Source organism: Carcharodon carcharias, chromosome 19 (assembly GCF_017639515.1).
Source record: "Carcharodon carcharias isolate sCarCar2 chromosome 19, sCarCar2.pri, whole genome shotgun sequence".
Taxonomy (NCBI): domain Eukaryota; kingdom Metazoa; phylum Chordata; class Chondrichthyes; order Lamniformes; family Lamnidae; genus Carcharodon; species Carcharodon carcharias.
Genome location: NC_054485.1, coordinates 104551761 through 104616382, shown reverse-complemented (window position 1 = coordinate 104616382; position 64622 = coordinate 104551761). Strand labels below are relative to the sequence as shown.

General features: G+C 46.1%; 2 protein-coding genes and 1 long non-coding RNA gene across 4 annotated transcripts in view; all 3 read right to left on the bottom strand.

The window, feature by feature from the left end:
- Positions 1 to 24721: 24721 nt before the first annotated feature.
- LOC121291824 (histone H3-like centromeric protein A) lies at positions 24722 to 38655 on the bottom strand. Of its 2 annotated transcripts, none has more exons than XM_041213420.1 (5): positions 38559 to 38655; positions 37138 to 37375; positions 32379 to 32497; positions 27581 to 27658; positions 24722 to 25583 (listed from the first exon to the last, which is right to left on the bottom strand). In XM_041213420.1, the coding sequence occupies exons 2-5, from the start codon at positions 37361 to 37363 to the stop codon at positions 25449 to 25451; spliced, it is 558 nt and encodes a 185-aa protein (XP_041069354.1). In that variant the 5' UTR covers positions 37364 to 37375; positions 38559 to 38655; the 3' UTR covers positions 24722 to 25448. The 2 variants fall into 2 exon arrangements, with proteins under 2 accessions (XP_041069354.1, XP_041069355.1); XM_041213421.1 differs by having other exon boundaries at positions 38521 to 38597.
- Positions 38656 to 44009: 5354 nt separating this feature from the next.
- On the bottom strand, positions 44010 to 45661 carry LOC121291882. Its single transcript, XR_005946102.1, has 2 exons — positions 44649 to 45661; positions 44010 to 44543 (listed from the first exon to the last, which is right to left on the bottom strand). It is a non-coding gene; the product is annotated as an uncharacterized LOC121291882 (long non-coding RNA).
- A 6183-nt stretch (positions 45662 to 51844) lies between these two features.
- Positions 51845 to 64622, bottom strand: part of LOC121291305 — a 96891-nt gene continuing 84113 nt past the window's right edge. The window contains exons 25-31 of the mRNA XM_041212378.1: positions 64254 to 64280; positions 63484 to 63510; positions 62813 to 62839; positions 61517 to 61543; positions 59545 to 59571; positions 56189 to 56215; positions 51845 to 55001 (exon numbers count right to left, since the gene is read on the bottom strand). Of these exons, the coding sequence (XP_041068312.1) occupies positions 54484 to 55001; positions 56189 to 56215; positions 59545 to 59571; positions 61517 to 61543; positions 62813 to 62839; positions 63484 to 63510; positions 64254 to 64280 (680 nt within the window). The 3' untranslated portion in view covers positions 51845 to 54483. The remainder of the gene's footprint in view (positions 55002 to 56188; positions 56216 to 59544; positions 59572 to 61516; positions 61544 to 62812; positions 62840 to 63483; positions 63511 to 64253; positions 64281 to 64622) is intronic.

Sequence of the window (64622 nt, the reverse complement as noted above, 5' to 3'; positions counted from 1 at the left end):
AGCCTGTGGTTAGATTCCCCTCGGCAATCCGATTTCTAAAATGAAATCACTGTTTGCACAAATTAGTGATCAGAGAACCACATACAGGAAGCACATGTACACAGCTCTCTCATCCAGTCCCCTCGTGCTGAGAGGGAAGTAACTGAAATGCTGAACTGACTCATATACTGAGTCAGAAAATCTACAGGAAGAGTAGATGGATTATTAACCAATCGCCCAGTGTGTACTGTACATGTACAGTAGCTGACACTGAGGTGCACGCAGACTGTACAGTACCAGATTAGGGTGGATTATTAACCTATCACCCACTGTGTACTGTACATGTACAGGAGCTGACACTGAGACACACACAGGCTGTAAATACTGGATTAGGGTAGATTATTACTCCATCACCCATTGTGTACTGTACATGTACAAGAGCTGACACTGAGGTATATGCAGACTGTACAGTACTGGATTAAGGAGGATTATTAACCCATTACCTAGTGTGCACTGTACATGTACAGGAGCTGACACTGAGGCACACACAGACTGTAGAGTAGTGGATTAGAGTGGATCATTAACCTGTTACCCACTGTGTACTGTACATGTACAGCAGCTGACACTGAGGTACATGCAGACTGTACAGTACTGGATTAGAGTGGATTATTAACCTATTACCCACTGTGTACTGTACATGTACAGGAGCTGACACTGCAGCGCAAGCAGACTGTACAGTTCCGGATTAGGGTGGATTATTAACCTATCACCCACTGTGTACTGTACATGTACAGGAGCTGACACTGAGGCACACACAAACTGTACAGTACTGGATTAGAGTGGATTAATAACCTATTACACAATGTATATTGTACATGTACAGGAGCTGACACTGAGACACACGCAGACTGTACAATACTGGATTAAGGTGTATTAATAACCTATTACCCAATGTGTACTGTACACGTACAGGAGCTGGCACTGAGGAACACGCAGACTGTACAGTACTGGATTAAATTGATTTATTAACCTATTACCCAATGTGTACTGTACATGTGCAGGAGCTGACACTGAGGCACACACAGACTGTACAGTACCGGATTAGGATGGATTATTAACCTATCACCCACTATGTACTGTACATGTACAGCAGCTGACACTGAGGTATATGCAGACTGTACAGTACTGGATTAAGGTGGATTATTAACCCATTACCTAGTGTGCACTGTTCATGTACAGGAGCTGACACTGAGGCACACGCAGACTGTAGAGTAGTGGATTAGAGTGGATCATTAACCTGTTACCCACTGTGTACTGTACATGTACAGCAGCTGACACTGAGGTACATGCAGACTGTACAGTACTGGATTAGGGTGGATTATTAACCTATTACCCACTGTGTACTGTACATGTACAGGAGCTGACACTGCAGCGCAAGCAGACTGTACAGTTCCGGATTAGGGTGTATTAATAACCTATCACCCACTGTGTACTGTACATGTACAGGAGCTGGCACTGAGGAACACTCAGACTGTACAGTACCGGATTAAATTGATTTATTAACCTATTACCCAGTGTGTACTGTACATGTGCAGGAGCTGACACTGAGACACACGCGGGCCATGCAGAATCAGACGGGAGTGAATTATTAACCTATTACCTGCTGTGCATTTATAAAAAGGTTTGATAGAATAACTCAAGGGAAAATATTTTCATGGACAGGATCGGTAACCTGAGGACATGGAGTTAGGTTATTAGTCAAAGGACAAGGGGTAGGATGAACGGAGTTGTTGTGACTTTCAAAAGGTAGAAACTTTTAAAAGGAGAAATGTACAGAGTGATGGGGAAAGACCGGAAGAATGGGACTAATTTTTAATTATTCTTCCACGAGACGTGGGCTTCGCTGGCTGGGCCAGTATTCATTGTCCATCCCCAGTTGCCCTTGAGAAGGTGGTGGTGAGCTGCCTTCATGAGCCGTTGCAGTCCATGTGGTGTAGGTACACCCACAGTGCTGTTAGGAAGGGAGTTCCAGGACTTTGACCCAGCGACAGTGAAGGAAGGGCGACATATTTCCAAGTCAGGATGGTGAGTGACTTGGAGGGGAACTTCCAGGTGGTGGTATTCCATCTATCTGCTGCCCTTGTCCTTCTAGATAGTAGTGGTCATGGGTTTGGAAGGTGCTGTCTAAGGAGCCTTGGTGAGTTGTTGGAGTGCATCTTGTACACACTGCTGTCACTGTGCATCGGTGGTGGAGGAAGTGAATGTTTAAGGTGGTTGCTGTGGTGCCAGTCAAGGGGGCTGCTTTGCTCTGGACGGTGTCAAGCTTCTTCAGTATTGTGGAGATGCACTCATCCAGGCGAGTGGGGAGTATTCCATCACACTCCTGACTTGTGCCTTGTAGATGGTGGACAGACTTTGGGGAGTCAGGTGTTGTGTTACTCACCGCAAAATTCCCAGCCTTTAACCTGCTTTAATAGGCTCCGTCATTTCCGGTGCCTAGGTCGATGCTGGGCACTCCATGTGGTTTTATTCTTATTCAACTGTTCTGTAGCAGTTTGGTACAACCGAATGGCTTGCTAGACTATTTCAGAGGGCAGTTAAAGTTCAACCACATTACTGTGGGTCGGGAGCCACGTGTAGGCCAGAAGGGGTTTCAGAACTGAGACTGACCTTTTATTCCAGGTTTATTAATTAAATTTAAACCCCACCAGCTGCCATGCCAGGATCTTAACTCTGAAGCATAAGTCCAGGTCTTGAAATTACAAGTCCAATAAAAGGAGGCGCTCACGAGCGCTGCACAAGGGTGTGTGTGTTCACTTCCGAGTTCCCCTCGAAGTTCAGCTCACCGGGCACACTGCCTTTTAAAGACATTCATGAAGGACACCATTCTAAAGTCATATGACTGAGCGGTAAATTTGGCATAGGCGATGACTCTGACGAACAGGACTTGTAATGAGATGCTGAAGTATTGAAATTAGGCTCCCGATGTGCATCAGCGGGAAATGTGGCCTGCCATTGACGGGCACAGCAGACAGTCATAAACTGGTTTCATGATGACGTGAAAGCGATTTATAGCCCTCTCCCAATATTGTCTGCTCCATGATGCCCAACACTAATGGGGCCAGAAAATTCCGGCCCTACTGTTTGTTTTGACAGTCCGAGGTAGGCACTGAGGAGCCTCCAAACCATTGAAGCAGTTTGAGAGGAGCAGACAGTGTAAAGAGCTTCAACACAGTGAGGAATGGGAGGCAATGGAGGTGGAGTGGAGAGGGGTGCAGAGGAAGATGGAGGACAGGCAGGGAGTGTGGAGGGAGAGGCAGGGAAGTGGGAGCAGCGGCAGGGGAGTGGGAGGGGTGGCAGGGGAGTGAAAGTGGAGGCAGGGAGAGGTAGGAAGAGACAGGGGAGTCTGAGGGGAGGCAGGGGAGGGGGAGGGAGAGGCAGGGGAGTGGGAGGAGAGGCAGGGGAGTGAAGGTTAAGGCAGGGAGAGGGACAGGGAGACAGGGGAGAGGAGAAATGGCAGGGGAATTGGCAGGGAAACAGGGGAGATGGAGGAGAGGCAATGAGAGGGATGAGGCAGCAGAGAGGGAACAAGAGAGGAAGCAGGGGAGCTGGAGCCCGAAGGAGGAGACAGGGGAAGGGTGTTTGGAAAGGGGATGAGTTACCTGGGTGAGTGGAGGTTGGGGAAGGGTTGTTGAGGTGGGTTATGTGGGGGAGCAGGGGTGGGGTTATGTGGAGGAACGGGGGATGGGGTGTACAGGTGGTGGAGTGAACGGGGGGGGTGAGGTGAATGGGGGATGAGGTGAATGGAGGTGTGGAGAATGAGGAAATGGTGAATGGGGGATGGGGTGAATGGTGGATGTGAGGAATGGGGAATGGGGGTGAATGGGGGCTGGGTGAATGGGGATGTGAAGAATGGGGGATGTGGAGAGTGGGGGATGCGGAGAGTGGGGGATGGGGTGAATGGTGGATGTGAGGAATGGGGAATGGGGGTGAATGGGGGCTGGGTGAATGGGGATGTGAAGAATGGGGGATGTGGAGAGTGGGGGATGCGGAGAGTGGGGGATGGGGTGAATGGTGGATGTGAAGAATGGGGAATGGGGGTGAATGGGGGCTGGGTGAATGGGGATGTGAAGAATGGGGGATGTGGAGAGTGGGGGATGTGGAGAGTGGGGGATGTGGAGAGTGGGGGATGTGGAGAGTGGGGGATGGGGTGAATGGAGGATGTGGGGAATGAGGAATGTGGGGAATTGGGGATGTGGAGAATGAGGAAATGGTGAATGGGGGATGGGGTGAATGGAGGATGTGGGGAATGAGGGATGCGGGGAATGGAGATGCGATGAATGGGGAATGTGGAGAATGAGGGATGGGGGGAATGGGAGATATGGGGATGGGGAATGGGATGAACAGAGAATAGGGTGAATGGGGGATGGGGAATGAGGAATATGGGGAATGAAGAATGCAAAAGTGGGGATGTTGGGAATGAGGAATATGGGGAATGGAGAATGCGGTAAATGGGGGATGTGGGGAATGAGGAATATGGGGAATGGAGAATGCGGTAAATGGGAGATGTGGGGAATGAGGAATATGGGGAATGGAGAATGCGGTAAATGGGGGATGTGGGGAATGAGGAATATGGGGAATGGAGAATGCGGTAAATGGGGGATGTGGGGAATGAGGAATATGGGGAATGGAGAATGTGGTAAATGGGGGATGTGGGGGATGAGGAATATGGGGAATGGAGAATGCGGTAAATGGGGGATGTGGGGAATGAGGAATATGGGGAATGGAGAATGCGGTAAATGGGGGATGTGGGGAATGAGGAATATGGGGAATGGAGAATGTGGTAAATGGGGGATGTGGGGAATGATGAATATGGGGAATGGAGAATGCGGTAAATGGGGGATGTTGGGAATGAGGAATGGGGTGAATGGTTTCGGGTTTAAGATCTAATCACAATCTAGAAGTGGGAGTCGGAGAGATGGTGAACCCGAATTGACACTGGGTGAGAGGGTGAATCCAACAGCTTGGGTACTTTCTAATGCTAAGGCACAATGAATAATGGTGCCCTCTCCACCTTCCCAAATATCCCCTGTCTGGCATGATAATGGAGTAGGGATTTATGGGCAGAATGGCATCAAACGCCCTGTTAAACACCCAGGCCCTGTTTGATTCTGTTCAAGTCCTTGTACATGAATGAACTGCAGTTCAGGTAATGGCGGTAACAGAGTGCAGGTAACAGGAGTGAGTGTAATGGGAGAGTGGGCAAAGGAGTGAGTGTAATGGGTGTGAGAGTAACTGGAGTGTAGGTATTGGGTATGAAGGTAATGGGTGAGTGGTAATGGGAGAGTGGGTAAAAGGAATGAGGGTAACGGGGATGAGGGTAACGGAAGTGAGAGTAACTGGAGTGAGGGTAATGGGAGTGACAGTAACTTAAGTCAGGGTAATGGAAGTGAGGGTAATGGGAGTGAGGGTAATGGGACAGTGGGTAATGGGAGAGTGGGTAATGGGAGTGGGGGTAACAGGAGTGAGAGTAAAGAGAGTGAGGGTAAAGGAAGTGAGGGTAATGGGAGTAAGGTTAATGGGAGAGTTGGTAAGAGGAGTGAGAGTAAGGAGATTGAGGGTAATGGGACAGTGGGTAATGGGAGAGTGGGTAAGGGGAGTGAGAGCAAAGGGAGTGAGGGTAAGGAGACTGAGGATAATGGGGGTGAGTTTAATTGGACAGTAGGTAACAGGAGAGTGGGTAAGGGGATTGAGGGTAATGGGAGTGAGGGTAATGGGAGTGAGAGTAATGGGTGTAAGAGTAACAGGAGTAAGAGTAATGGGAGTGAGAGTAACGGGAGTGAGAGTAACGGGAGTGAGAGTAACGGGTGTGCAGGCAATTGGAGGCAGCACAGTTCCTGTTACCCTATATCTCAGCCCCATGACAGTGATGATTAAAATATTAAAGTGAAATGGCCAAGTTTGCTGTTGGACTGGGGGTTGATACAGATCTCAGGCTCTGACCTTCAACAGATGGTGTTGAAATCCTCATGAGGGAGGGAGGGAGGTGAATGCAGAGTTTTAATTAGTCCCAGAAAGCCCCTTGTTTTGTGCTTCCTTCAATCCAGCTTTTTCAGCTCAGTAATTATAGCTCACAACATTATACAAAGGGCAGGTACATCCAGAAGCAAGCACCAAGCTGAGCAAATGAGTAAACAAATGGGAAAAGAGAGGTAGAAAGATCGAAAAGAGAGGCAACACACACACATAGAAAAATGAAAGACAGAGAGGGAGATAGAGGGGAACAGAGAGAGACAGAGATGGAGGGAGAAGAGAGAAAGAGAGAGACACGGTAGAGAGACAAAGAGCAAGAAAGCAAGAGACAGACAGAAAGAGAGATAGAGACAGAAAGATAACGAGAGAAACAGAGAGAAAGATATAGAGAGCGAGAGAGCCATAGAGAGACAAAAATAGAGAGGGTTAAACAACAGTAAGCAAAAGATAAAAACAAAAAACTGCGAATGCTGGAAATCCAAAACAAAAACAGAATTACCTGGAAAAACTGAGCAGGTCTGGCAGCATCGGCGGAGAAGAAAAGAGTTGACGTTTCGAGTCCTCATGACCCTGTTGAAGTTTTTCCAGGTAATTCTGTTTTTGTTTAGTAAGCAAAAGAGATGGACAAAGAGATAGGGGGAAAGAAATAGAGAAAGAGAAGGAGAGAGGGCAGCGAGTGAAAGGAGATCGAGAGAGTGCAAGGTGAAGAAATATTTGTGTCTCTGGGGCACCTTTCACATCCTCAGGCCCCACCAAAGTGCTTTACAGTCAAGAAAGCTCTTCTTGAGGAGTACATATGCTGGAACATAGGAAACCCATCAGCCAATTTGTGCACAGCAAGATCCAACAACCAGCAGTGCGATAATGTCGATATCATCTGTTTTTGCAGCTTGTGGGTTAACTTCCAGGCTCTTTTTTAAGATATTAGGCAGAGGTTGTGGGGCTGGGGGTGGGGGTAGGGGGATCTTACACATCGACCTGAGACAGCAGACGGAACCCCAGTTTAATGTCTCATCTGAAAGACAGCACCTCCAGCAATGCACTGCATCAGTATTACCCCTCTGACAGGGCAGTACTCCTCAGTATTACCCCTCTAACAGGGCAGCATTCCCTCAGTATTACCCCTCTAACAGGGCAGCATTCCCTCAGTATTACCCCTCTGACAGGGCAGCATTCCCTCAGTATTACCCCTCTGACAGGGCAGCACTCCTCAGTATTACCCCTCTGACAGGGCAGCACTCCTCAGTATTACCCCTCTGACAGGGCAGCACTCCTCAGTATTACCCCTCTAACAGGGCAGCACTCCTCAGTATTACCCCTCTGACAGGGCAGCACTCCTCAGTATTACCCCTCTGACAGGGCAGCACTCCCTTAGTATTACCCCTCTGACAGGGCAGCACTCCTCAGTATTACCCCTCTGACAGGGCAGCACTCCTCAGTATTACCCCTCTGACAGGGCAGCACTCCCTTAGTATTACCCCTCTGACAGGGCAGCACTCTTCAGTATTACCCCTCTGACAGGGCAGCACTCCTCAGTATTACCCCTCTGACAGGGCAGCACTCCCTTAGTATTACCCCTCTGACAGGGCAGCACTCCTCAGTATTACCCCTCTGACAGGGCAGCACTCCTCAGTATTACCCCTCTGACAGGGCAGCACTCCCTTAGTATTACCCCTCTAATAGGGCAGCACTCCTCAGTATTACCCCTCAGACAGGGCAGTACTCCCTTAGTATTACCCCTCCGACAGGGCAGCACTCTCTCAGTATTACCCCTCTGACAGGGGCAGTATTCCCCCAGTAGTACCCCTCTGACAGTACAGTATTCTCCCAGTATTACCCCTCTGACAGTATAGTACTCCCTCAGTATTACACCTCTGACAGTGCAGCACTCCCTCAGTACTAACCCTCCGACAGTGCAGCACTCCTTCGGTACTGACCCTCCCACAATGCAGCACCCCCTCAGTACTGAGCCTCCAATAGTGCAGCAGCCCCTCAGTACTGACCCTCCAATTGTGCAGCAGCCCCTCAGTCCTGATCCTCCAATGGTGCAGCACCCCCTCAATCCTGATCCTCCAATATGCAGCACCCCCTCAGTCCTGATCCTCCAATATGCAGCAGCCCCTCAGTCCTGACTCTCCAATGGTGCAGCACCCCCTCAGTCCTGATCCTCCAATATGCAGCACCCCCTCAGTCCTGATCCTCCAATATGCAGCACCCCCTCAGTCCTGATCCTCCAATGGTGCAGCACCCCCTCAGTCCTGATCCTCCAATATGCAGCACCCCCTCAGTCCTGATCCTCCAATATGCAGCACCCCCTCAGTCCTGATCCTCCAATAGTGCAGCACCCCCTCAGTACTGAGCCTCCAATAGTGCAGCAGCCCCTCAGTACTGACCCTCCAATTGTGCAGCACCCCCTCAGTCCTGATCCTCCAATAGTGCAGCACTCCTCCAATACTAATTCTCCAACACAAAAACACAGCAGTGGACGATACAGTCCATTGAATCAGCTCTGCCACTCAATACTGATCTCGGACTTCAACTCCACTTTCCCACGCATTTCCCTTATCCTCAGATTCCCCGAGAAAGTCTTAAATTTCTTCAACAATTGGGGCATCCATCCACAATCCTCTGGGAGAGCGAATTCCAAAGGTTGACAACCCTTTCAGTGAAGTAACCGTTCAATCATAAATGATCAGCCCCTAATCTTGAGAATGTGCCCCACTGTGTTCTAGACTCCCCAGCCAGGGGGTAACAACCTCTCAGTGTCCACCCTGTCAAACCCCTTCAGGATCTTGTACGTTTCAATGAGATCACCTCTATTCTTCTCAACTCTAGAGAATATTGGCCCAATTTACTCACCCTCTCATTCACTTTCTCACCCCAGGGACCAATCTATGCTGTACACTCCTCTAATGCAAGTATATCCTTATTTATTCTCCATTATGTGGTCTCAACAAAGCCCTGTACAATGGTGGCAAGGCTTCTTTACCCCAATCTTACGATGGAGGAGGCCAGGGCTCTCTTCACTCAAGAAGGGGAAGTTGAGAGGTAACCTCATGGAGGTCCTTAAGATTAGGGAAGGATAGCATAGACTTAGTAGAGATATTTCCACTTGCAAAACAGCCACAACTAGGGACCATCCTGAGGGGTCTTGACAGGGTGGATGTGGAAATGATGTTTCCTCTTGTGGGAGAATCTAGAACCAGGGGTCACTGTTTATAAATAAGGGATAGCCCATTTGAGACAGAGATGAGGAGGGTGGGCATAAATATGGAGCAAGCTCCAGGGGCTGAGTGGCTTACTCCTGCTCCTAATTCATATGTTCATATGCCCTGCATTTATCGTGACTAACTTACATACAAACATATGAATTAGGAGCAGGAGTAGGCCACTCAGCCCCTCGATCTTGCTCCACCATTCAATGGGATCATGGCTGATCTGATTGTAACCTCAACCCCACATTTCCGCCCACCTTCGATAACCTTTCACCCCCTTGTTGGTCAAGAATCTACCTCCCTCTGCCTTAAACATATTCAAAGGCTCTGCTCCCCACCTTTTGGGGAAGAGAGTTCCGAAGACTCACGACCGCCTGAGAGAAAACATTTCTCCTCATCTCTGTCTCAAATGGGCGATCCCTTATTTTTAAACAGTGACCCCATAGATTCTCCCACAAGAGGAAACATCGTCTCCACATCCACCCTGTCAAGACCCCTCAGGATTTTACATGTTTCAAACAAGTAGACAGTTCGGGAGAAAATACTTTACCCAGCGGCTGGTGAGAATGTGGGAGTTAGATTTTAAAAATGAGGGAAAGGATATTAGGAGGACGTGGTGTTGGATTGAGATGAAGGAGGAATTGGGGGTGGCTCGTGTGTGGAGCTGACGTGAAGCTGCTAAATGGTCTGTTTCTGTGCTGTCAGCACCATCCATGATTTACCCATTCAAAACATAGGCCAAGTTTAATGGGTCCTTAGACTGTATTTGCTAAATCGAAGCCGGTTCAAGAATAAAACGATCAAACCTCCTGTAACATTGTGTTGTCTTTGCAGGGCTCAGTGCCTGCAGTGAACATCAACCCTGCTCCACCTAACTAGATGCACTGACTTTCCCACTTAATTGCAGGCCCTTGGGACCCAGAGAAAGTTAATGTGATTATGCCACACAAGTGCCACAAACAAGAGACCCTCAGACATCACGTGTCACCCAGACTTGGTGCCAGTTGTGGAGAATTCCACTTTGGGGCCTAACTGGAGAACAGTGGGGGAGATGGGGTGGGGGTTGAGTGGGGGAGGGGACGGGGGAGCAGTGGGGGTTGGGAGGTGGCGAGGGCTGATGTGGAATCAACAGGCAACATGTATCAGGACTGTAAGAGAGCCAGAGTTTTATCAAGGCTCGTGAGAAAGCTCTCGCAAACAAGTGCTGGCTCCGAGGGACAGAGTGGCTCCCGTGCACTTGGAACGCAATTTTCTTTTAAAGCTCTTCCAAATGACGGTGCAGCTCAGTGGAAAAGATATAAAAAAAGATTACTGGCTGAGAGAGGGCTGCGCTGTTGGAGGCCTCGGCTTTCTAATGAGACGAGGCCCCCGTCTGCCCTCTCGCTATTTGGAAGAAGAGCAGATGGAGTTCTCACCAGTGCTCTGGGCCGATATTTATCCTTCAACCAACAGATTATCTGGCCATTATTTTAATGTTGTTTGTGGGAGCTTGCTGTGCATAAATTGGCTGTCATGTTTCCTACATTACCACAGAGGCGGCACTTCCAAAGCGCTTCATTGCCTGTGAAGCACTGAGGTTGTGAAAGGAGCTACGTAAATGCAAGTCTTTGCTTCGGAAATTCCGGAGGGCAGGAATCCGTATAGATTTATAAGCTTTATTTTTAAAAAATGAATTTTGCAACGAGGACAGCATTGCATTACTAGGGCATCCTTGACAATAAGAAACGTCGGCAGGAAGGGTCAGGTAGCTCGGGTGAAGAGGTTTTTAATAGGGTGGGTGGTTAGGGAAGGAAAGAAAGACTTGCATTTCGCTGGCGCCTTTCACCACATCCGGCTTTTCTCCGAAGCGCTCCACAGCCAATCAAGTGCTTTTATATGGTGCATAGCCACTGTCACAGCGGAGGCAATGCAGCTGCCAACTGGTGCACAGCAAGATCCCACAAGCCACAATGTGATAAGGATGAATAGATAGGGGTAGGGCTGCAACGCGGGGGACCTGGGTGATGGCGGGGGTGGGGGGGGGTGGAGGAGGGGCGTGGAGGAGTGAGGTGGGATCCATGCGTTTTACAGACCCAGGTGATGTATGATGCAGGTACACCTGGGTGAGGGAGAAGAGCAAAAAAAGAAAACCAAAAAAAATCTTTTTAAATATGAGTAAAGAAATATAGATTTAATAAGGTTTGTTTTCAAGCGATTCCATCTTGAGTAGCACAATGTCAGGATTACAGCATGGGTAGCATTAAGAGGCAGGTACGCTGACCCAACATCATTGCTTGGATCCAGTCACTAAGGCACAACACCTTTTGCCACCATTGAGGTAAATTTTTAACACTCCCATACAAGAGCTATCGTGTAGTGCGTGATCACAGGCCTCTCACAGGCCAGCTCAGAAGTACAAAATCAGGGGTGTCATGCTAAATCTTTACAAACCACTAGCTAGGCCTCAGCTGGAATATTGTTTCCAACTCTGGGGACCATACCTGAGGAAGGATGTCAAGGCCTCGGAGAGGGTGCAGAAGAGATAATAGCAGGAATGAGGGACTTCAGTTGCGTGAAGAGATTGGAGAAGTTGTGTTGGTTGGGGTTAGAGAGGAGAAGGTTATGGGGAGATTTGATCAAAGCGTTCAAAACCTTGAGGGTTTTTGATAGAGTAGGTGGGGAGAAACTGCTTCCACCAGAGGGAGAGCATTAACCAGGGGGCGCAGGCTTAAGATAGTTCTAAAAGAACTAGAGGAGAGGTGAAGACATTGTCTTACTACACGACGAGTTGTTACGATGTGGAATGTGCTGCCTGACAGGGTGCTGGAAGCTGATTCAATAATAACATTCAAGAGGGAATTGGAACAATTTGCAAGGCTAAGGGGAAATAATGACGGGGGGTTTGAGGGTGGGTAGTGGCAGGGAGTTGGGTTAATTAGATTGTTCTTTCAAAGAGGTACAGGCACGATGGGCTGAATGGCCCCCCGCTACACTGTAAGATACTATGATTCTGACATCAGAGCCAGCCTGGTTAGGGTCTGGATAACCTTTGTAAGACATTTTCACAGAGTGATGCTGCGAAGCATCTCACACCAGTGCTTTACAAATTGCCTTGCCACCTATTAAGTATAACATTCAGCACAGAAACAGGCCATTCGGCCCACCTCATCTGTGCTGGTGTCGGTGTGCCACTCGAGTCTCCTCTCATTCTGTCCATCTCACCCTAGCCTTTCTGCAGATCCCTTGACTTTAATTTCTCTCATTTACTGATCTGGTTTCCTGTTGAAAACATCCAAGTGTCACGGACACTTTAAAGGACTTTCCCCAAAGTCACCCTTGAGCAATATGTGTTTGTATGTGTGAGTGTGTAGATTTTACCTTCAGATTGAGTAATTCAATTTAAAATATCCCAGCAGCAAAGCCTTTTATTACTCAAAAAGGAAAAGTTAGTTTATTTCACTCTACTGATCTAAAAGTTACCTAAGAAAAGATAAAGTTACTAACACATACACACACAAAGATTAGGTACAGATGAATGTAAAAATATACTTATAAAGGTAAATCAAGATTGGTCCATGTTTGGAGCAGGCCCAATATGTTTTGAAGTCAAGATGAAGTGAAGGTCTTGAGGTGAAGGTCTTGAGGCTGTAGCATCATCTCTGCAGTCGTGATGGCTTCCACTGTCAAATTGCCAAAGGTTGCTTTGCAGGTGAGCTTCGTAGGTGGAGTCAGGGCTTATAGAGAGAAGAGAAGGTTCCTTTCTCCTGGTTCTACAAGTCTGGCACTTTCAGACAGCCGAGTTACGTTCAGCAAAAGCCACAGCTGTTCCTAGGTGCCTTTCTCTGCTCTCCCTGGGCTACGGGCTCTCCAAATTTTCCTGTCCCACCCACAACGATGTCCGCCGGGGTTGGGGCTGGAAAATCCCACCCCTTGTAGTAGCAAGTTCTCAACACTCTCTTAGTCAAGGAGTTTCTCCTGAAAGCCTTGCTGGATTTATTAGTGACCATCTTATATTCATGGCCCTGAAGTTTGGATTCTCCCACAATTGGGAATAGCTGCCCTATGTTCACCCTATCAAGACCTTTCATAACGTTACTGACATGCATTAGGTCGACCGTCCAGTCTTCCCCATTCAAGGGGAGAAAGTCCCAGCCTGTTCAATCTTTCCTGATAGGGTGTAACCTCTCAGTTCTGGTATCATTTTATTAAACCGTCTTTTCACTTTCTCCAGTGTTTCTATGTCCTTTTTTCCCTATGGAGACCAGTGCTGTACAGAGCAGAATCAAGAGAATAGTTCGCCATTTGTTTCATGAAGTCGTTTTCCCTCATGTCACCTCTGATTCTTTAGTCAATCACCTTAAAACTGTGCTCCCTGATCATTGAAACTTCAACCATTAGAAACTGCCTCATTTTAATGAAAAGGAGTTTGTCTTTCATTTACATAGCACCTTTTAGAACCACAGCGCTTTATAGCCAATGAAGAACTTTTGAAGGGTAGTCACTATAGCAATGTAGGAAGCATGGCAGCTAACTTTGTGCACAGCAAGCTCCCGCAAACTGCAATGTGATAATGACCCAGATTGCCTGTTTCTTAGTGATGTTGATTGATGGATACTGTAATTTTAATCAGGACACGGGGGGGGGGATCCTCCCCTTCTCTTCTTCAAAATAGAACCATGGGATCTTTTATGTCCACCCGAGAGGGCAGAAGGGGCCTCAATTTAACATCTCATCCGAAAGTCCAGGAGTGCAGCGCTGCTGTGCCAGCCTTGATTTTTGTGCTCAAGCCCTGGAGTGGGATTTGAACACACAACCTCCTAACTCAGGATCGAGTGACACAGCCGACACAGCTAATCTACGTTTACTGAAGTTCTTCTCGATCTATCTAATCTCTCCTTAGCCTTCTCTAATTGCTCCAACTACTTTTAAGGCTAAGGATAGTTCCTTTAAACCACACCATCTAGGAGGCAAAGTCAGGGGAAGGGGTTGGGAGAGGGGGGGTAAGCAGAGACAGCACAGCCTCAATTGATTTGCGACATAAAGATGCACCGTGTTAACACGACACAGCCTAATTGCTCCCAAGTTAATCATTGCTTCATGCTTGGTTGTCCTGGGCAACCCCCCCCCCCCCCTTCAATTCCATGGAGACCACGTTACCAGGTGAACACAAGCAATTTATAATTAACTACCGTGTTCAATTAACCGCCATCTTCTCTCAACTAGAACTGAAGTAAAAAGGGATAATAACAAAGACTTTGTTAGGCAGGCACATTCCAAGACTGCAACTGTTTGACGTCAATTAAGGTATGAAGGCCCTGTCTCACTCTCGCCCAATCTGAATAACACCGGCCTCCATTTAATTTAATAGCCCTTCTAATTTGCTTTCACTGTAAGGTGGGTTCACATGGCTCTTGCAAAATATCTCACATACAACCAATTACTTTGAAGGAAAGACTGGCATTCTGTTCTGGCCACCACCTCACAGGAAAAATGTGCTCACACTGGAGAGTACAGAGGACAACGCCAAGAATAGAGAATTTTAGCTATGAGAAAAAATGAACAGGCAGGCTCCAACAACTTATTGTCCTTCTGGGTCCTTCCTCCATTTCCCTTCCCTCAGACCCCAATACTTCTTCTAACCCCAGCCCTTGCCGTGCATTCACTATACCCTCTGACCTTCCCATCTCTGATGCTGAATGATCTGCGCTCAGCGAAGGACCAGGTTTTATCCCCTTATGCCTTCACCACAATGAATTTCAGCTTAGCACAATGTTGATCTTTTCTTCTGTCACCTTTGTCCCTGTGCTCACTTTTTTGAGCAGGAGTCCACTACCCACTCAACGGACCCTTTCACCTGTCTCCAATACTCTCCCTCCATCTGGCCTCTTACCTGCTCTTGATCTCTTCATTGAGAATTGTTGGCGTGACATTGGCCACCTTAATTTCTCTGCTCTTCTCACCCACTCCAACCTGTCTCCTTCTGAAATTGCTGCACTCCGTTCTCTCAGGTCCAACCCTGACATTGTCATCAAACCTGCTGACAAGGGTGGTGCTGTTTTTGTCTGGTGTACTGACCTTTACCTCGCAGATGCTGAGTGCCAACTTGCAGACACTTCTTCCTACCTCCCCCTGGACCATGACCCCACCATCAAACATAAAGTCATTGTTTCCAGGACTGTCACTGACCTCAACCCCCCTGGAGATCTTCCCTCCATAGCTTCCAACCTCATAGTCTCCCAACCTCGCAATTCTGAAGAAGAATTATATTGGACTCAAAAAGTTAACTCCGTTTTTCTGTCAACAGATGCTGCCAGACCTGCTGGCATTTTCTGTTTTAATTATTGGATAGGCAAGGGCTAGTTTCTTTGGAATGATGAGGGGCCAAGAGAGATAGGGGGCAGAGGTTGAAGGTAACTGATGGAAGGATGAGAGGGGAGTTGAGCAGTTATTTTTTTCACCCAAGGGGAATCTGGAACTCATGATCTGAAAGGCTGGTGGAGGCAGGGAACCTCATCAGTTTAAAAATACCTGGTTACATACTTGAAGCGTCATAACCTACAGGGCTACAGACCAACAGCTGGAATGTGGCTTGAGATTGGAAAGCTTTTACTTGGCCAGCATAGGCACAACGGGCTGAATGGCCTTTCTCTGACTCACACATTTTTCTACATTGCATTGCCATAGCACAACCACCAGGTGTCTTTACAGGTTTAAGAGCTTTACAGTTAATTAACTGTTTATTAAGTGCAGTCACTCTAGTAATGCAGAGAAATACCATGCCCAATCTGCACACAGCAAGACCCCACAAAACTGATGGCCAAATAATCTGCTTTTTTTTAAAGTGATGTTGGTTGACGGATAAATATTGGCCCAGGGCACTGGGGAGAACTCTCCTAAATTGTGCTTACGGACAATATAGCTCCTACCCAAAACGGCAGATAACATCTCACCTGAAAGACAGCACCTTCCTCAGTCCCGGCACTGTCGGGCTGAATTATGCACTTTTGTCTCTGAGACCAAAGGTCAGCTGTGATCATGCCAAACGGCAAATTAGACTCGTGAGGCCAAAATGGTCTACTCCTGCACCTATTTCTTATGACAGCATCTCCCTGCCTGAAAAACCTGACACCAAGAAGGACATGTGCAGCAACCTCACGGGAGCATTATCACCACCAAGACTGCACCACCATCACTTGGACAATACAGCGCCGTTCCTTCATCACCAACATCTCGGAACATCACAAGGACAGCGGGCAGCTCCAGAAAGCCTATCACCAACTTCTGAACGAATGGGTCACAGCAACATGATCCATATACCAAAGAACAATGTGTATTGCTGAAAAAGACATTTTGTTGAAGCTTTTCATGTTGCACTCATCAGGACTTGCCAACCAATCAGCACTCTCTTCTCATACAGTATAAAGCTGTTGTTTCCACTGACCTTGGTATTTTCTTGCGATTGTCCTGATGAGTGCAAGGCAAAAAGCTTTGACAAAATGTCTCTTTTCAGCAATACTCAAGTTCTGTGCTACCAAACAACTAAAAGAACAATGTCTTTATTAAGATTTACTGTGTACAGTTATGGTCGCCATAGTGTAAGAAAGATACAGAGGCACTGGAGAGGGTGCAAAAAGAGATTTATGAGGATGATGCCAGAACTGTGAAGTTATACATATCAGCAAAAGACTATCAGGCTGGGTCTCTTCTCTCTTCAGAAGAGAAGGCTGAGGGATAACCTAATCGAGATCTTTAAAATTCTGAAAGGTAACGATAGAGAGGATACAGAAAGAACGTTTCCTCTTGTGGGGGAGGGCAAAACTAGAGCCCATCACCTAAGATAGTCACCAAGAAATCCAATAGGGAATTCAAAACAAAAAGAGTGGTGAGAATGTGGAACTCTGCCACAGGGTGTGGTTGAGGTGAATAAATGCATTTAAGGGGAAGCTAGGCAAACAGATAAGGAAGAAGGGAATCGAGGGCTATGCTGATACAGAGTTAGATGAGGAAGGATGAGGAGGCTCGAGTGGGCTGGTCAGGTCAAATAAGCTGTTTTTCTTCTGTATATTCAATGCAAATTAGAAGTTGCTGTTCTTTTTTGAGCAGTGCCTTAGAATCTTTTAACACCTTCCACAATGGGTAGAGGGCTAACTTACGGTGGTTAATATATAGGCAGAGCCCCTGATCTTCATGCCTTGGCCCATCAAGAAAGAAGGGCCAGTATCTGCAGCCTATGTCCTGATGTCTCTTCTCCCTTCTCTCTCTAAATGCGATAGCCTACCAGTCACAGCCGCCCATACTACCCTTCACTTCACCCCACCTGACTGCTCCTGATGTGTGTGCCAGCAGGATATCCAGATGTGAAAGGCAAGGCAACCAACAATCACCCCTGTCCCTCAATCAGCTTGAGTGATGCTGGGGGGGATGCAGTGGGGGGAACGGAATGGAAATCAAAAACAGGAGCCACCTCCCCCTTCCCGCCTTGTATGTTTTACTGCCTTGTGACACACTCCTTAAATCACTGCTCATTCTCTACAAAAAACAAGGAGACATTGGCCTTGGAGTGGGTGCAGTGTAAATTCAGCAGGATTGACACCGGAGCTAAAGGGCTTAAATTATCATGACAGGTTTGCACAGAGTGGGTCTGCATTCCCTTGAGTGTTGGGTTAAGAGGTGATCTAATTGACATGTTTACGACGATTAAAGGGTTGATAGCTTGGAAGGAGATAAACCATTTCCTCTGGTTGGGTGGTGGGGTCCAGAGCAAGGAGGCATCACCTTAAAATTGGAGCCAGGCCATTTAGGGTCTGGTGAAAGGAGGCACTTCATCACACAAAGTGGGGTGGAAAACCGGAACTGTCTCCCCGCACCCCACCCCCCACCAGAAACAAAACTATGGAAACATGGTGGAGGGGGGCTGGGTTGAGTTTGGTCAGTTCAAACTTCCACAACAGGGATTGATAGATAAAAGCAAAATACTGCGGATGCTGAAAACCTGAAACAAAATACTGCAGAAAGATCTTAGGGTGTTAAGAAATATGGAGCCACTGGCACATCAATGAAGATAGGGATCAGCCATGATCTAATAAGATGACTACATACTATTCCAGGGAGGAGTTGATGCTATGAATTGCTGTACCTGCTTTAGGGACTAATTTAAGCAAACAGCTTTAAAGAGTACATTCAAGTTACTGCACTCCAACAGGTTCAGGGCCATGTTACCATTCGGGGCCTGTGTAAAGAGGGAACTTTGCAACAAGTTCCCCTGAGGCACTTCTGCCTTTCTTGTAGTGTCTGGTTACCATGGAGAGAAGCTATTGCCTATCCAGCTGGCACCTAGTTAGGAGCATCAGCCTGAATTAGCCCACAGGACAGGGAGGCTGTCTTAAGCAGTGGGGTTCCTAGCAACCTAAAGAAATAATGCTCGCCATTTATGGAACGGTAGCATAGCAGTTATGTTACTGGTTTAGCAATCAAAAGACTTGGGCGAGTGATCTGGTGACATGAGTGCGAGTCCCACCATGGCAGCTGGGGCAATTTAAATTCAATTAATTAAATAAATCTGAACTAAAAAAACTAGCCTCAATAATAGCGACCATGCAAATATTGTTGTAAAAATCCACCTGGCTCCTTTAAGGAAGGAAGTCTGCCATCCCCTCAGCTGGTCTCCATGTGACTCCAGACTCACTAACAACGTGGATAACTCTTAACTCTAATGTGATTAAGGGTGATTCAGGATGGATCAGCGATGTTCATATCCTCTGAATGAAGACATAAAAAACACCTTGACTTGCTCACTCCTTTCTCTCCCCCAACCAACCCCCACAACCTCTCCTATTAACTCAATCCAAATGTTAAATTGTGCAAAGCTAGTGCTACATTAATTGTAAACAGGACATGGAATGAATAGACTCGCTGGGTGAAAATCCTGGCACTCCCTCCCCAACAACACTTGTGGGTGTACCTGCACCACATGGACTGCAGCAGTGCAAGAAGGCAGCTCACCACCAACTTCTCAAGGGCAACTACGGATGGGCAATAAATGCTGGCCCAGCCAACGATGCCCACATCCCATAAATTAATTAAAAACCTTATATAGCTCCCAGCAGGATCTCAGAACATCCCAAAGCACTCTATAGCAAATGAGGTGTGGTCAGTATGCGACGTAGAAAAAGCCAATTAACACAGCAAGCTCCCACAAACAGCAATGTGATCATGACCAAATGATGTTTTTTTTCTGGTTAAGGGATAAATATTGGCCAAGACACTGGGGAGAGCTCCCCTGCTCTTCTTTGAAATTTCGAAATAGTGCCCATGGGATATTTTACGTCCACTTGAGAGGACAGACTATTCCAAGAGGGAGCTGGCTCTATGAATCACTAGGCCTGCTTAGGGATTAATTTTAGGCAAACAACTGCAAAGTGTGCACGTGGGATAGTCAACTCACTCTGACAGAAAAGGGCCAAGATGTCAGTCAGGGCTGCACAGACTCAGAGTTAGAAAACTGGGTTTAACATCTCATTCACAGGGTGGCACCTCCAACAGTGCACTGGATTGGCATGTCAGCCTGTAACGGTTTATATGCCCTCAAAAGTCAGGAGGGCAAGATCTACAAAAGGGAGCTGATTGGGTAGATTGTGTAAAATGGACGACATCCAAAAATAAAATTAACCCTCCCTCGACCCAATGTTCCGGATTTCTTGTGTTCAGCTTTCACCAATACATTTATCCATTGTTGATCCCTGGCTCAGGCGACCATTGTAAAGACCCTGTGAAGAGCAGCAAGGAGCTTTCCTGGTGTCCCGGCTGTTCAGAGGTTCACTCAACTGATAGCTGGGATGAAGGGGTTATCTCATGAGGAAAAATTGGGCAGGTTGGGCCTGTATCCATTGGAGTTTAGAAGAATGAGAGGTGACCTTATTGAAACCTACAAGATCATGAGCGGACTTGACAGGGTAGATGCTGAAAGGATGTCTCCATCCCCCTCGAGAACTAGGAGACACATTTTAAAACAAGGAGTCTCCCATTTAAGACAGAGATAGGAAGAAATTTTTCACACTCAGAGGGTCTTTGGAACTCTCTTCCCCGGAGAGCACTGGGGGCAGGGTCAATGAGTATGTTTAAGGCAGTGATAGATAGATTATTGACTAACAGGGGAGTCAAAGGCTATCGGGAGTAGGTAGAAACTGGAGTTGAAGTCACAATCAGATCAGTCATGAACTTATTGAATGGCAGAGCAGGCTTGAAGCACTGAATGGCCGACTCCTGCTCCTAATTTGCATGTTCACATAACACCCACCCCCGACCAACACCATTGAAAACATACCCACAACTCACAGAAATCAAACCCATTGAGTACAACTGGGCTATATTCTCAGGGGGTTAGAAGGACGGGAGGTGACCTCATTGAAACGTATAAAATTCTTGACAAGATGGCTCAAGTATCGAGCTGGGGTCACAATCTCAGGATAAGGGCTGAGTTGAGGAGAAATTTCTTCACACATGACGTTATGAATCTTTGGAGTTGTCTACTCCAGAAATCCGTGGATGTTAGTCAGGGGCTGAGGGAAAGTGGAGTCGGGTTGAAGATCAGCTGTGACCTTTTGAATGACCCAGGCCCAAGGAGTCACATGGCCTACCCCTGCTCCTAGCTCTTTTGAACAGACCCTGTTGAGGGAGAGAGGACACAGTGGAACAAGCTGTACCCACCCAGAATAAACTTCGTAAAATTGGTTTATTAAAGGAAATTCAACAGTTCTCCATTTAATAGCAAGAGATTTGGGTCAAGTGGTCATTTCCATACATCCCTGGCATGACAGAAGCTTTTTAAGAATTGTCCCAAAACATCAAACTTAGCCAAAGACCATTTATTTTAAATTCTTTTATTACATTGTTCATCGCAGTAAGAAAATACAAGAACACTTTTTCTTCCTCGCACCCCATCCCCCCCAATTCACATCCTAACAAAGTTTCACAATTCTTATTTAAACTCTATTTACAAACTTAAGTCCTTGGGACATATTCCAAAGCTGGACTGTACACTGCTTCCCCTCCTATCCATAAAGAAAAGTCCCACTTTCCAGTTTAAGCCTTTTGGTCAGGGTCACCCAGCTGTTACTGATGCAGTCCCTGCTCATCATACAGGTTACGGACTGGTTGCCTTCAAAGTGTCCGAATGGATTTCACACACCCCAACCTGCCTTGCCATTTCCAATATCACCTCTCCCTCACTGCCAATACACTGCTGCCAGCAGAGAGAGAGAGAGATAAGGGAGAGAGCAAGGAGGGAGAGTGAAGGGGATGAGAGAGAGAGAGAGAGAGAGAGAGAGAGAAGGGGGCCAGAGAGAGAGAGAGAAGGGGGCGAGAGAGCGAGAGAGAGAGAGAGAGAGAGAGAGAGAGAGGGAGAGGGGGCGAGAGAGGGAGAGAGAAGAGAGAGGAGCGGGCAAGAGAGAAAAGAAAGAGGAGGGGGCGAGAGAAAAGACAGAGGAGGGGGCGAGAGAGAGAGAGGAGGCAAAAGAGAGATAGAGAGGATGGGGCGAGAGAGAGGAAGGGGCGAGAGAGAGAGAGGAGAGAGCGCAAGAGAGAAAGGAGGGGGCGAGAGAGAGAGGAGGCAAAAGTGAGAGAGAGGGGATGAGAGAGAAATCCATAATTAAAATAAACCACTTGTGTACGAGGTAGTTGCATTAATTGCTATCCGCAGGTGTAATGTTGTAGGAGTATATCAGGATCTGATCAGGATCAAGTTATCGGAAGAGGGAATTCGATATAAATGTGAACAGGAGACATTTTCAGGGTTATGAGGAAAAGAGCGTTGGGACGAGGAGTGGGTGTAATGGGACTAATTGGATAGATCTTTCAGTGAGTTGACACAGGCACAACAGGCTGAAAAGCTTCCTCCTGTCCTGGGTTCGAATCAGTGATCTCTCCACAACTTCAGGAAAGGTTTGGTCTGTGAAGGCGGGGTTAAAGGGGGCAAAGGGGGGGGGGGGGGGGGGGGGGGGGGGGGGGGGCGTGATTCTGAGGGAAGGCAACGTTTTGCTTGTATGGGGTAAAATGGATGGATTTGCAAATCAGCTCAGGGATGTCCCTCGGTCCACTGTCAGAGAGCAGGGAGCAGGTTGCCCGTCAAACAGGGAACAGGGTCAGGGAAAGGCGATTAGAATCACAACCAGTAAAACTAAAATCAATAAAAAGTAGGACTGCGTACACAGCAACAATTAAAAAACAATGTAAGTATTTGTAATTTGGCAATTATCAATTACCCCTCAGCTTGTTGGCAGCTCCCTGGAAAGTTGTTCTGGGGTTGGATACTGGCTGAAGGTTAGTTTGATGAGGTGCGTTGTAAGGATAATGGTGTTATTTCTAAATGATTTACCTGTAGGAGGGGACAAACCCCCTCTCCACTGACCCTCCCAGCTTAGACCAGGCCACAGCAAGGCTCCTCACATCAAAAGTCCTTTAATCGTTTAAAATTTCATGTAATTATAAGATTGCATGTATAATTGAAAAATGGAAATATATCTGAATGGTAAGCCAAGCAAATGCTGCTGCCTGTGCTTATGATCTCCCATTTGACAAGGTATTGACTGCAGAGTAGGGATATCTTGAATAATTATTTTGCTTAAAACCACACATATATATATATTTTTAAAAATCGAACAGCTAATTATCCACGGGTCGCCCGATCCGGAAAAGCTGAACGAGCCGCATCACCTAAACCCCACAGACAAGGCGGGGGTGAGGGGGAATATGCAATTTAAATATGCCCCCGTCCACCATCCCCGGTCCTCTCCCTTCCCCTCCCTCCTCAGCTGTTGGTGATTCTACCTGACTGGCTGATAAGCGATCTCGCTGGGTCATTTGCCAGCCACGAAATCCGCCAAGCCAATCAAAAAAGAAATGCCCGGACAATGCGAGTGGGCCAACGCTTCAGCTTCTGGCTGACTGAAAACAATGGACAAGCCTGCAAGACAGTTTTTCTGCCTATCGGAGGAAGATTTTAAACAAGGCGCTGGGGAAGGGAAGGGTGCAATGGAGGCTTTTTTCAAATTATTTTTAAAAATCTGTCTATGCCTTAAAAAGGATTAAATAATCAACTAAAACCACTAATTGGAAAAATGTAAAAGACAGGAGAGGCAGGTTAAACTAAAATTCAAAAACACTTAATTTGGGATTCATTTTTATTTTAGCAATATTTAGGAGAAAACCTATCTGATCGGGTATATTAATGCAAAAGTGGGAAGAAGGGTAATTTCCCTGTTGGCTACACTCTTTCAAAGCAAAAAGCTACAAAAGAATTAATTTTTCACTGAAACTCCATGTGTTATGGTTTTAATGCAAACACTTTATTTCATAATGGGTGCAGTCCCATGGGTGCCAAGCAAGGGTACAGCCTCGCAGGCGCCAGACAAGGGTGCAGTCCCACGGGTGCCAGAGCAGGATAGAGCCTCACGAGGGCCAGGCAAGATGGGAGCCTCGCCGATCCTTCTCTGGCTGAGTTCAATCCTGTGCTCCAGCTTGGGCCGGTAAACAGTGATCAGAGTGAGGCAGGGAAGGATGCAATTCATTCCCTCGTCCATCTCCCAGGGATACAAGTACCAAGGGCAGCACCAAGGGTTGCTGTCTCAGTTCAGCACAAGAGAGGAGTTGTCGTTTTCCCCACTCACCACCCACCCATCACCCAACCTCCCCCACCCAAAACCAAAGCGGTTTTTTAAAACTGAGCAATGAAACTGCAATTGTTGGAGTAATGGGTGGAGAAAGACATTACAAAGATTTTCCAGTCCTCCATTTAGGGAGTAGGTGGACCAAGGAGCACTCAGGAAATCAGTGGCTCCCGGCCCACTCCACTCCACCCTATCCAATCCAATCACCAGTGCTCGCCATTCAAGTGACATCATTTAAAACCCAACGCTTGGTGCAGGGAGGGAGAGAGAGTGCAAAGGCGGGGGAATGGTGGCTGAAGTTAATAACTCGGATGGGCTTTACCTCTGGGATTTCCCTGAATATTTGCTCCCAATCCAAGGGACCAAGCCAATGCTGCACTGAACTCACCAACAGCAGCTGCTAGGGACAGCTTTCTCTGTCATCATAAAAACTTTTTAAAAATATATAGAAATCTGTTTTATATACAAAGCCCCAGGCAACAGCGGCTGGTACAAAGCATGTAGGAGATGGTGGAGCGCAGCACTGCTCAACGGTCCAGCCCCCTCCATGCTGGCTGTACACATCCTGATCTAGTGACAGAGCAGTCAGTGTTCATCTCATGTTGATCCTAATCTCGGATGCCAATCCCCCATCCTATAACCAGGTAACCATCACCCCCTCCTCTAGTCGCTGAGGAAAGTTCAACGTGGATGGTGACAGAGGTGGGGGTGGGGTAGAATTACCTCAGCTCAGAAGCGCGGTGGGGGTAAAATGGTCTGGTAAACATCACCCCACCCCCCCCCCAACCCCTACCCTTCCCACCCCAACTTCTTTACAGTTAAAAAGATTTTTATACATCATCATTGGGCTGAGCAGAGCTCCAGAACAATAAGCTAGGCTTCCTGATTTATATCGAGATCAGAGGCAGCCACAAGGCTGAACTGGAAGTGGCACCAATACTCAAGAGTTAATTTAATGATTCCTCGCCTGCACTCCCTTCTGTCCAGATGGAGCTCAGGCAGCGGCAAGATCAACACACTATGTTACCTGCTGGTTAAACCTGCAAATGCTGGTGACACCGAGCGCTAGGGCAAGCACTCACCCAGCAAGCAGCACCCTAACATTTGTAGATCAACAACTGACAGCTCCACCCCAGCAGCACAGCTGAAGCCTGTGTCAGCAGGGGGTGCACATGGGGACCAAGGAATCAGAGTGGGGGATCTGTATTACAGATTGTGGAGAGTAGTTGAAACACCAAATGACAAATCAGCTGCTCAGTACTATTTGAATTGCAAAAGCGATATTACAGATTGAAAAGTACAAAAAGCTTAAAATTTACAAGTCATAGAACGGCCAGGCGTCTACTTAAGCGCAGAGCTAAAATAGCTACGTTACAATAATGCAACGGGCTCTGTGTTAAGAGACGTTTGGCAGGGGCCCTAAGCAGGCGGCAGTTCCAGACCACAGCTCCCGTCGCCCTCAGTCTCCACTATACAGTTTTAACTTGGTCTTTTTTTGTTTGTTTGGCAATTAGACAGCACCAATGGACAGGCGAGGGGGAGCAGATCAAAACTGAATGGAAAACTTGCTTTCCTTCCCTTAGCCCAGACCTTCTTGGATGCCCCTTATCTTGCGGGCCAGCTGCACGTCCTTTGGGAACAGAGTAACTCTCTTGGCGTGAAGGGTGCAGAGGTAGGCATCCTCCAGGAGCAGCACCAGAAATGCCTCAGAAGCCTGGAGAAAACAAGAGGAAGGACAAATCCGTGGCATTAGGATGCGGTGTTGTAGTGGAGAAGAGCAATGAAGGGAAAAAAGGAAAGAAAAGATTTTACATTTATATAGTGCCTTTAGTAACCTCGGGACATCCAAAGCACTTTACAGTCAATGGAAGTACTTTTGGAGTACAGGCACTACTGTCGTGTAGGAAATGCAGCAGCCAATTTGCACACAGCAAGATCCCCAAAATAGCAATGTGGCAACAACTAGATAATGTGTCATTTTTTTTCAAACAGTAACTTGTTAGAGGGATAAATATTGGCTCAGAACACCGAGGGAGAACTGTCCTGGCTCTTCTGCACAGTAGTTAGTGTGCACTTATTACAAAATTCAACAGCTTTTAGAGCATTTTCATGTTGATCCCATCACTCAGGATTACAATGGCATGGGTTTGGGGTTGCCAACTCGGATCGGAGGTTTAATCATTACATGACCCCTTCCCTCCAACTACCTCACCCAGGCAAACAGCCTCCCTCCCAAACCAGTGGTCTGTTTATCGATTCTATAGGGATCTGGGATTGCTGATCTCTCAGGGTGGATTACCCCACTCTGGGTTAGACTTGTCGCTGGAGCTTAGTAACACAAAGAGAAAGAGGAGGAAACCATTCACATCCAGCAGTGAATCAGAGGTCCAGCAGTGCCACTTACTGGGCACTGATGGTATTGCAGCCCTGACACCCAAATTGCCGGTGGATTTCATGAATTAAGGATTCACTGAGGAACCTACAGGGTGACAGGACACAAAGTGAGGGCTGTGGGACTAAGCATGACCGGTCTTTCAAAAGAGCCAGTATATGCTCAAGGGGCTGATTGGCCTCCTCCAATGCTGTGCATTTCTATGATTCTCTAACACTGTTGTCTCCCTCAATGCTCCACATCGTGGGTTTGATCATTGGGCTTCACTGTTGCTAGGCAAAACTGGCAGGATCTCTGGTGTGGGGTCATCCTCGATGAGAGATGTCAGCACAGGATGGAGTGCCACTATCTTGTTTGGCGTCCTCCCCTCTTGCTATGCTTAAGAACTTATAAAACAGGAGCCGGGGCTGGCCATTCAGCCCTTCAAGCCTGCTCCGCCAGTCTGTAAGATGGAGGAGGATCTTCTACCTCAACTCCACCTGCACTATCCCCATATCCCTTCATCCCTCTCATTCTCACTCGCTGACTTGCAGCTGATCAACTCTGCATCTTGCACAGCGATTCTGATTTTTTAAGGCTCTCACTCCCATCCCTCGCGAGATTGCTCAGTCCTGCTCATGTCATTTATGACTTGTGATTTCCAACATTACTACAAGCCTTCCTTTTCAACGTTGCTGAAAAAAAAGACATGACACCAAAGCCCTTTGTCTTGTATTCATCAGGACAAACACAAGAATGCAAAATTTCAAACAATCATAAAATTTATACTACTGGAGAAAAGGATGCTGATTGGTTGGGCAAGTTGATTCTGATTGGCCGAGGCATTGCCATGGAGAAAGCAACGGGAAACTATAGGATCCCCAAGCTTCTGGGTATTTCAAAACATGAACAAGGCTTGAACATATTCTTTTTGATTGCAGAGAATGGGTCCTGTGTATGAATGTATGTCGCTTTGAACATGTATAACTGAGCTTGGGGAGCCGAGAGTTCACTGTTGCTTTCTCCATGGCAACACTTCGGTCAGAATCTACTTGCCAACCTGTAGCATAAATTCTCCTGTAGTACAAATTGTTGTGATTGTTTGAAATTTGGTATTCTTGCATTTACCCTGCTGACTGCAAGAGGAAAAACTTAGGCAACATGTCCTTCTTTTCAGCAATATTCAAGCTCTGTACTGGCAAGCGAATATTTCAAATCACTCCTTAGCCTTCTTTGGTTTTTTGATAATTACAAAGACAAAAAAAAAGGTCTTAATAAGGAATTAAGAGCTATTTCAGTAGACAGTTAGACTATATATCAAGAGAAATGTCAGCCACTACCTCCTGCAATGCCAACAAAGCATTGACTTGCCATCTGAACTCAATGCCCCTGGTGAAACGAGAGGCCACTTCACGAACCTGGAAAGAAAGAGTTGAGAAAGGCCATTAGTTCAGAGCGCTGAGTACCCCCTCTGATCCCCATAACCCTTTCTCAAACTGATGGCCTGTTGGTGTCATCAAGAAGTATCCATGCCTACAGAAAATACTTTGGTTGGGGTGGGGTGGGGTGGGGGGGGGGGGGAGGGGTGCGTGCGCGCGAAAAGTGCTCAAAAGGACAAAGAATTACAGGAGAATGAGGCAAGGGGTTTAATTGCACAGCTCCATCAAAGAGCCAGCAGAGGCATGATGAGCCAAATGGGATCCTTCTGTGCCACTATCGCACTGTGAAAAAAATACAGCGAGGGCAAGAAAAGTGAAAATGAGCAATCATCAACCAGCCAAGAGGCGTCGATGAAAATTCCCTTCACTCAGCCTCCAACTATTCGACTGTGGTAGGGCCTCTATCACCATCTTTTGATTCCTGAGTTTACAGAATGGTTGGGCTTTGCAGCATGGCGATAGGACATTGGAGGATTTGAAAAGCTGTATAGGTTCAGCTTCCCCTGATGCTTCTGTCAGACATTCCAAAAAGTCACTCGGAGCCTCTTCCTTCGTTCCTTTACTGATGATTTTAAGTTTCTGCTGTCCAATTATCGACTTGTGGGCCAGTGCCGGAAATAGATTCTCCCCAATTATCTTATCAAAGATAACTTTCCAAAGATATTTGAAAAATCAAGAGGTGAAAGGGAGGGAGTCACTATCACCGGGGAAAAGACACTGGGAAAATGATTAGATTCTAAAGGCTGACAAGTTCCCAGAACCTGATGGCCTGCATCCTAAGGTCTTAAAAGAAGTGGCTGCAGAGATAGTGGACGCATTGGTTATAATTATCCAAAATTTCTTGGATCCTGGAAGGGTCCCAGCAGATTGAAAAATAGCAAATGTAGCAGCAACTTTATTCAAGAAAGGAGGGAGGCAGGAAAAAGGGAACTACAGGCCAGTTAGCCTAACACCCAACATATGGAAATTGACAGAATCCATCGTTAACGAGATTATAGCAGGATACCTAGAAAATCATAATGTGCTCAGGCAGAGTCCACATGGCTAAGTAAAAGGGAAATTGTAGTTGATTAATTTATTAGAGTTCTTTGAGGAAATAATAAGCAATGTGAATAAAGGGGAACCTGTAGATGTGATGTACTTAGATTTCCAAAAGGTTTTGATAAGGTGCCACATCAAAGGTACACAAGATAAGAGATCATGGTGTAGGGGGTAACATATTAGCATGGATAAAGGATTGGTTAGCTAACAGGAAGCAGGGAGTAGAGATAAATGGGTCTTTTTCAGAATTGCAAGCTGTAACTAGTGGACTGCCACAGGGATCAGTGGGGCCTCAACTATTTACAATCAATATCAAAGACTTGGATGAAGGGACCGAGTGTAAGATAGCTAAGTTTGCTGATGATGCCAAGAAAGATAGGAAAGTACGTTGTCAAGAGGAGGTAAAGAGCTACAAAGGGATTTAGATAGGTTAAGGGAGTAGGCAAAAAAGTTGGCAGATTGAGTATAATGTGGAAAAATGTGAACTTGTCCACTTTGGCAGGAAGAATAGAAAAGCAGTTTGGTTTTTAAATGGAGAAAGACTGCATAACACAGCGGTATGGAGGGATCTGAGTGTCCTGGTACATGAATCACAAAAGTTTATTTTTTTTATTATACATTCATAAATGTGGGCTTTGTTGGCTGGGCCAGCATCTATTGCCCATCCTAGTTGCCCTTGAGAAGGTGGTGCTGAGCTGCCTTCTTGAACCACTGCAGTCCATGTGGTGTAGGTGCACTCACAGTGTTGTTAGAAAGAGAGTTCCAGGATTTTGACCCAGTGACAGTGAAGGAAGGGCGATATATTTCCAAGTAAGGATGGTGAGTGACTTGGAGGGGAATTTCCAGATGGTGTTCCCATCTATCTGCTGCCCTTATCCTTCTGGATGGTAGTGGTCATGGGTTTGAAGGTGCTGTCCAAGGGTCCTTAGTGAAATCCTGCAGTGCATCTTGTAGATGGTGCACACTGCTACTACTGTGCATCTGTGGTGGAGGGAGTGAATATTTGTGGATGCAGTGCCCATCAAGCAAGTTCCTTTGTCCTGGGCAATGTCAAGCTTCTTGAGTGTTGTGGGAGCAGCATCCAGGCAAGTGGCGAGTATTCCATCACACTCCTGATTTGTGCCTTGTAGATGGTGGACGGGATTTGGGGAGTGAGGAAGCAGGATTCCTAACCTCTGACCTCTTGTAGCAACAGTATTTATATGGCTAGTCCAGTTCAGCTTCTGGTCAATAGTAACCCCCAGGATGTTGATAGTGGGGGATTCAGTGATGGCAATGCCATTGAATGTCAAGGGGCGATGGTTAGATTCTCTCTTACTGGAAATGGTTATTACCTGACACTTGTGTGGCATGAATGTTTCTTGCCACTTGTCAGTCCAAGCCTGGATATCGTCCAGGTCTTGCTGCATTTGGACATGGAGTGCTTCAGTATCTGAGGAGTCGCGAATGGTGCTGGACATTGTGCAATCATCAGCGAACATCCCCACTTCTGACCTTATGATGGAAGGAAGGTCTTTTATAAAGCAGCTGAAGATGGTTGTGCCAAGAAGTCTACCCTGAGGAACTCCTGCAGTGATGTCCTAGAGCTGAGATGTAATGGGGTCAGGAGCTGAGTGACCCTGGCAAAACCCAAACTGGGCATCAATGAGCAGGTTATTGATAAGTAAGTGCTTCTTGATAGCACTGTTGATGACCCCTTCTATTATTTTACTGATGATGGAGAGTAGACTGATGGGGCAGCGGTTGGATTTGTCCTGCTTTTTTGTACAACACAGACCTAGGAAATTTTCCACATAGGTGGGTAGATGCCAGTGTTGTAGCTGTACTGGAACAGCTTGGCTAGGGGTGCAGCAAGTTCTGAAGCACAAGTCTTCAGAACTATTGCCAGAATATTGTCAGGGCCCATTGTCTTTGCACTATCTAGTGCCTTCAGCCGTTTCTTACTATCATGTGGAGTGAATCGAATTGGCTGAAGACTGGCATCTGTGATGCTGGGGTCCTCCGGAGGAGGCCAAGATGGATCATCCACTCAGCACTTCCGGCTGAAGATTGTCGCAAATGCTTCAGCCTTATCTTTTGCACTGATGTGCTGAGCTCCCACATCATTCAGGATGGGGATATTTGGGGAGCCTCCTCCTCCAGTGAGTTGTTTAATTGTCCACCACCATTGACAACTCGATGGGGCAGAGCTTAGATCTGATCTAATGGTATGCAGACACAGCAAGAGATTAGGAAGGCAAATGGAATATTTATTGCAAGGGGAATGGAATATAAAAGTAGGGAAGTTTTACTGCAGCTATACAGAGCCTTAGTGAGACCACATCTGGATTGCTGTGTACAGGTTTGGTCTCCTTATTTGAAAAACGATACAATTGCATTAGAAGCAGTTCAGAACTCATTCCTGGGATGAAGGGATTGTCTTATGAAGAAAGATTAAAACAGGTTAGGTGTTTATCCAACAACAGAAAATGCTGAAAAAAACTCAGCAGGTCTAACAGCATCTGTGAAGAGAAAACAGGGCTCTGAAGGAAAGTCATACAGACTCGAAACATTAACTTTCTTTTCTCCCCACAGGTGCTATGAGACCTGCTGAATTTTTCCAGCATTTTCTGTTTTTGTTTCAGATTTCCCGCATCCGCAGCATTTTGCTTTTATCTAGGTGTTTATCCATTGTAGTTTAAAAGAATGCAAGGTGATTTTATTGAAACATATAAGATCCTGAGGGAACTTGATCGGGTGGATACCGGGAAGAACTCGTGGGAGAGTCCAGAACGAGGACAGGCAGTTTAAAAATGAGAGGTCTCCTTTTTAAGATGGAGACGAGGAGAATTTTTTTTTTCTCTCAGTAGGTCGTTAATCTGTGGAATTCTCTTCGCCAGAAAGCAGCGGAGGCTGGGTCATTGAATTTATTCAAGGCTGAGTTAAACAGGTGTTTGATTCATGAGGGAGGTGAGGGTTATGGGGCGGCGAGGGTGGGGGCGCAGGCAGGAATGTGGAGTTGAGACCACAACCAGGTCAGTCATGATCTTATCTACTGACAGAGCAGGCTTGAACTGTCTAACCCTGCTCCTAAGTCCTCTGTTCCCACGTTATCAATTTACTCACAATTTTATCTCCTCTACCCAACCACATTCTCCTTGTATCTAAAGCTTCTCATCCCTGGTAGTATCATCCCTATAATCTCCTCTCTTCCCTCTCTACAATCTGTACTTGATGGTGGGACACTCCAAAACTAGACATCGTGTTCCATCTGGCTCAGGTTACATTTCTGCTCAAGTCTCTTGCCCTTAGTTATAAAATTTTGGATTTGAGGAATACTTCTCCTAAAGCCCTGCTACTTCTAAGAGGCTTGTGTATCTGAAACCCCTCCAAGTCTCTCCGCTCCTCGACTTCTTTTGAAGTTTTACCATTCCGTCCATATTCCAGTCACTTTTCTCCGCATAAAAGTGAATCGAACATCCAGCTGCACAATTCACTAATCTGACGAATGCCCCCCCCTTACATCATCAATGAAGAAAATGCTAATCTCCTGCCCCTGATACCCCAAAGTTGGTTCCTATCTGTGTGAACTTACTCAAAACATGTTGCAGCGTATCACACGAGGCTGAAATAAACTTTTAACTCTAGTCTTTTAGCACCAGCTTTTATTGTGACTCACCAGTCTGCCGAATGGTAGCTTGCGGATAAGCAAATCCGTGGATTTCTGATACTTGCGGATCTCCATCAAGGCCCTGGTACCCGGGCGGAACCTTCTCCGTCCGGTAGGTGGCTGATCTCCTGCAGGCAAGACACATTCTTCACTAAACCGCTACCAAGGATCAAAGCCCAAGCTTCAGATCACCCTACACAGGAACGCTTCAACCTCGGGGCAGCACACTTCCCAGTATTAGTTGCCCAAGTGTGCACAGCAGCCCGGTCTTGGGAGAAGTTTAGTTGACGAAGCACTCGGTCGATCAAGTTTCTGAGGAAGGATTCCAGGACTTTGGCCTCATTGATTAAGGTGCCAGCACCTCTATGTGGCCTTGCGATGTTGGTTATTCAAAGATATGCTGATAAAATTGACAGCATCGCACTTCTCATGGTTACATCCTCTGAACGAAAGCAATGCTCATTATTCTGTCGATTAGATCAATATGCCAAACCTACATGGGGCTGAGGAAACAACTGATGCGTCACAAAAGCAGCAAAATGCAAGAAAAGGAGGAAGGATCTTGCATTTTACTCGATCAAAATCCTGGAACTCCCTCTCTAACAGCACTGTAGGTGGACCTGCACCACATGGGACTGCACTGGTTCAAGGAGGCAGCTCACCAGCACCGGGAGTGGACACTGAGAAGTTGGTTTCCCTGGCTGGGGAATCTGGAGCACTGGGGCACAGTCTCTGGATAAGGGGCTGATCCTGAGATGAGGAGAAATTTCTTCACTCAAAGAGGTGTGAATCTTTGAAATTCTCTATCCCAGTGGGTTGCGGATGCTCCATCGTTGAATGTATTTAAGGATGGGTTAGACAGGTGTTTGGTCTCTTAGGGAATCAAGGGATATTGGGAGCTGAGGTGCTGGGCCGGGGGTGGGGGTGGGTGGGTGAAGATGGGCAGAAGATCAGCCATGTTGAACGGTGGAGCAGGCTTGATGGGCCATATGGTCTACCCCTGCTCCTGTATCATATGCTCTTACCTCTAATTTTTTTCTCCTTTGAAACTGTGGTGTTTGCAATGTTCAGGCGCTTCATGAGTGGAATTTTTGGAAATAGTCGTGCCCCAGGGTCAATTGGAGATCGACCATTGCGGAAAGTACCTGTAGGCTGGCGGCTGCTTGTAAATCCCAGTGCGCTACAGCATCCTCAGGTCCCCAGTGCTGAGAAAAACCAGCAGGGTAGAGTGTCTGGAGGATTTGTTGAATATTTAAAACTTTGCAAAGTGGGAGTAGCCGAAACATCACAGGTGTGTCCTAGGTAGACAACTTTTACCTAAAAGAGTCTACCACACTGGATAGGAACAATGATAGATTTATGACAGAGGTAGTCTGTTTGACCTGTCACATCCGTGCTGGCCATAGTAAAAAAATGGAGCTGTCCAGTCTAATCCCACCTTCCACTGTTGGTCCATAGCCCTGTGGGCTAACAGCACCTCAAGTGCAGACCCAAGTGTTTGTTAAACATGGTGAAGTTTCTGTCTCTTCCGCCCTTTCAGGCAGTGAGTTCCAGACCCCCCACCACCCTCTGGAGAAAAAAATATCCACCACACCTGAAATGCTTTCCACCAATCGCTTTAAATCCATGTTCCACATGCTCCCCCACCCCACCCTGCCAAGGGAAATATGTCCTTTCTATCCATTTCATCCAGATTTCTTATTTTATTCACCTCATTTAAATCTCCCCTCAGCCTCCTCTGTTCCAAAGAAAACAACCCCAGCCTATCCAATCTTTCCTCATAGTTACAATGCTCCTCCAGTCCTGGAGTGGACATCTTCCATAGTGTGCTCACACCCTTCATGTTACACGCCATACTTTGGTTAACTAGTGTTCTAACATAGTCTCCTTGCTCTTATGTAACAGAGGGAAAGTGTCCCTTATGCCTTCTTATCCCCTTAACCACCTGTCCCCTTACCTTCAGGGATCTGCAGACATACATTCAAGGTCCCTCTGTCACTTAACGCTTGCGGGATCACACGTAAGGAAATTATTACATATAGCTGCGGATTTAAATATAGCAAACATATCATCCATATATCGGGAATACGCCAGGGGTAGGAGGTTCAGTGTCATTCCATCGAAGGCATGTTTCGCAAGGAACTCAACAAAGATGTTTGCGAGAGCTGGGCTTAGAGGGGCTCCCATGGCAACACCATCTATTTGGACAAACATGATGTCATTAAAACTGAACTCAACAGCTCAAGTTGCCAAGTTCGTGGGTTCAATGAATACTGATTCACACAATTGTGGTGGAAATGGAGCAGTCAGGTGAACTCCCCTTCCTTAACGTACTGGTTGAGAAATCAGCCGGGGGGGTTCTCTACCACAAGGCTACCTTCACTGGTCAACATACACGTTGGAATTCTTACAGTTCCAAACGCTATAAGAATGGTCCTATCGATAAACTTGTAAATAGGGCCCTAGCCATTTGTTTACCATGTAAGCTTGATGCTGAAATAGGGCGTATCAAAGGCATCCTGCGGAATAATATTTCGGCACAGACTAGAAGGGCCGAATGGCCTGTTTTCTGTGCTGTAGTGTTCTATGATAAAACTATCCTGATCAGATCATTTCACGCTGTATATCACGCAAACTCATGAGCCGGCCTAAGGCCATCATTTTTGGCCTCGAAATGTGCCCAGTCTACCTCAGATTACCCTGGAAGGGCAAGATATCTCAAAAGATTTGAGCATCAGGTGAAGCTAGCTGTTTCACGCTGCTACCAAGCAGTAGCAACATGAGTGGTATTCGCCATTAACAGGATGCTACGTTCAAACTAAAGAGATGTTTTGCTTATCACACAAATAAATAATGTGCTACATGAATTTCAGTGCCAGTGTGATGCTGGATATGTAGGCCATACGTGTGAACATGTGAAAGACTGATGGATCGTATCAAACAGCATCTCTCAGCCGCTGTTTGCAATAGGCAAGGTACAGACCGTACCCAACCAGCCCGTGCTTGCAAAACTCAAACAGTGTCCAGCATTAGATGTGATTTCATGATTGAACAACATTTTCTAAATAATCCTCAGCGTGCTTAGAATTAGACTGACAACCAATTTAAGATTGTCAGTCAGGTTTGCAGTGTGGTGATTTGCGTGTACTGGAAGCTACATATGTTAATGCACAGAGCCCTGTTCTTTTCAGACAGAAAGAACATGTAGACACATTGCGCCTGTTCCAGGTAAACAAAATAAGTGACAGCCATTCGCTGACTCATTCCTCAGGGCAATGCCTTGTCTAATCAGGGTCAAGCTGCCTGGTTTAAATTTCAAACAATGCTTGGCAGTTAATTGTTAGTCACCATCACTGGTGCATTCTCCATAGCAACACCTCTACCAATTAGAGTCCACTTGCCAACCAATCAGCACTCTCTTCACAGAGTATAAATTGGTCTTTTTCCGTTATATTGGTAATCTTGCAAAATGTCCTGATGAATGCAAGATGAAAAGCTTCGACATGTCTCTTTTTTCAGCAGTACCATCTATATATCCCTTTGCAGGGAGGCGGTGTCATAGTGGTATTGTCACTGGACTGGTAATCCAGAGACCCACGGCAGATGGTGGAATTTGAATTCAATAAAAATCTGGAATCTGGAATTCAATAAAAATCTGGAATTAAAAGTGTAATGACGACCATGAAACAATTGTCATAAAAACCCATCTGGTTCACTCATGTCCTTTAGGGAAGGAAATCTGTTGTCTTTACCTGGTCTGGCCTACATGTGACTCCAGGTCCAGAATAATGCGGTAGATTCTTAAATGCTCTCTGAACAAGGGCAATTAGGGATGGGCAATAAATGCTGGCCTAGCCAGCGATGCCCACATCCCGTGAACAAATAATAAAAAAACCAATTTGCATTCCAACCCATCATCATCATATCATCAGCAAATTTGACTAAAATACAGTTGGTCCCTTCATCCAAGTCACTAATATGGTTTGTAAAGTAGTTTAAAGTCCATCACTGATCCCTGTGGCACTCCCCTAGTTTATTTGTCATTCTAAAAATGGCCCATTCATCCCAACCCTGTTTCCTGTTGGTTAGCCAATCCTCTATCCATGCTAATATATCACCACCAACATCATTGTGTAGCAACCTATTAAATGACACGTTATCAAATGTCTTTTGAAAATTTAAATACACCACATCCACTGGTTACCCTATATTCATCCTGTTTGTTCCATCCTCAATGAACTCTAATAAATTTGTCAAGCACAGATTTGATTGTTTCTTTAACAAATATCGTGGCCTACTCCATTTTTATCCTTCTCTCTATTTTGTCTGCAAATCCTGTAACCAGGAATGTTGAGCTGCCATAGCTGCTTTTCTTTAAGCCACATTTCAGTAATAGCTGTGATATCATACTTCCAAGTGTCTACCTGTGCCCTCAGCTCATCTGCCTTATTCAATAGGCTGAAGTACATACACCACTCATCAACTGTCTATTTTCTAACTTTTAGTCCCTTGGCCTTCCATACTCACTAATTTTCACCTTTGATTTTCAGTTTTGCATCTCTTCCTCCTGAATCTCTGCTCAGGTTCCCATTCCTACTGCCAAGCTGGTTAGATCATTTTAGGGAATCATTCCATATTAGAATTTTTTGTTTTCATGGCCAAATCCTATTTCGGAAATGTTGTGGTCAGTCATCTCAGTTCATTAGGAGTGGGAGGTTAAAAGAGGGAGGGATAATGCAAGAACTAAAAAACCCTAAAATTGTCTTACTTGGTCTACGCCCTGGGTCAATTGGGGATCTCCTCCGGGGACTCGTTAGTGTCCTCCTCCCTCGTGGTGATCTTGCAGGAGACGCTCTCACTGGTGACCTTTCAGTGGGTGCCCTGGCTGGTGACCTCCTCCTTGGCGGTGAGTGTGCAGGAGAAACTCTCAATGGTGATCTCCTCCTTGGCATTTGCCCCCTCCGTCTGGCAGCTCCTCGAGGTCTCCCGGTCATTATTGTTGCAGTCTGAGATTGAAAGTTTAAGAAGTTAAACTGACGGTTGGGAAAAGGAAGAGACAAGCTACATTAATGTAGGGCCTTGTCTCCAAGTGCTTCACTTTCTGACTTCCTTAGGACCTCTCACAAGCCCAGCACATTCCATTGCGCTTTACAGTTAATGATGTGTCATATCAGTGTTGTAATGTCGTAAACATGGCTGGCAATTTAGACAGCAGCAAGATCACATAAACAGCAATGTAATAACATCCAGATCATCTGTCTTTTAGCCATGTTGACTCAGGGATAAATATTGACCAACGGCACAGGGCAAAACAATTCTGTTCTTCAAAACAGGGCAGTAGGATCTTTTACATCCACCTGAGAGGGCATATGGGGTTGTTCCATCTCTAAGTTTATCTTACTACCCCTGCTAACAACACAATCTCATTCCATCACCACAGCCTCTCCCTTCATTTCTGTTAGCATCTGGATGGAGACCCTTACCATACAATGACCACTTTACCAAACTCAAGCAGCATTCAACAACAACTTGCATTGATATACTGCCTTTTTCCATCCCAAGGCACTTCACGCAAGCGATTCTCAAACAAGAAGTGACACCCAGTCACATAAAGGCGATATTAGGGCAGACGACTAAAAGTTTCTTCGAAGAGCTGGGTTTTAAGGAGCATCTTAAATGGAGCAAAGACCAAGGGTTTAGGGAGGGCGAAGCGAAGGCTGAATTGAAATAAATCAGAGAATCTGACCTGCACCCTATAGCTTTAAAACCTGGGATTGAAGGAACCAAAACTAGACAGGAATACCTATATTATGATGCCACTGCAGTGGAACATTAAAATGCACTTGCTGCAAATGCAAACTTTTATAATGCGGACTTTTATATATAAATATATATTATATACACATACACATGATATATATATGTATAATATACATTTCACCGATGTTTAATTCCCACACCTCTGCCACAATCGCTAAAAACCTGGGCCGCAATCTGACAACCCCCTGACCACTCTGGGGCCTTTTAAACCCTTGAGGCCTGGACATAGCTCACCTGGAGCACCCTCTGCCTCTGCCTCTGCCCTCTGCCCCCCACCCCCACCACAGCCTGAGCTCACCTGCCGCCCCCGCGCCTGCGCCTCACTGCTTACCTACTCCGTTAGCCCCGCGCCTGCGCCCCGCCGCTCACCTGCCTCCTGCCCCGGCTCACCCGCTACCTCTCCACGAGCTGCGGCTCCCTCTGTCAGATTCAAATAATGCGGCTCGCGCCGTCACCAGGGCAACCGAGGGGGCCGACGGTTGGAAGCAGCGTCTGACGTCTGAGAGGAGGGGGCGGGATGGAAGTGGGGGTGGGGCTTATTCCTCTCCTTTCCTCCGATCGGGGCAGGCGAGTAGGGGCGGAACCGCCCCTTTACTCCTGGCCTGCGGGTGATTGACGGGCGCACGAGGCGGAGACCTCTTGCAGAGGCCCAACCCCCAGGATCCTTCCTATTGGACAACAGTCATTATGGACAGCCGGAATAGCCAATCGTATTGCGGGACGTGAGTCTAATTGACAGGTGGGGTTTGATAAATGGCCACATCTTAGCACAGCAGTGAGTTTGGAGTGTACGTGTAGATGACGGAAACATTATTATAACATTTTACCCCTTAGTTTTATTATGACTTGGAATTTATTGTCTGTGCCCTTGAAAAAGGATGCATTTATGGTTGAAATGAGTCCAACGATCGATTTTGAAAAAGATTTGCACTGGTATAGCACCTTTCACACCCTCAATACATACCATTGCACTTCTAAACTGAGGCTTGATTTGGATTTATATGGCGCCTTTTACATCACCTTAGCCTAGCCTGAGCAGGAAGATAGATGAAAGTAGGGCCAGAAACACGTGATGAGAGCTGGATTTAGGGTTGCCACTGTGATTAAATGCATTCCTGGAGGTTTCTTCGCACCACTTGCTCCCACACTCCAGCCATTAGTCGCCAGTGCACCCATTCTTGTGGCGCACTGCCTTCCTACGTCACTTGAAAAGCAAAAAGTCTCATTACCCAGTTGGATGATGCTTGACTGTCAGCCAAAAAGACCCTTTTTTATCCTCATTTTCAATATTTTTAAACCTGGTAAAGAGAAATATTCAAAGAAAGTGACAATAAAAAACAATCTTCTTTAATGCCCCAGTGTTTTTATTCTCCAGGGTGGCACACAGCAGTGTCCTGGAGATTGATCTTCGATTCTTGAAGAATCCGGGCCAATCCTGGAGGGCTGGCAATCCTACCTGGATTGGGTTTTGTCTGTTTTGAGATGGAGGAAGTCATTCTTCCTCTAAGACTTGGCTGTGCCTTTGCCACCTCGCTTTCTCCAAAGTCATCCTAGCTGACCTTCACCCTCCACAGTCTAAAAACGCCACTGTGCGCCTTGCCTATCCCCAGAATCATTGATTTACATTCACTGTATTGCCAGCATATTAATATGAAACTCCTTGTCCTTGTTTTCAAATCCCTCCTTGGCCCCATCCCACACTCTGCAATTAGAAGCCCCTCTCTCTGAAAAACTTCACACGTTTTGTCCCTTGTAGGCAACCCTTCCCCACCCTTTTGCCACCATTGGTGTTTTTTAATTAATTCACGGAATGTGGACTTCACTGGCTGGGCCAGCATTTATTGCCCATCCCCAGTTGCCCTTGAGAAGGTGGTGATGAGCTGCCTTCTTGAACCACTGCAGTCCATGTGGTGTAGGTACACCTACAGTGCTGTTAGGAAGGGAGTTCCGGGATTTGACCCAGTGACATTGAAGGAACGGCGAAATATTTCCAAGTCAGGATGGTAAGTGACTTGGAGAGGAACTTCCAGGTGGTGGTGTTCCTTTGTCCTTCTAGGTGGAAGTGGTCATGGGCATGGAAGGATCCTTGGTGAATTCCTGCAGTGTATCTTGTAGATGGTACAGACTCCTGCTACTGTGTGTCGATGGTGGAGAGAGTGAATTTTGTGGATGTGGTGCCAATCAAGTGGACTGCTTCGTCCTGGACAGTCTCCAGCTTCTTCAGCGTTGCAGGAGCTGCACTCACTCAGGCAAGTGGGGAGTATTCCATCACACTCCTGACTTGTGCCTGACAGGCTTTGGGAAGTCAGGTGGTGAGTTACTTGTCGCACGATTCCTAGCCTTTGACCTGCTCTTGTAGCTACAGTATTTTCATGGCTAGTCCAGTTCAGTTTCTGGTCAATGGTAACCCCCATGATGTTGATAATGGGGGATTCAGTGATGGTAATGCCATTGAACATCAAGGGGCAATGGTTGGATTCTGTCTTGTTGGAGGTGGTCATTGCCTGACACTTATGTGGCATGAATGTTACTTGCCACTTGTCAGCCCAAGCCTGGATATTGTCCAGGTTTTGCTGCATTTGGACATGGACTGCTTCAGTATCTGAGGAGTCGCGAATGGTGCTGAACATTGTGCAATCAACAGTGAACATCACCACTTCTGACCTTATGATGGAAGGAAGGTTATGATGAAACAGCTGAAGAGGACACTACCTTGAAGAACTCCTGCAGTGATGTCCTGGAGCTGAGATGACTGACCTCCAACAACCACAGCCATCTTCCTTTGTGCTAAGTATGGCTCCAACCAGCAGAGAGTTTTCCCCCGATTCCCATTGACTCCAGTTTTGCTAGGGCCCCTTGCCACACTCAATCAAATGTGGCTTTGGTGTCAAGGGCAGTCACTTGGTGTCAGGGCCCTCAGTCACTTGAACCTTCTCCCTGGACATATCTCCCAAAACCCATCTTCCTCTGCATTTGTCTTACCTATAAAATCTTATTAAAAACACCTCCATGACTAAGCTTTCAGTGCCCACACCCCAAGCCACGGCTAGTATGGACATGATGGGCCAAAAGGCCAGCTTCTCTGCTGTAACCATTACATAATTCTATGAAGCCATTGGTGGTCATTCCTTCTTTCATCTATTCCTGATTATCCTTCCTCCTTGGAAAGTTTTCATAGCTGAAGTAATTAAATAAATCCAACATCTTGTCATTGTCAAAGTTGAATGGAAACCACATTCTGGAAGCCATTGGTGGTGTCAGAGAAATGGAATGGGGTGTCAGTAACATACAGGTGAATGCTAACCCCTTGGCAGAGACCAAGATGCAGGATTGTAAATGCTCCCACGGTTGAGATCCTGCAGTGATTCTGTGATGAAGTGCTGCATTGGGAGAGGGATAGAAGGCACTTGGTAGTACAGAATTTGAATATTGCTGAAAAGACAGGCATTTTGCTGAAGCTTTTCATCTTGCACTCATCAGGACAAACACAAGAATTCCAAATTTCCAACTATCACAACAATTTATACCACAGGAGAAAAGGGTGCTGATTGGCAAGTTCACTCTGATTGGCCAAGGCATTGCCATGGAGAAAGCAATGAGGAACTATAGGCTCCGCAAACACCCGGGTATTTCAAAACAGGAGCAAGGCTTGAACATATTCCTTTTGTTTACAGAGAACGGGTCCCTGCAGCTGAAAAATCAAACAGCATGTCCCCTTGGTTGTTAAAAGTAGGCAAAATACAGATCATACTCAACAAGCTGATAATTGCAAACCCTAAAACTAAATGTCTGCCGTTAGATGTGATTCTGCAATTGGGAAGCACTTCCTGAACAATCCTGGGTGTGCCAATAGCTACACTAACAACCAATCTATGATAACCAGTTAAGATTATAATGTGGCTAATTTAGGCTTGCAAGGATACGTGCCCTCTGCAAACAAAAGGAATACTTTCAAGCCTTGCACATTTTTCAAGTCATCTGGGAGCTTGGGAGGTCGGGGGGTGGTGTGTGGAGCCTGTCCCTCTCCATTGCGATCTCCGTGGAACACCTTGGCCAATCAGGGTTGACTAGCGAAGCAATCAGCACCCTTTTCTGTTTGTCCTGATAAGTGCAGGTAGAAAAGTTTTGGCAACATATCCCTCTTTGCAACATTATTCACAAGATAGAAATGGAATTGGAGGGTCGTTCGAGGGAGGAGAGGCAGTAGAGAAGAATTACATGGTCAATAGTAATGATGACTATTTGGAACTCTAGGCAGAGGTGTGAAGGCGAGTGTCAGGTGCCTCAAAGGCAGTTAACTCCAGGCATATGAGCCTCATCAGCCTTGGATGGCAGACGATCTGGGAGAAGGAAAACTCTGGTTTTAAACCCCAACAATAGGCTAAATATTAAAGTCTACATCAATCGAATGTGCGGGTGAATACAGACAGTGTCAATACACCAGATGATGGTGTAGAAGGGGCTGGTGAGGTTGTCCAGCTTATTTAGCAGATCAACTAGGAGAGGAGCAACTCCTGAATTAGAACCCACATCCTCTCAGCTGCTACACTTGCGGCATTAGCTGCCTCAGATGAGGGAACGTGGGCAGCTCTGCAGAGCCCCTGCCCACTTAAAGATACTCAATGCGCAGGTTGTTCAGAGAAAAGCATTCGTCTGTCAAAGCAATGGGAGAAGCCTTCAGCAGGGAAGACATTCATCTTACATGGGGGCTGCCTGGGATTGAAACTCACTCCAGGATGCCACATCTGATAACAGCGGAATTGTATAGAGTTTATGTTCTGTGCTAGAATGGCTCAGCTGGGCAGGTCTGCAACACTCCAGGATGACTGCACTGCCAGTATGGCTCATTGATGGGCCCCGGAGTGACGAATAGGAAGGTGGGAATGCAGTTTTGGGACATTTTTCCTACTTGGCTCCAGACAATCCTGCGATCCTATGGCCTAGCCAGTCGGATGTCTGGAGACAGAGGAGCAGTAGGAAGCAAATCAGTGATAAATTGTACATTTTTAGTTTGTTCAAATTCTGCAAGAGCCTATGTCATCATGGTGGGGTGGGATGGGCCTAAAAGCCTTGGTTCTTGCCACTCTTTACCTGAGACCTCAGGGTATGTGGGTGAGTGAGGCATGTTTCTGTAGCGGTAGAATGCATCCCGTCAGACAATTGGAAAATCAAACCTCCACGGGTGAATCGAAGACTCAGGTTTCAAAGTTATCAAGGGAATACTGATGTCTCTGGAGACATTAAATGCTGAAGTTTAAAAGCAACAGGGAAATGGGATCACCTCGTCTCTGGTGCAGACACGATGAGCCAAATGGCCTCCTTCTGCATCGTAACAATTTTGTGATAGAGCCTACACTTATGTTCATCACGGACATGATAAAATTAATGCTATGACATTGAATCCTGAAGGGGCTTGACAGAGTACATGTTAAGAGGATGTTCCTCCTGTCTGGCAAACCTAGAACATGGGGCACAGGCTCAGAATAAGAGATATAAATAAAGGGAATAATTTCACCCTTTGCGCCCTTGGGAATAAGGGATGGGCCATTTAGGGCTGAGATGAGGAGAAATTTTTTCACTCAAAAGGTTGTGAATCTTTAGAATTCTCTACCCCGAGAGAGCTGAGGATGCTCAGTCTTTGAGAATATTCATGTCAGAAATTCGTACTTAGGGAATCTAAGGGCTAGGGTGGTGGTGCAGGAAGATGGAGCTAAGGTAGAAAATCAGCCATGATGTTGTGTGGAGCTGCTGCGATGGGCCGAGTGGCTTACTCCTGCTTCTCATGTAGACAATTAAATCAGTCAGGATATTGTGCAACTTTGATTTATTGTAAGCTTTTATTCCTCTTTGTAATTCAATAACAATTAGAATTAACACGGCAACGTAGCACGTATGCTTTGTTGCAGTAAACGCTATTTTAAGAAGCATAAAGAAGATTTATACTGGCTGGGGATCTCCTTGCTGGGACAGACGGCTCCTGGATGACATTCCTAACCCTCGACCTCTTCCTTGGAAATGATGAGCTGTTCCTGAAGAAACACCTCATTGGCATTTTCCTTGCTACCTTTGTTGGTGGGCTCCTTCCTGGCAGCCTCTTCTCTACTTTCACATGTGGCAGCCTTCTTTCCACCTTCAGGCGCGAATTCTTCACCGGCAGGCAGCGGGTGGGTGGCAGGGGCTTGCTAGCTAAGCGCCTCATACCAGGCACCCCCCTCATTGGCAGCAGCGGCTTCATAAGCGAACCCCTGAGAGGTAACCGCCACAACGGGAACGTTAGCTTCGCCGGTATTTGCCTCAGTGATAGTTTCCGCCGTACCTCCCGCCTCTGCCTTCTTTGCCTCATTGCTCTAGGCTCTGAAAGTTAAAAATAAAACGGTAAAAGTGTAAATGAATTGCGCAATAATTAACTGCAGTCTGCTTTTAATAACGCCTCGTGATAGATGCCTCGGAGCACCTTACCCTTGCATGGAGTCCTGGGGCTAGAATGGACTCTTTCTGTGCTGCAGCCATCCCGTGATTCTAAAGAGGGGGATAAAGAGAGTAGGCTAAGGAATCAAAGGCTGGTGAGGGGATGGTTTTGAAGAGATTCCCCCAAAAGCAGGGAGCACAAGACAAGGTTGTGGCTGACTGGGTAGCACTCCTGGAGTGAGAAGGTCCTGAGTTCAAGTCCCACTAGAGACCCGAGCTCCACACAATCCAGGCTGATGCTCAACAACCACTTATATCTATATCCAGCCGGTAAGGTAAGGAAACATCCCAGGATGCTTCACAGGAGCATTATAAAACCAAGTATGACAACGAGCCACATTAGGAGATTTTAGTTCAATGAAATAGATTTTAAAGGAGTGTCTTAAAATGGAGGAAAGCAAGGTGGACAGGTGGGGCCTAGGCAACTGAAGGCACAGCCACCTATGGCAGAGAAATTAAAATCAGAAACGCATAAGAGGCTAGATTTAGAGGAACGGAGGTATTTTGGAAGGTTGTGGGGTTGGAGGAGATTACAGAGATAGGGAGGGGGCAAAACCCTTAGGGATTTGAAAACAAGGATGAGAATTTTAAACGAAGCTTGGCAGCTGCCTCCAGAAGCAAAAACAAGGAAGAAACCAGACAGTAATAACAAAACCGGCAAAGAAAGAGGAGATAAAATGGGGGACAGAGTTTACAGTCTAAAACCGTTGAACTCAAATACTGGGTCAAGGAGACTGTCATGTGCCTATTCAAAAGATGAGGCGTGCTGTCACTGGAGCTTAAATTGAGGTTCGTTGGTACACAGCAGGTGGCAGACGACAAGAGAGGGGAGCATGAGTACTAGGTGGGGAATTCAAATATCAAACGACAGGAAGCCCTGGGTCATGCTTGCAGACTGAACAGATGTGTTTGGTAAAACAGTCACCCAGTCTATGTTTGGTCTCCCCTATGTAAAGGAAACCACATTGTGAGCTGTGAATACAGCATACTAAACTGAAAGAAGTACAAATTACTCTTTCACTTGGAAGTAGAAAGTGAACACGACACACCCAAACGGTGATTGGAGAAGGAGACATGGAGATTTTAGATGATTGACATAATTTTTGACCAATCATGTTGCTGGGATCAATGTCAAGCCCATTCATCCAATAGGACAGGAAAATGAAGGCGGGATATTACACAAATTGAACCAATTAGAATGAAGGTTTTGACACCAACAATAATTGATCTACTCTCTTCCCCTTGAACTGGTTGCCCTTGGCTCCTTGTCAAAGTTAGGGAGGGGCTGATTTATAGTCAACTGCAGATAGCTCAAGTTTTTTTCTCCTTTCCAATCTGCCTGATTTATTACACAGCACTTACTTTTCACTGAAGCTAAATCTGGAAAGAAGACATTCAGAAGTTTCACTTGTTTGAAATTTTAAGTAATTCTCCCTCCCCCTCAGCCCCAAATACTGAGAATCAAAAGATTGTAGAGTGCGCAGAGTGCAGCTAAGTGACTTTGAATGTAGATCACTTAATCCAGTGCATAGCTGAAGAGGGAGAGGAATAGAAGCTGTATTATCACATAACATTAAAAACTTAAGAAATAGGAACAGGAGTTAACCTTACAGCCCCATTGAAGCCAGCCCCGCCATTCTCTCAGATATGGCTGACCTTCTGCCTCAACTCCACTTTCCTGTCAACTCCCCTAGTCACTCGACTTGCTGAGAGAGCAAAAATCTGTTTCTCTCAGCCTTAGATATATGCATGGGTGCACATTCACCATCTTTGGTATCACCTCTCCCCTCCCTTAAGACGCTTCCAAAAACCTACCTCTCTGACCAAGCTTTGGGTCACCTGACCTAATATTTCTTTAGGCGGTTTGGTGTCAAATGTTTTGAACGCTGCAGTGAAGGGCATTGGGTCCAGGTTAGATCCACCATTGTACTTCCTGATGCTGGCTTGAACCCAAATGGGCGCAGCCTTCATATCCCTTCCTCAAGTGCAGCGCCCAGAATGGGACACAAGACTCCCAAGGTCATTCTTTTCAGATTTGGGATATTGTCAGAAAGTTGCTATAATCGGGCTTCTAAAAACCAGCAAAACTCGCGGCAAAGGTCAGTGATACTCACTCCATTCAAAAACCAGCCACTCTCGCTTTTGCAATCGGTAAAGTGTTGTGATGACGATATCTACCGAGACCATCCCTGGGCATTCGGTCAGTTACCAGCTGTAATGGCTTCAGGTTCCGTCTCCGTGGTTTCAGTGATTGTTACGTTTCCAGCTGAGATGATGTTAGAAGATTCCATCGCTATGGTTTCAGTAATTTCTACACCACTGTGGTGATGTCTGAACATTCTGTGCTGTGACTGGTCGATGGGGCAGTGACGATACCGATTAGGTCACCACAATTGTCATTCCAGCATTTATTTAACATGGTGTAAACTACAGTGATTCAACAGCAGTCAACATCATTTTCACGTCTCAGTTTAATAGTGATTGAACTCAGATATACAGACCATAGGTGGAAATCTACAGCCCCTTCCTGCCAGCGGGATCTTCCAGTCACTCCGAATGTTAATGGACTTTTGAACAGCTTGTTGCATTATTCCACCCTGTCCCCACTGGGAGAGGACTGTAAAATTTCACCCTCTCATTTCCAGCTTTGCGCGGCCCTATGAATTATGGCAATGAGAATGATAATGTGTGAACGAGAATCTGGATGGGGTGTACGACCAGCGCACAATGAGTTAAAAAAAACTTTTAGAGCATTAATGTAGGAGAGCGGTAAAGGTGGCAAATGGTATGTTGGCCTTCGTAGCCAGAGGATTCAAGTACAGGATCAGGGATGTCTTGCTGCAATTATACAGGGCCTTGGTGAGACCACACCTGGAATATTGTGTGCAGTTTTGGTCTCCTTATCTGAGGAAGGATGTACTTGCTACAGAGTGAGTGCAGCAAAGGTTTACCCGATTGATTCCTGGGATGGCGGGACTGACGTATGAGGAGAGATTGAGCCGATTAGGATTATATTCGCTGGAGTTCAGAAGAATGAGGTTGGGGGGGCAATCTCATAGAAACCTATAAAATTCTAACAGGACTAGACAGGGTACATGCAGGAAGATGTTCCCAATGGTGGGGGTGTCTAGAACCAGGGGTCACAGTCTGAGGATACGGGGTAGACCATTTAGGACTGAGATGAGAAATTTCTTCACCCAGAGAGTGGTGAGTCTGTGGAATTCGTTACCACAGAAAGTAGTTGAGACCAAAACATTGTATGTTTTCAAGAAAGAGTTAGATATTGCTCTTGGGAGTGAAAGGGATCAAAGGGTATGGGGAGAAAGTGGGAGCAGGCTATTGAGTTGGATGATCAGCCATGATCATAATGAATGGCGGAGCAGGCTCGAAGGGCCGAATGGCCTACTCCTGCTCCTAGTTTCTATCAGAGATAGGAGCAGGTGTTGGTCAATCAGCCATGCTCCACTGGATGTTAAGGCCACATTCAGATCAGCCATGATTTAAACTCCACTTTCCTGTCTGTCCCTAATAACCCTGGACTCTACTGTCAATCAAAAATCTGTCTAACTCAGCCCTGAATATATTCAATGACCCAGCCTCCACTGCTCATACGAACATAAGAAATAGGAGCAGGAGTAGGGCCAGCATTTATTACCCATCCCTCGTTGCTCTTGAGAGGGTGGTGGTGAGCTGCCTTCTTGAACCGCTGGAGTCCAGGTTTGTATTTCAAATTCCACATTCCCATCTACCTCTGATAACCTTTGATTCCTTCGCTTAACAAGAATCTATCTACATTTGGCTTAAAAATATTCAATGACCCCGCCTCCACTGCCTTTGGAGCTATAAAGTTCCAAAGCAGTACAATCCTCAGAGGAAAATTGTCTCATCTCTGCCCAAAAGTGTCCCCTAGTTCGGGACTCACCCACCAGGGAAAACATTCTCTCAGCATCTACCCTTTCACTGTTTACCTTGTGACTTTTGTCTGCATGGTTTTCCTAGCTGTAGTAATTGTGCTTTTATTTAGTGTGTAATGTACGATTAAGAATAATGCTCGTAAGGAAAGATCACATGATCTGTAGTAACCAATAGGAGTAGCACGGGCTACTTCAGCAATCAGGGTTTGGAGTTGAAAGCACACGTGTAGTTGCTGCCGAGTACATTGTGAATAAACTAAATGTTTCCACTTAAGAAGTGTCTGCAGTTCAACTTTATTATCAATAGTAGCAACTCGGCTACCCTTATAACAAACTGGCGATGAGGATAAAAACAGGATTGAACAGAAGAATTCAAGTTAAAAAGAAATCGGTACCTTACTCAGTGATTGTAAGTAGCAAGCTCCATGAGAATTAAAGAAGTTATCCTTTCTCAAAATGCCGCAATTCAGGAGAATTCAACCTTTTGAACCAGCCACAGGTGATTGGTCTCAATACATAGAACGCCTCACATTCTCTTTTCAAGCAAACGAGATTACGGGGGAAAGAGGTGAGTGATCCTCTTAAGCACTTGTGGGAGCAAAATCTCCAGCTTGATTCAAAGTTTGATGGTACCCAGTGCCCCAGATTTGAAAAATTTCAATGAACTGCTAGACCTCGTGAAGGGTCATTTTTCAACCAAAGCCCTCAGTCACGATGCAGAGCTTCAGGATTAATTCACGAAATAGAGCCCCAGGTGAGCCAATTGCATGCTACGTGGTAAATTTGAAGCCAACAGAACATTGAGCTTGGTATGTCTCTAAACAACATGCTCAGAGATAGTTTAGTATGTGGTGTGAATGAGGACACTATTCAGACAAGATTATTGCCCGAAGTGAATCTGGATTTCAAGAAGGCACTAGAGGTAGCGCTGGCCATGGATTGTGCAGTAAGAGATTCAAAAGCTATACAGGACGTACAAAATGGCACCGTCCTCCACATTGGGTGGGAAATGCAAGACTCTGCCAAGAAGTAGGAAACAGCCCCCTGCTAGCCGAAAAATAATTTGGCAGCGAAATCAAAGAATAATTTTAATAGTGGTGGAAACAAGCAGTCTTTTAGCGATTGGCGGTTAAAAAAAAAAATCAAATGCTACTATTGTCACAGAAATGGACTTACAATGAGGCAGTGCAACAAAAGATTCAAAAAGAAGCCCAATGAAGTCTACAATGTAGAAGAGCCTGAAACAACAAATTCTGACATTTATGTAAAAACAAAAAAACTGCGGATGCTGGAAATCCAAAACAAAAACAAAAACAGAATTACCTGGAAAAACTCAGCAGGTCTGGCAGCATCGGCGGAGAAGAAAAGAGTTGACGTTTCGAGTCCTCATGACCCTTCGACAGAACTGTCGAAGGGTCATGAGGACTCGAAACGTCAACTCTTTTCTTCTCCGCCGATGCTGCCAGACCTGCTGAGTTTTTCCAGGTAATTCTGTTTTTGGTTTTGTTTTAAATTCTGACATTTACTCATTGTTTAATCTGAAAGTGGGAAAGACAGAACCAATATTTGTCACAGTGAAAGTAAATGGCAAACCTGTTAAAATGGATGTAGACATGGGAGTTCCCACTGCAGTCATTGGGGAACATACCTTCAATTAAGTTTAGAACAAACCGCTGCCAAGCTAAAAACGTATTTATGGGTGAAGACATTCAAAAGGCATAACCAGAGTAACTGTCCATTATGGAAGCCAATCAGCAAAGCTACCAGTGTTGGTTTTGAGAGGCAGAGGACCAAGCCTTTTAGGGTGAAATTGGCTAAGGGAAATCAACCTTGATTGGCCACTGAGATTCCCAAAGGAAGCTGGAAGCATTCCTGTTTTGGAAAAGGAGTGTGTAAGGACTCAACAAACTGAAGAATTACAGGCTGTCATAAACCAAAACCTGGAAGAACAGCAGAAGGAACTCAAAGAGACCCTGCTTGATGACAGAATTCGCGACGAGGTGAGTAATCTTCACAGGGAAAAAGAAAACCTGTTGAAAGACCTTCACACACCACAAGACGCCCTCAAGTCAAAGTTTGTACCTCTGGAAAAGTACGAAGAGAAACAAAGAATTCAACACTTTTCTGAACAAACTGAAGAATGAGTTGGCAGAGAAGACACAACAATGTTCAAGTTCCAGGGGGCAGCAAACAAATACAAAAAAGAGACAGAAGAGCTGAAGAATCAGCTAAATGAAGCCAAAGAGGCTTTGGAAGCAAAAGTCGCAGAATTTCCCGAGAAGCAGACAGATAATGAAATTTTGGGAGACTCAGCCACAGAGCTCAGACAAGTTGAACTGGCATCTGAGAGACGTCTGGCCAATAGTGAAGTCAAGAAGAAGGCCGAGATTAAAATCTGCGCTAGAAAGGAGGCGCGTAAAAAGGTACAGAAATACTAAGAGGGCCTTAACTCTGGCAGCATACAAATACACTTTCGTACGTAGGCCCGGCAATCAAATCGCAAATGCCAATGCCCTTAGTCATTTGTTTTTACAAGAAAATGATGAGCATGTTCCAGTTCCACAGGAAGTTGTTTTACTGTTAAATTTCTTAGATTCCTCACCGCTATGTGCTCGACAGATCAGAAGCTGGACAAATCGGGACCCAATCCCTACTAGTACAAAAATAAGTTCTTCATGGTTGGACACAGGAGCCAGTGTCTGACGAAATGAAACTGTATTTCAACAGAAGACATGAAATAACCAGCCAGGATGGTATCTTATTGTGGGGAGCACAAGTGATAGTTCCTCCAAAGAGGAGCCACTTTTAATTGAACTACGCAATGCCCATCCAGGAATTTCCCGAATGAAGACCATAGCACACAGCTATCTATGGGCCTGGGATGGATGAAGAAAGAGAGTTTAGGGAAGCATTGTGTGCAATGTCAGCAACTGCAAAAGTTGCCAGTGACAGCTCCATTACACCCATGGGAGTGGCCAGGTAGACCTCAGGTACGGTTGCACACTGACTATCTGGGACCTTTCCTGGGAACAATGTTTATGCTCATTGTCGATGCTCAGTCAAAATGGTTGGACATATATGAGGAGAAGTCACCAACGTCAACTGCTACAATTGTAAAACTACATCAAAGTTTTGCCATTCACAGACTACCAGAAGTAGCTGTTTTCGATAATGGCACGGCATTTACAAGTGCTGAGTTTCAATGGTTTATCAGCCTCAACGGTATCATGCATGTAAAAACTGCACCGTACCATCCTTCCTCAAATGGACTGGCTGAAAGGGTGGTTCAAACGTTCAAGGTAGGCATGAAAAAGCTAACTGGCGATTCCTTAGCAACCAAGCTAGCACGCTTTCTTTTTCATTATAGGACTACACAACAACAACAACAGGTGTCACACATGCCGAGTTATTGTTGACACGCCGTATCCGGATGAGATTGAGCTTAATAATGCTGAATTTAGAGGGGAAGGTGGAAAGGAGTCAGAGAAGCCAGAAAACTAGACACGACTGGCAGAGTCATGAAAGGAAATTTACCATGGGAGAGACAATATTCGGAGAAGGATCAAAATGGTTACCAGGTGAAATAAATGCGGGAACTGGATCTGTCTTACCATGTGGAGGTGGAAGGCTGGATCATCTGGAAACATGTGGAACATTTAAGGAAGAGAGAGACAAATCACCAAGATTTGTTTCCACCAGTGATCACGACCAAGTCAGCATTTCCGGTTGAGAATATTCAACCCAGGACTGACATGGCTGAAGTTCCTGTAAGGGTTGAGGATACAGAACTGCAAGTGTCCACCAAAGCATCTGATGTTCAAGCAACTCCGGAAAAGAAGGTTCCTGACAAAGAATCTGAAGTTGAGGAGCTGCAACTTTCCACACATACCAGGAAACCACCTGAAAGACTGAACTTGTAAATTCCTTACCAATATTTTGTTGTCTTAAAAAATACATAAATACAAAATATATAGGCAAGTTAAAGGGGGAGGAATGTAGAATGTAGTAATTGTAGTTGTATTTGAGTGTGTAATGTACCTTCAAAGAATAATTCTTGTTGGGAAAGATCTCATAATCTGCAGTAACCAGTAGGAGAGTAGTGCGAGCTACCTCCGCAGTCAGTATGGAGTTGGCGTTGAAAGCACACGTGTAGTTGCTGCCAAGTATATTGTGAATAAACATAATGTTGCCACTTAAGAAGTGTCTGCAGTTCAACTCTATTATCAATAGTGGCAACTTGGCCACCTTACAACACTTGTGACTTTTGTCTGTACTGTTTACCTTGCGAACCCTTTTCCTACAAGCAAAATCGCAGGTGGCACCATGAGTAGGAATTTATTGCAGGTGCCCTGTATTTATTATTGTGATACAATTTACTTTTCTAACCATTTTACTGACTTTAGACTATAGTTAGCCTGGGCTTCGGCCAATGTAATCTAACTAGGCCTAGGTCTATATGCCATATCCGAAAACTAAAACTATTTGAAATCCGAAATGCAATCAGCCCCGAGGATTTTGGATAATGGATACTCGACCTGTAATAGATTGTAACCAATGTACTGTGATGGGGGTTTAGGGTAAATGTATCTTCGAAGATGAACCGGGCAATATGAACCACACCAACAACTCATATTTCTCTATGGTAACATGCTTGGGAACAGTTTTTGAGGCAATAAAATGATTGGAGATCACTTCATTGGCTGTCAGCAAGGTACTTGGCAGAGTGGTACAATGGGGTTGAGTAACAGAGGGTTTGCGTACACAAATTTTTGAAGGAAGTATGACAAGTTTAGAAGACTGTTTAAAAACACAAATGGAAATCCTCGGGTTTTGTAAATAAAGGCATCGAGGACACAAAGGCAAGGTAGTTATTCTAAACCTTTACAAATTACTGGTCAGGGTTGGGGTCAGGATCAGGGGGTCCAGGGATCAGGGATCAGGGTCAGGGGGTCGGGGGGTCAGGTTGTGGGAGTCCGGGCGGGGGGGGGGGGTGGGGGTTACAGCCAATTCTGGGCACTGCGCTTTAAACAGAATATGCAGATCTTGCAGAGGGGATTTACCAGAATGGCACTAGGCGTTTGGGACTTCAGTTATCTGGAGAGATTTGAGGAAGTAAGATTGTTCTGCATAGAGCAGAGGAGATTGAGGGAATATTTAAAAGAGGCATTCAAAATTATGAGCAGCTTGGATAGAGAAAAATCACAGTTTTGCTGGTTTACAGTCAGCAATTAATCATCCAAATGTATGGAGTGCAGCACAATGGGATTCCCATTAAAATAGGGAACCTGTCCCATTATCTGGAAAGAACTGGATGATAAACACTTGTAGGTTAAAGGGCCAGTGCTCCATGTAACCTCATTACCAGTGAGCTTGGTAACGTTACACAGTTAGGTTTCTCTCTTCTTCACAGTACAAAATATCAAGTTATCAAAAGGCACCATTGTCAATCTGACCTGTGGCGCATTTGTACAAATATTTTCCTGTGGAACTATTTACTTTCCAACAGTTACGCCAGGAGACAAAGCGCTGATGAGATTTTCCTGGCTTGTGTAGGTAACGGAGGTTCTTTTGTCCTGAAATTTTGCTTCAGTTGATCCAAAAAAAAATCCTTGTAGAATGAGCTCTTCTGTGGACGTTTCTGCTTCAAGCTCTCTAATGACAGAACATCAAAGTATCTGACCCGTGAGCCGCTCTTGCTTCCTTATCTTAGCAGCCGTCCACACCGTAGCATCCGAGACAACATGCAGCCTGACTTTGGGTCAATACCGTCCCCAGAAAGCCAAGACCATTTGGAAGATATTTTAAAACAAATACAAATCTCCCCAGAGAATCTGTTAATTAGTCACTGGACAAATTAATGGGTCAGTTGACTAGTTCTTGACCAGGCTAACCTTCAATGAAGCATCAGTTGGCTAGTTCTTTACCGGGCAAATAGTTAAGGGTGCATCGTCCCAGCCAGGCCAAAAGAATGGGTAGATTTTGTCTGAGAAGTTAGCGTTAAAAGTGTAGAGATGGTACATGTTATCAGCATTGTAAAAAGACACCCTTCCCGCCTCAAGTTCCAGGAACACTCCGATCTTTTGAGGCCTGGTCGTCACGGTGATGGTGGAGCGTTTCGCATCGCTTATCCCGTATGGCTCGCCGTCCCGTCCAATAGTCCAGAAGCCCGCGTCGGAGCAAAAGTTGGGCATGCCCTTCCGCTGGACTGACCCGTTGGCGACGCCCACGTCCCAGTAGGCCTTGTTCACCACCTTCACCTCCCAATAGTGTGTGCCCCCCGTGAAGCCTTCTGCACCCAGCACGTATGGGACCGAGTCGAAACGCTCCGGGTTGTCAGGGACATTCAATGTCTCTCCGCCTTTCACACTCTGCCCATCTGGAGACACAGTCAGGCTCGCATTGGCTGTCCAGGCATCCAACGTCACAGTAGCTAGGAAAGAATGCAAAAAGATGAGAAAAGCCGGAGTGTACCACACAACATCTGGAGCCTGCTCCACCATTCAGTAAGATCATGGCTGATCTTCTGCCTCAACTCCACCTTCCTGCACAATTCCCATATTGCCTAATTTCCTTCGTACCAAAAAAAAACCTCTGTCTTAAATATGCGCAATGATTGAGCACCACTGCTCTTACGGTTAGAGGATAATATAAAAAAATCTGGAATTAGAACATGTCTTATGGAAACCATTGTCGTAAAAACCCATCTGGTTCACAAATGTCCTTTAGGGAAGGAAATCTGTCGTCCTTGCCTGGTCTGGCCTACATGTGACTCCAGATCCACAGCAGTGTGGTTGAATCTTAACTGCCCTCTGAAATGGCCTAGCCGGTCACTCAGTCTCAAAGGCAACTAGGGATGGGCAATAAATGCTGGCCTAGCCAGCAATGCCCACATCCTATGAAAGAATGTCAAGCCCTTCCAAGAACTTTACATGTTTCAATGAGATTGCCTCTCATTCTTCTGAACTTACAGAGAATACAGACCCATTCTGCTCAATCTTTCAATAAATTTGGCAGGGTGGGAGCAGTTGAGATTGACAGGACGTGCCTGTCAGGATGCTGCACAACGTGAAGAAATGCTGACACAATGGGTGGCATTTTTACCTCTGGGTCAGAGGTTTATGGGTTCGAGTCCCACTGCAGGGACCTTCGCACAAAAATGCAGGCAGTGAGGGACTGCTGCACTGCTGAAGTGAGGCATTAAAACCAAGTCCAATTTCTACCTGATGCCCTAGCGCTAAATCGTCCTCAACCTAACCCGCCAAACACCGATTTGTTTGTCTCATTCACTGTTTACAGGGTCTTGCTGTGAACAAACTGGTTGACCCACTTGCCCACATCAAAAAGCATTCCTTAGGTCACAAAGCGCTTTGGGACATTCTGAGGGTGTGAAAAATGCTCTGTAAATATAGCAGTGTACTGGACCTGCAACCCAGAGAAGGCATGTTCAAATCCCACCAGGGCAGTTTGCGAATTTGAATTCAGTTAAAAATAAATATTTGGAGTCAGTAAAAGTCACCGTAAAGCTGTCGGATTGTTTTAAATACCCAACTGGTGCAAGTGTTCCCAGTTAGGACAGTCCTGTGTGAAATGTACAGTCTAGTGCCCCGAGAGTCTTACCTGCATTACTCTGTATCCTCTTCCATTCTACAAAAACACACAGAAGACAGAAGATTAATAACTTTTAATACATATAATCCATAAAGGCGCAAAAGTCAAAGTACATCCCAGTTCATAGTGGCTGAGGACCTGAGGGTGAGTGACAGTAATTTGTAGGGTCCCAGGACCACAAGAGCTATGTTGACTGGGGCTTTAACTTCCTTAAGATAAAAGCAAAAAACTGCGGATGCTGGAAATCCAATACAAAAACAAAAATACCTGGAAAAACTCAGCAAATCTGGCAGCATCTGCGGAGAGGAACACAGTTAACGTTTCGAGTCTGAATGACCCTTCAACAGAACTAAGTAAAAATAGAAGAGAGGTGAAATATAAGCTGGTTTAAGGGGGGGTGAGACAAGTAGAGCCGGTGATAGGTGGAGATAACCAAAAGATGTCACAGACAAAAGGACAAAAAGGTGTTGAAGGTGGTGATATTATCTAAGGAATGTGCTAATTAAGGGTAGAAAGCAGGACAAACAAGGGACAGAGAGCCCTAGTGGGGGTGGGATGGGGTGAAGGAATCGAAAAAGGCTAAAAGGTAGAGATAAAACAATGGATGGAAATACATTTAAAAATAATGGAAATAGGTAGGAAAGGAAAAATCTATATAAATTATTGGAAAAAAAGGGGGGGATCGGAAAGGGGGTGGGGATGGAGGAGAGAGTTCATGATCTAAAATTGTTGAACTCAACATTCAGTCCGGAAGGCAGTAAAGTGCCTAGTCGGAGGATGAGATGCTGTTCATCCAGTTTGCATTGAGCTTCACTGGAACAATACAGCAGGCCAAGGACGGACATGTGGGCATGAGAGCAGGGTGGAGTGTTGAAATGGCCAGCGACAGGGAGGTTTGGGTTATGCTTGTGGACAGACCGAAGGTGTTCTGCAAAGTGGTCACTCAGTCTGCATTTGGTCTCTCCAATGTAGAGGAGACCATACTGGGAGCAGCGAATGCATTAGACTAAATTGAGGGAAGTGCAAGTGAAATGCTGCTTCACTTGAAAGGAATGTTTGGGCCCTTGGACGGTGAGGAGAGGGGAAGTGAAGGGGCAGGTGTTGCACCTTCTGCGGTTGCATGTGAAGGTGCCGTGGGAGGGGGTTGAGGTGTGGGGGTGATGGAAGAGTGGACCAGGGTGTCCCAGAGGGAACAATCCCTACGGAATGCCACCAGGGGGGGTGAAGGGAAGATGTGTTTGGTGGTGGCATCATGCTGGAGTTGGCGGAAATGGCGGAGGATGATCCTTTGAATGCGGAGGCTGGTGGAATGATAAGTGAGGACAAGGGGGACCCTATCATGTTTCTGGGAGGGAGGAGAAGGCGTGAGGGCGGATGCACGGGAGATGGGCCGGACACAGTTGAGGGCCCTGTCAACTACCGTGGGTGGAAAACCTCGGTTAAGGAAGAAGGAAGACATGTCAGAGGAACTGTTTTTGAAAGTGGCATCATCAGAACGGATGCGACGGAGGCGAAGGAACTGAGAGAATGGGATGGAGTCCTTACAGGAAGCAGGGTGTGAGGAGCTGTAGCAAGGTAGCTGTGGGAGCCGGTAGGCTTGTAATGGATATTGGTGGACAGTCTATCACCAGAAATTGAGACAGAGAGGTCAAGGAAGGGAAGGGAAGTGTCAGAGATGGACCATGTGAAAATGATGGAGGGGTGGAAATTGGAAACAAAATTAATAAATTTTTCCAGGTCCGGACAAGAGCATGAAGCAGCACCGAAGTAATCATCAATGTACCAGAGAAAGAGTTGTGGGTGGGGGCCGGAGTAGGACTGGAACAAGGAACATTCCACATACCCCATAAAGAGACAGGCATATCTGGGGCCCATGCGGGTACCCATAGTCACACCTTTTATTTGGAGGAAGTGAGAGGAGTTTAAGGAGAAATGGTTCAGTATGAGAACAAGTTCAGCCAGATGGAGGAGAGTAGTGGTGGATGGGGATTGTTCAGGCCTCTGTTCAAGGAAGAAGCGGAGAGCCATCAGACATCCCGGTGCGGGATGGAGGTGTAGAGGGATTGGATGTCCATGATGAAGAGGAGGCGTTTGGGGCCTGGGAACTGGAAATTGTTGATATGATGCAGAGTGTCAGAGGAATCACGGATGTAGGTGGGAAGGGACTGGACAGGGGGAGAGAGAATGGAGTCAAGATAGCATGAAATGAGTTCCGTGGGGCAGGAACAGGCTGACACGATCGGTCTGATGGGACAGTCCTGTTTGTGGATTTTGGGTAGGAGGTAGAAGTGGGCCATCCAAGGTTGAGAGACTATCAGGTTGGAAGGAAGATCTCCAGAGGAGATGGAGGTCAGTAACAGTCCTGGAAACAATGGCTTGATGTTCAGTGGTGGCGTCATGGTCCAGGAGGAGGTAGGAGGAAGTGTGTCTGCGAGTTGATGCTCAGCCTCTACGAGGTAGAGGTCAGTGCGCCAGACAACAACAGCACCACCCTTGTTAGTGGGTGTGATGACAATGTCAGGATTGGACCTGAGAGAACGGAGTGCAGCAAGTTCAGAGAGAGACATGTTAGAGTGGGTGAGAGGAGCAGAGAAATTGAGATGACTAATGTCACACCAACAGTTCTCAATGAAAAGATCAAGAGAAGGTAAGATCCAGAGGGAGGGGTCCAGGTGGAGGGAGAATATTGGAGACGGGTAAAAGGATCAGTTGAACAGGGAGAGGACTCCTGCCCAAAGAAGTGAGCCTGGAGACGAAGACGGCGGAAGAAGAGTTCAGCATCGTGCCGAGCCTGAAATTCATTGAGATGAGGGCATAAGGGTATGAAACTAAGTCCTTTGCTGAGCACTGAACGTTCAGCGTCGGAGAGGGGAAGGTCAGGGGTTATGGTGAATACACGGCTGGGGCTGGGATTGGAAGACAGGATGGGGACAGAGGGACAGGCAGGGGTGGAGGGTCCTGGATGGGCGTTGGTGTCGATGAGTTGTTGGAGCAAACTTCCTCACTGTCCACGCAAGATAGACAGGTCAAAAGGTAGGAGTTAGATTAGAGATAGCGCACTGACGACCTGGTATTGAGGATGTGACTCAGGCTATATCACCCAGCACGCCATGATGCTTCTATGTTTTATTCATACATACATACATACACATGTGCACACATGGACAGATATACACAAGTGCACACACATGCAAGGACATACGTGCACACACATCACTCCTAGGATTAACTAAAAATAGAGATTAAGACAGTGTTTGATCTTGACACTCTCCTGATCTATTTGGCTCAGTGTTATTCTGGGCCAACATCAAAAAATCACAAATGCTAATAAGTGACTATCCCTTCATTCACACTGGGGAACATACCTGACTGGACAAGAGGTTTCCATTGCTCTAAAAGGAAACAGAGATGGAAAAGTATGAATAAAACCCACTCAACACGTGGCTTTATTAACAGAACTTACCCTTCATGGCAAAGGTTTTCTTCATTAACAAGATTTTTAAAATTTCAATTAATGGCATCAATAATTAATATATTATAAAGAAAATCTTGTCGGTATGGCACCCAGTCCTCCTGCCACCATTTCTGATCACCATTGTAAAATTGCTTTGTCAACATTTCCCATTCAATTTTTCTATGTCAACAGTCACGGTATAATTGTGGTCACTGACCAACCAGTGGCTCCATGGAGTGAGTTTCTTAAATTCCTCACTCAACTTCATTCTATCCTGCACTCATCAGGACAAAAACCAACAGTAAAGGGAACAACAATTTATACTGACTGAGAAGAGAGTGCAAATTGGTTGGCAAGTGGACTCTGACTTTAGAGATGTTGCCATGGAGAATGCACCAGGGAACATTTAACTGCCAAACTTTTGTTCAAATTCAAACCAAGCAAGTCGATTATCTTTAAGATTATCAGTTGGGCACGCAGTGTGGCTCACATATGCATGCTAGAAGCTACATATATCTACATGCAGGGCCCTGTCTTTTGCAGACAGAAGGAACATCTCCCGCAGTGCACCTTTTTCAACCAAGCAAAAGAGTGTGGGGGGGGGGGACTGCAATTCCCTGGTTCATTCACCATGGCAGTGCCTTGACCAGAGTTGACCTGCCTGGTTTGAATTTGAACAAATGCTTGGCATTTCACTATTCCCTGGTGCATTCTCCATGGCAATGCCTCTACCAATTGGATCCACTTGCCGACCTCTCAGCACTCTCTTCTCATGCAGTATAAATTGTTGTTCCCTTTACTATTGGTATTCTATTAAACTGCCCTGATGATGCAAGACATGTCACTTTTTTCAGCAATACTAAAGTTCTGTACTACCAAACAACTATCTTGATATTTAACTAAGTAACATGTAAGGGTACATTTTCTATTAAGCACTCTGGGATCATTCTCCTGTGCAAGCTTCCAACCCTAGCAAAAGTTGATAGGAATAAAGATTGGACGGATTCTCCAGCTGGAGCCCGATTATTAAAAGCCAATTTTGCCATCTGGGGACAAGTTAAGAATCTAACCTGAGATCATTAACCAGGTCATGAGGAATCTCAAATGATCAAGTCACTTGAAGTGAACCTAGAGTTTGACAATGATTAATACGGAACTCTATAATCTCCAATGAAACTGAGAGATTAAGGCTCAGCTGCTTTTCCATAAAGGCTGCAGTTCCAGTCAAGGCGATCACTTGATGGTCCAACCATCAGGAAAACTTGAAGAGGTTGGGGCTTTGTTTCCAAGTCTAGTTCAGTTGTTCACAAAATCAGACTGTTCACTGCCAGGTATACGGCACCCAAATGAGAACAAGAAATGGCCCAGAATTAACAGGGCTGAATCTGATTTCATCTTCAGTCGCTGTACCAGAACCCAATATTTTTCTTTATCCTTCCATTGGATGTGGTAACCGCTGGCAAGGCCAGCATTTGTTGCCACCCCTAATTGACCTTGCTAGGCCACTGCAGAGGGCAGTTAAGAATTAGCCGCCTTGCTGTGGATTTGGAGTCACATGTCGGCCAGATCAGGGAAGGATAGGAGATTCCTTCCCTAAAGTTCATTAGCCCTTTGCTACTCAGTGACATTGGTGAACCAGGTGAGTTTGTACATGGTCGTCATTGCTGAGATTAGCTTTATATTCCAGATTTACTAATTGAGTTTAAATTCAATTTGTTAAAAAAAATTGAATTTAAATTCCATTAGCCTCCATGGTGGAATCTCTACCTGTATCCCCAGAGCATTAACCTGGGCCTCTGGATTACCAGTCCAGTGACACTACCACTACGCAACTGTGTGCTTGTAACTGAATGAAGCCAAATTTTTACTGACAAGCAACTCACCACACTCGGTGTAAAGCTTCTGATATTCTGCAGGCAAGAAATAATTGGAAACAGTTAGAAGCGAAAGGTTAATATCTTAGAACAATCAATCATTCGACTAAATGCATGACCTCACTAAACAAGTAAGTGCATAGTGCAACTTCAGTAACTACCAGTCAGTTACTAATGCTGATTTCAATCAGAAAGGAGCTCTGCATCGACATACTGCCTTTCACTACTTCACAAAGTGATTTACACACAATGATACAATGACACTGACCTGAAACACACTCTTGATTCTCTCTCCGCAGATGCTATCTAACCTTAGTATTTCCAGCATTTGCTGTTTTTAGCCACTTACCAATGGTGCTTTAATCCCTACAATTTACTGGGCAGAAGGACAAGAAAGGAGGAGAAAGAGAGAAAAGGAAGACGGAGTGAGTGAGTGAGAGAGAGAGACAGAGAGAGAGAGAGAAAGAAAGAAAGAGAGACAGGGAGGAAGGAGATAGGGGAAAGGGGTTAGAGAGGATAACAAGATGAAGCAAGAGGAGCGGGAAGAAAGAGGGAGGAGAGGAAAGAGAAAGGGGAGGAGAGAGAGGCATTGGCAGTGTGGGTAGGGAGTAGCTGTTCCCCTTAGTTGAAGGGTCAGTCACAAGGGGGCAAAAGTTCAAGATGAGGGGCAGGAGGTTCAGTGGGGATGTGAAGAAAAACCTTTTTACCCAGAGGGTGGTGATGGTCTGGAATGTGCTGCCTGGGAGGGTGGTGGAGGCAAGTTGCCTCACATCCTTTAAAAAGTACCTGGGTGAGCACTTAGCACGTCATAACATTCAAGGCTATGGGCCAAGTGCTGGTAAATGGGATCAGGTAGGTAGGTCAGACATGTAGGTGCAGACTCGATGGGCCGAAGGGCCACTTCTGCATTCTGTGATTCTGAGAGAGAGAAGGGAAGAGAAAGAGAAGGGGAAGCCGGGGAGGAAAAAAAGTAAAGATGGAGAGAATCAAAGAGAAAGAAAGGATAGCAGAGAGTGCGAAGATGGGGGACAGAGATGCTGAGGCGGGAGAAGGTGAGTATGGAAAGGGAGAGAGGTGAGGGGAAGGGAGGAGAGAGGGAGAGGGGGAAAAGAAAGTGCGAACCAGAGATAGAGAATGAAAAAAGGGAAGGAAAGAGAATTGTAGAGTAGCATTTGCTGCATGTTTCCAAATTTCCATCTGCTCTCCGTCAACATGCCCCCAGCCAACCCCCTCCCCATTGGAAAAACATGGGTAATAAGTGAACTGGGAAGTCCCACTCCTTCAGTGCCAGATATGGTTACCTACTTGCTGTGGCTGATGCCTTCTCTTTATCTGTAAGACACAAATCAAAAGGTTAGAAAGGGTGGAGCAATAAACACAGAGAGACTTAATTCAATATTATCCAAAGGCACTGGGTGGCTTCTGTCCAATCAGCAAGTCAACAAAAGGAAAGATACCCAGACAGTTCCTGAAGAGGCTGGATACATCGATACTCCAGTGAGAAAACTGACCGAGAACCAGACCCACCGAGAGAACTGACCGAGAAACAGACCCAGTGAGAAAACTGACCGAGAACCAGACCCAGCGAGAAAACCAACCAAGAAACAGACTCAGCGAGAAAACCGACCGAGAAACAGACCCAGCGAGAAAACCGACTGAGAAACAGACCCAGGGAGAGAACTGACCGAGAAATGGACCCAGTGAGAGAACTGACCAAGAAACAGACCCAGTGAGAGAACTGACCAAGAAACAGACCCAGCGAGAGAACTGACCGAGAAACAGACCCAGCGAGAGAACTGACCGAGAAACAGACCCAGCGAGAGAACCGACCGAGAAACAGACCCAGTGAGAGAACTGACCAAGAAACAGATCCAGCGAGATCAGCGACGAATCCGCTGGGAAAATTGAGAGCTTCGAGTTGCCGCCAACTCACATCGACCATCGACACAACTAAATATTTTGATAATATCACTTACCAACTTCTTTCTTGAATTGCTCATGTTCTGTAACAGATGAGGGGAGGTACCAATTACAAACTGTAATTTCACAATGTCAATTCCATTTCTCTTCCTTTTCTATCTCCTATCATGTGCTCCGCTCTACTCTCGTTGCTGAGCTCTCTGGACTGAGGGTCGTGTCCATTTCCTGGCCTCACTCTGCCTGTGTGCAGTGGAAGCACTGATCACCAGAACCTAGAATGGTGGGTAGGACAAGGCTGATCCATTGGACGGGCCCTTGCTGCCAGCTGTACCCACATTGCAAGCCCTCCCCCACATCAGAAGGCACCTATCTGAGCCCCAGTGCCAATACTGGGTCAGTCCACAGTGTCAGGCAGGCAAGCGAGCAGTTTCTCAGCTACCATTACCCTGCAGAGAAGGGACTGCGGCCCAGAAGCCATTGAACTCAAGTTCAAACAGTGAGGAGCAGTCAAAGGTATTCACCGCAGACCCTCCCCTGCCATATCACCAAACCTCCAGGACTGAACGGTCAATGGCTTGGACAATGCGAACAAGCACCAGGAGCAAAGGATCAGGGAGGCATTAAGAAGCATTGTGTGGTTTCCTCAAATGTCTTTAGTTTTAAAGTTCTACAACAACATGGGGGATGGGGAAGGGCTGTTTAATTGGTTGGAGGTAATTGGAAGCATGAGGCCATGTGATAAAGTCTCCAGGAATGCATCCCCAAGGTTGGCAACCCAGGACTCCACCCACCCAGGAAACTCCCATTCCTCAAATCCTCTCTTTACCTTCTTTAATGACGATCTTCTCCTTTACTGTAAAAGGAAAAAGAAACAAACGTTAAAGCGCAGAACCTTCTGGGAGGCGACAGCACCATGTGCAACTTCCTGAAACTCAATATCAGCTGAGTTTCCCACTGTTTATCCAGTCAGGGACACCCTACACACTGTGGGCGATGGGCGGGGAGGTGGTTGGTTATAGATGCAGGGCTTCCATCTGGAAGGCTCAACCCTCCCCTCTCTCACCGCAGCAACGTGCTGGCCTGGCTCACTGACCGACAGTGTTGGGAGTTGGGAGCTGACCCCTGACCGCCTCGCCTAGCCCTGTAAGGTCAGGGGTCAGCTTAACCAGCCCACCATGGATAGTTCCACACATTC

Bases quoted from the DNA above. Each gene is read 5' to 3' on its own strand.
- LOC121291824 (XM_041213420.1), bottom strand. From the start codon at position 37,363: ATGACCGGGAGACCTCGAGGAGCTGCCAGACGGAGGGGGCAAATGCCA. The intron at 32,498-37,137 runs GTAAGACAATTT...TCTTGCCTGCAG, and splicing joins TGACCCAGGGCGTAGACCAA to GAGATCAGCCACCTACCGGA. The intron at 25,584-27,580 runs GTAGTGGCTGAC...TGTTTTCTCCAG, and splicing joins CTTTGTTGGCATTGCAGGAG to GCTTCTGAGGCATTTCTGGT.